The sequence below is a fragment of the Meles meles genome, chromosome 6 (assembly GCF_922984935.1).
Source record: "Meles meles chromosome 6, mMelMel3.1 paternal haplotype, whole genome shotgun sequence".
Taxonomy (NCBI): domain Eukaryota; kingdom Metazoa; phylum Chordata; class Mammalia; order Carnivora; family Mustelidae; genus Meles; species Meles meles.
The window spans coordinates 116,515,064-116,587,152 of NC_060071.1; the positions used below are offsets into that span (position 1 = coordinate 116,515,064).

The window sequence follows — 72,089 nt, forward strand, 5'->3', positions numbered from 1 at the left end:
AGTTTGGCTTCACACTGCGGTTTGGTGACAGGACGAGATGAGAACCAGGGACGCAGGATGGCAGCCTCGCGTCCATTTTCATGGCCTCTCTGCTCTGTTCCTTTTCCGCGCTGGCCCCTGAGAAGCTGCAAGGGCCCCGGGAAGGCTGCTGAAGGGTGTTTGCCGCAGGGGAGGTGTCCCTACCCATGATGCCGCAACCCAGGCTGGCTGCTTCAACGGGACATGGGACAACAAGCTGTACAGAGGCTTCAGACACTGGGCTGTGCCTCGCTAAATAAAACATGGTCTCTACATTCAGGGAGAGGCCAGAAAACACAAGGTACTCTGGGTGCACACCGTAGGGGAACCTAAGACCTTTGGAGGTTGGGGAAGGCTCTCTGGAGGAAGTGACCTTGAGGCTGGGACTAGGAGGAAGACCAGGGGCTAGGAGTCAGGTAGCAGCGTGATGGCTGGGGAAAGCATGCTACATGCAGAGGGAACAGCACATGCAGACTTCCCAGAGACGAGCCAGGGCCAGCTGTGAATGTGACAGCAAAGTCCCTTCAGTGTGCACAGAGTGGAAAATGCCAGGGTGTGGCGGGCACCCAGGGGCCGGGAAGTGCAGTGGGCCCGGAGGCTGGTGAGCCTGTAAGTGGGACTTAGAGAGTTTGGGTGCCACTGGGGCAAGGTTTGTTTGGGTCACTGCTGTGTCCCCTGCAGCTAGATGGGTGACTAGCACAGAGTAGATGCTCGTCCATATTTGTGGCTCAGTAAGTGGTGAGCACTGAGAGATTTAAGCAGGGGCAAGACCTGACGAGTCTGCATTTCAGAATCACCACCAGGCTGCGGCACAGAGAACGCATTTCAGGGCAGTGAGGCTGAGGGGGGGGGGGCGGGGAAATGACAGGGACCCCCACCACACGTGGCAGTGGCCGTGGAGACAATGGGATGATAAAATCCACAGGACTTGATGATAGGGCTGTGGGCGGTGGGGAACAAGGATGTCCAGAAGGGCATCAGGTGCAACATTCTGAGATGAGCCCCCCGGCAAGGTACGGACCACAGCCCCAATGTAGGGGCTGTGGCTCCCCGAGGCCATCCGTCAGAGCCTGGGCTGCCTTGTGTTGTTTGGTCCTCTCAGCTGCAAAATGGAGGCACTGCTCTTGGCCTTGCAGGGAGAGCAAGCGAGCTGAGATTATGCAAAATGCATAGCACAGAGCCTGACTCGCTGAGGAGGTGGAGCGTAAAGCCTCTAGCGCCCTTGAGCTGGCCTCTGAAGGACCACGGAAGATGGGGTCAGGGGAGGACATCCAGGTGGTGGGACGGGAGAGCACAAGATGTCCGTAGGGAAGCACGAGGAGCCCTGAGTCATCCAGCTTGACTGAAGCGTGGGCAAGTGTGCGAGAGCGGGAGCTCGCGATGGCAGGGGAGAATAAGGAGGGTTGTGGTGCCCTCTGCACCTCCCCTCCCACGGTGCTCCCATGCATGCTGCCGCCTCCCACACGTCGCCCAATCTCCACACCCCCGTGGGGGTTTGCACATGGCGTGGACCTCACTCAGCAGCTGTTGAAGGTTTGGGGCAGGGGAATGACCAGAGGGGTGCTGTGCGTTAGGTGTGCGGTCCATGCGGTATGGGGGGCAGGGTCACACTGGAGCCTAAGCAGCGTGTCCCCTTGTCTAGGCAGCACCCCCCCACCCCCAACCCCCCCCCCCCCGGGACTCTCCACCACCTACAAAGACAGCCCAAGCTCATGTTCAAATTCTGGTTTTGTGATGCTCACGTGTGCTGCTGCCCTCCCCTGTATGCTCTCAGTCGGCCTCACACCACCTCGGAGCCCCACAGTGTGTGGACACCCGGCTTCCTCTCCTTTCCTCCAGAGTAGCCCAAATGACAAGAGGCAAAGACCCTAAGACCCCAGGATCCCTGTCTGCAGCAGAAGACTAGACCAGGGTGCTTGGGTGGCTCAGTGGGTTAAGCCCCTGCCTTCGGCTCAGGTCATGATCTCAGGGTCCTGGGATCAAGTCCCACATCAGGCTCTCTGCTTGGTGGGGAGCCTGCTTCCCCTTCTCTTTCTCTGCCTGCTTGTGCTCTCTCTCTCTCTCAAATAAATAAATAAAATATTTAAAAAAGAAGAAGAAGAAGAAGAAGACCAGCCCAAACCATACTGTTTCCTTGAGGGCTAATGCTTCATTTAAAAAATTCACACCAATTTTGCCTTCTGTTACATAACATTCATGCTTATTTTAATTTTAAAAATGCCTTTAATCTCTACTTATATAGCTTATCTTACCCAAATACTTAAGCAAAATGAACACCATTGGGAGATGCACCCTATGTATTCTGTGGCTTGGAGCGCGCCTTGACCCGCAGCAGCGGACTCCCAAGCTATGGGGTTATCCCACTGGGGAGGCTGCCTTATACTTTAGCAGGGTCCTTGTGCCCAAGTGTTTTCTTGACTTGGGGCGCCTCCCCTTTTAGTCGCATAAACACAGCCTTCATTTGCATTTCCATATACTTTGTGATATCTCCATCATCGTGTGCATCTCATCCTGTTAGGAAGTAGTTTTGACCGTGGGTTTGCCTGCCCTGCCAGTGCTGTGGCAAAAGCAAAAGAAGGGGTTAATCCCGTTCACCCCTTTGAGGCTAGTGCACCGACTGGCCACAGGGGGGCGCTCTGTTCAACCAGGAGGGAGCGGCCTTGCGGGTCTGTGAAGGCAGGTGAAGTCTGACGCCCACCGCGCCGGGATTCCCTCGGACCGCGGCGGCCCTTCTGCAGGGTCATAGGATGGCTTGAGTGAGGCTCCCCCGTCCACTTTCACGCGCGGCCCACGGCGTGTGTTCACACGAGGCAGCTGGGTCTTCCCTGTAATCCTAGTTAAACGTGCCTTTGCTGCCAGATAGCACCCAAAGCCAACCTCTCAGAGAGAGGAGGCATCTTTAAAGGGCAGGACCTTACTAAGTACCTTAATGAGATGCTGTCCCCATTCCAGGGGCCACCTGAAGCTTTCTGGCAGTTTCACAGCCTCCAGATCACCCCCGCTTGGAAGAGGCAGAGCAGTCAGTCTGCACCCCTCCATAATCTGCCCAGGGACCCCTTCTTCCCCCCAGATCTGGCCTTCTTTGCCCTTTTCTCACAGGAGTTTCCCAAATCTGGGATCTCAAGGCCTTGGGAGAGCCCCCTCTTGGCTCCCCACACCGAAGAAGCCTGAGGCAGGCAGCTGCAGAGGAAGTGCTTTTGATTCTGCCACCTCCTCAAGGTCTCGGGTTTGACCTTGACGGGATTTATTGAGTCGGGTTATCCAAACATGGATTTCTAGACCGCAGGATTTTTCTGAGCGGGCCACCCCTGCTCCTGCCTCTGACTATTTATAAACACCAGCTCCGGTTTCTGACAGCTCCCACCCAGGGGTGGGCGGGGCAGTCGTTTCTGTCCCTTCTATTTACCTGTCTGGGCAGCTGCAGGAGACAAGGAGCAGACTCTCTGCCTACAAGCACGCCCGGGAGACTCAGGAGCACAGAAGATCTGTTGTAGCTAGAGCTGATAACCTCTAGGAATTCTTGCACAGGAAAGAAGAAATACATCAGTGTTTGCTCAAGGAATAAAGACCAAACTTCTCCGGAAGAACAAAACGTGATTTTCAAATTATCAAAGCTAGCTTCCGTAATCACAGAGGGAGCTCAGTGCCTTGAAGCTGTTAACTGGGTGCCTGCTGGTCTCCTTGTTGGCCTCAATCCCAGGTCACGTTCATTACTGATGCCCTCTTTCTTCTCCTCCCTGGCTGACCCCAGCCACTTGGCTCTCATCTCCAGCCTTTCCTGTTGCATCTGCCATTGTATTATCACTCATACATGGATAAGGTGGGGACAATCGCAGGAAACAATAAAGCCTCCTTCCAAGACATAGGCCATTTCTTGCTCTAGCCATTAAAATAGGCTTCTAACCCACCTCCCTGGCTCTAATTTTGTCCCTCTCCATCCTCCACACAGCTGCTGCTCCCGATATCTGTCTAAAATGTAGAACTGACACTACCCGATGCTGGCCACTCCAAGTGTCCTCATTGTCCCATGCAAGGTCTCCAGGAAATAGCTCTACCTCTTCCTCCTGTGATTAAATCTACCACCAAAAAGAGCGGCATGACCAGCTCTTCCTCCATAAACCCAGGTTCCGAACACCATACGGGCCTGTCTCAGTGCTTCCTTCCAAATGGGTCTTCCAAAAGAGCTAAGATCTAAGTCAGAAAGTAAATAAAGGGGGAGGGAAATGAGAAAATCTACTAAGAAAGGCTGTGCAGTGGAATGCCTGGATGGTTCAGTCAGTTAAGCGTCTTCCTTGGGCTCAGGATCAGAAGGATGCTCATAAGCTGATCACACTGATAGCAGGCAGCGCCCGGATGAAGAGACAGAACTTGACAGCCCCCAGGACCGCTCCTCATAGTCATCACGCTTGCCAGGTTCACCATATTGGCTTCTGCTGCCCGACAGTAGTTTTGCCCATTTTCGAAATTTAAATTAAAGTAAACCTACATTTTGTGTTCAGCTTCTTCTGCTAAACATCATGTTGCTAAGACTTAACCATGCCCTGATAGTTGTTCATTCTCAGTGCTGTGTGATAGTCAATTGTGTAAATATACTTCTTTTTTTAAAAGATTTATTTTATTTATTTATTTTAAAGATTTTATTTATTTATTTGACAGACAGAGATCACAAGAAGGCAGAGAGAGAGAGAGAGAGAGGAGGAAGCAGGCCCCCTGCTGAGCAGAGAGCCTGATGTGGGGCTGGATCCCAGGACCCTGAGATCATCACCTGAGCCGAAGGCAGAGGCTTTAACCCACTGAGACACCCAGGCGCCCCAAGATTTATTTATTTTAGAGAGATAGCATGAGCAGGGGAGAGGCAGAGAGAGAGAGAGAAATCCTCAAGCAGACTCCTCATTGAGTGCAAAGCTCAATATGGGGCTTGATCCCAGGACCCTGAGATCATGACCAGAGTCAAAACCAAGAGTCGGACACTTAACCGACTGAGCCACCCAGGCACCCCAAGCAGATATAATTCTTTATCTAGTCTACTGTTGATAGGCCTACGGGTCATTTCTAGTGCGGAGCTATTATAAAATGCTGTTCTAAGCATTCTAGTTCATGTCTTGTGGCGAACACAGGGATGCATTTAGCATGGGTATATACCCCTGAGAGAGGCTGCTGGGCCTTGGGAATTGGAGACACCCGGCTCTGCCTGGTACTAGCAACCGGTTTTCCAATGGGTATGAGGTATGATTGAACCAATTAATAGAGCGTGGGACTTCTGGGAGTTCCACATCCCCTAGTGTGGTCAGTCTCTCTCATTTCGGCCATTCTAATAGTCCTGGTGGCATCTCAGGTGATTTTAACTTGCATTTCCTTGAAATAGCTGATGTTGAGCACCGATGCACATGCTTTTTGGTCATTTAGATATTCTGCCTGTTTCTCCACGAGTTGTCTGTCTGTTTCTTACGGATTTATAGAAGCTGTGTGTTTTTAAGTAGTCACATACTCACCACGTTCTCCCTCTTAAATACATTTGGAGTAACTCAGTTTAGCGAGCCTTAATCGCATGCTATTGGCGTGACTGTGTTAGGTACATGGGATCAGGGAGGAGTGATGTCCAAAGCTCACTCTTGGTCCTCAAGTTTGAGGCCTTGGCTCACGCACAGGGAAGCTTGGCCTGGTGCGTGGGAGTTAGGCTAAATTTCTGAAGTTCAGTAATTGACTCTTCTGCAGGTTTCCATGAAAGAAACAGGAGGACAGGATCAAATAGTTTGAGGCAGGTGAAGCATTACAGACTCTGTTTGACTTTGCAGATCCACAAGGAGCCACACTGCAGAAGGGTCCGGCTGTGGTCCCCCATCTCAGGAATGGACAGTATAGTCAGGGGCAATACCTTATACTGATCTGCCTTACTTCACGCCTTCCAGCCATGGCCAGTACTTTGTGTGGTTTCCATATGTGAGCTTTCCACCTGCTTCAGAATTCCATCGCCATAGCTTAACTAACAGCTTCTATTTCTATAGACTCCTATAGAACACAGGCAGGTAACAGCCACAGGAATCTCTAACTGCCAGACAGAAATTCTTTAGTTCTTTATGGATCTGCTCAGCCCTTGTGTTGATCTCATTTCGTGGCCCTATCTCATTCTGGAGGATAATGTGCCGTAGCGGTAATACCAATGAACAGTGTTCAGCAGACCTGGGCCCTGACCAGCACGTGACCAAGTTGCTCTGTGACCTTAGGCAAGTTGCTTAATATCTCTGAGCCTTTTTCTCCCTCTGTTCATCTGCCAAATGGGTACCTATTCTCTGCCAGGCCTACCTTGCCAGGTTTCTGGAAAGTTAAAATAAGGTGATATATATGAGAAAGCATTTTGAAAAAATTTCAGTTCTGTATAAAGGTTAAGTACTACCTACCCCACACCAAATTGTGTTCCAGCAGAACAATCTGTGTCTCGGGTCTTTTCTCAATCACCAATTTCCATTTTGCTTGTATGAGTTGGTGTTCAGACCTGTGAGTCACCCTTGGCTTGGAGTTCTTCTTTGTAAAGGGTACCTCTTTGGTCTAGATAAACTCTTGTACCTTGGCATTTCACCACACGGATACTTCCTCTGTGACCTTTTCCTTCCTTTGTTTCTTTCCAGGGTCTAGCAGACCTTTTGTCACCTGGACAGGATCCACGCAGGCAGCCTCTAAGCCACATCAAGGGATTTTAATTTCCTCATGGCTTTGTTAGCATTTCATGTTGTTACAGGTCAAAACACAAGGTTATTTACTAAGAATGAGAAATGTCACTAATATGAATTATGGGAGCCCCATGAATTTCCTCCAGGATTCAGAACAACACACAGGGCCCATTACCCTGATGCGCTTAGCATGGGCCCTGACCTCCCCGGTCTCCTGAGCACAGTGGGCTTGACTGAGGTCCGATGGGAGGACGGCCATCCTGGGGCTGGGAAATGCCAACGCATGTTAAGTTTGTTCAAGGAGCCTCTTCCCATCGGCTGCCATTTTGTTCAAGGAAATTCTGGAAGGTTCATAATCTATTTCCTAGCCAAGAAGGGAGGGGAATGAAGATATTTATTCACTCGTTTGAAAGTCATCTATTTGTCTTCTCACTCCTTTGATGGTGAGCTCCTGCTGTGCAGATCCTAATAGGAGAGAATGTATGTAGTGGTTTATGTTTTATTTTCCCATCTGCTTCCTCTTTCTATCACCATAAACGTAGCAAAGAGCTGGGGTAGAGGAGGCCATGATAAGGGAGGGGAGCACAAGTTCTAAAGGGAAGAAGATGCTTTCGGTCATTGTCAGAAATAGAACTTTTTCAAACCTCCCTTGTCCAGCGTCTGTGGCAAGTTGTTTTTCTCCCTTTCTAGTCTCCTCTTCTTCTGAGCACTGGAGTGCCTCTGGGATCTGTCCCAGGCCCCTTTCTCTTTCACCAAGAAGGTCTCAGCTATTCTCATGGCTGTAAATGCCTCCTGCAGGCCACCCCTTCCACGGCCAATCCTGACCTCTTCTGAGCTGCTGGCGAGTGTACTCACCAGCTCACCTGATATGTCCACTTGGAAGAAGCAAAGCATGTCCAACTTTGCATGCCGACAGGGGAGACGTCGGCTTTCTTTCCACACCTGCGTCTCCTCCACATTTCCCCACCGTGGCAAAACTGAAAACCCAGGAGGCCATCTTGGCCCTCCCCACCCGCTTGTCCCCTCTCTCTCCACCCCCTGCACTCACCTCTCCAAGCTCTGCAGATCTCACTCTCTTTCCAGAACCCTGCAGTGACCTCCTCATGAAGCCTCCCCTCTCTTTCTCCTGCTCCACCTCTCTGCAGGAAGAAACAGCCAGTGGGAGCTTTTAAAGAAGAGAGTTAGTCTGTGGTGCCTCCCTGTCTGAAAGCCTGTGGGCCTCCCGGGCTAGGGGAGCTGCTCACCAGCTTCACGAAGCCAAGCCTGGCCCTCTGGCCCGCCTGGCGCTCCCCTCCTTCCATGCACCCTCACTCCACCTCAGCCCCGCTGTCCTCCCTCAAGTCCCCCGGCAGCAGCTTCTTCACTCAGGCACTGCCCTTGGCCTGGAATCTGCTCCCTTATCTCAGAACAAAGGTCACTTCTCCAACATGCCTTGTTGGCCTCCGTGTCTATTTATCTCCCTTGTTATTATCTTTGGAGCCCTTCCTATTTATAATTATTAATTTATTATGTGTGAATTGCTATAATGTCTACCCCCTCTATAAGCCCCATGAAGACAGGGATCATGCCCCCCACATTTTTTGGCCTGTAGCAGGAACTCCATAAATAAACATTTGTTTAATAAATGTCCAAACTACACAAAACCAGCTATTTGAAGTACAAAACATACACATTATATCTATTCTTTGAGAGCATGTAGATTGTCATTGAAGAAACCTGTACTCCCCTTAGACCTGGGATGGCATGACCTAGGGCCTGTGTTTTAGAGGCTACGCTCTGGCTGTCTCCAGCTGTGACTCTTCCTGGGGGGAAGAGTCCATAGGGCCAATGGGACAGTCCCGTGCAGAGCTCCTGCCTCGACCAACATGGCCAGACTCAGCAAACAAAAATACATGATGCACAGTTAAATTTGAATTTCAGATAAACAATCACTCATTTTTTTTTAGTGTAAGTATTCATGTACATTCAAGTATATTCAAGTACATTCAAGTATATCATGAAATATTTGAGACGTACTTACACTAAAACCAAATTTACTGCTTATCTGGAATTCAAGTTTGACTAGATGTCCTGTATTTTACTGGCAACCCTTGCCCCAGCTTCAAGACTAAGGGTCTGCAAACTATGGCCTGTGGACCAAATCTGACTTACTGTTAATTTTCATGAATTAAGTTTTGTTGGAGCCCAACTATCCCCATTCATTTGTGCATGGTCTGTGACTGCTTTTGAGAGACAGTTGCAAAACTGAATAGTTGACAGAGACCAGATTGCCCATAAAGGCTAAAATAGGTCCTCTTTCACCCTTGAAAGTCAACTGACCTCTGCTCTAGATCATGCTGCGGGTACCCAGCATCTTACAAGCGCCTACTCAACACCCCTGAGCCTGTTTCCAGAGAAAACAGAGGCCTGGTCTCTGCGGGTGCGGGGCACAGGGTGTGGATGGAGTGTGCAGGATGGAGCTGACCCTCCACGGAGGGAGGCTGGATGCCGACCTTTCCTGAACCTCACTGCTCCTACTCCAAACTCTGAGGATCTCAGCATTCTAAATTTGCACCTGGCCTTCCATTTCATTAGAAAGATATGCTTTTAAAGAAAGATGGCATATTTTATTTACTTTGTGCATGAGATTGATTTGACTTTTATTTTTTATTTTTTTTAAAGATTTTATTTATTTTTTTGATAGAGAGAGATCACAAGTAGGCAGAGAGGCAGGCAGAGAGAGAGAGAGGAAGGGAAGCAGGCTCCCCGCTGAGCAGAAAGCCCAATGTGGGGCTCGATCCCAGGACCCTGGGATCATGACCTGAGCCGAAGGCAGAGGCTTAACCCACTGAGCCACCCAGGTGCCCCTAATTTGACTTTTAAATAATGAAACACGTGGCCTGCGGAACTCCCTTCATACCCTTGATCTGGGCTCCTCAAATGGCAAGACGTGTTTTTAAACAGTCAAGGCACAGAAATGTCACCAATACTGCCATCTTGTGGTGAGGTCTACTATTACCGTTTCCAAGGTGCCCAAGTTCTCTAGGGGTCATCCACAGGTTCAGGGGCTTAGCAGCTCTGCCTGGAACAACAAGCAATGTTCAGAATCATACCACTGAACCACTGGGAGGTTCTAAAATGCTTTATGTGACACTAAAGAGATACTAAATTATATTCAGCATAGTTTTCTTCAAAATTAGCAATTTTGCGTGGTGCACTATAATTTCTCATATTTGTACAGTGTTTTACAGTTTATAAAGTATGTTCATGCACAGCTTCATAGCTGAACCTCACAGCTACGCTTTGGGTCCCATGGAAAATGGAAACTCTTTTTTTTTTTTTTGTAAGATTTTATTTATTTATTTGACAGAGAGAGACACAGCGAGAGAGGGAACACAAGCAGGGGGAGTGGGAGAAGGAGAAGCAGGCTTCCCGTTGACCGGGAGCCCAATTCAGGGCTCAATCCCAGGACCCCTGAGCTGAAGGTAGATGCCCAACGACTGAGCCACCCAGACTCTCCTGGGAATGGAAACTCTTAATGTTCATGACTTGCCCCAGCCTGTCCAGCAAGTCAAGGGCTGGTCTCATCGTATTAGAGACATCTCGCTCTTAACCAGAATGGGGGTTAGGCAGAAAATCAATTTCCTTAACATGAAAAGAACAGAATGGTTACATTTCAGCAAACTGGAACCTTGGGGATGACTTTTTCTTAATGTTCCCAGGCAGAGATAAGGGAGAAGTGTTTTCTGAAAAGGTATTCTAATCCTTCAATAGCAGAAATTTGTGACAATTTTTTTTTATTATTCACAACAAAGAGTATTTAGCAAGAGTTGACTCTCTGACATTTCCGTTATTTCTCAAACAGCGTTGCACACTTCCTTTCCTGCTCTGCAAGCAGCAGGCCATAGGACGTACCACAAAGATGTGGCCTTGAATCTGGGCCTGAGGGGTTAACCTTCACGGATGCCTGCAGTGCAGCAGAGCCCGGAGGGCATCCGAGATGCTAGGAGGACTTTTAATTCCAATCTGTCAGAGATTAACATCTTCTCCAGAGATGGCTGTGAAGACAGTTTTCTCCCAACAACCCAGTGGTGAGCTGGGGATTTTACCATGATTGGGACTGACACACACAGCTGAATTTCCATACAGCTGGAAAGACAGAGAGGAAATTCAGGGAACAAGATAAGGAGCTGGAAGCAGCACTTTTGTTCAATTATACTTTTCTCAGAGATCAATAGATGCTTCAAAGAGGTCTACTGAGGGGGGTGTTTGTGTGGCTTTGACGAGACAGTTGTGCTTCTCGCCTCTGGGAGAGCCAATCTGAGCCACTCCAGAGATGCCTTTCCAACTTTTTGATCATGCATGATGTGATTTGTGGGAAAATAGTTTACTTTGCCTTTCATCATGAACTTCTGGGTTATGCAATGAGCTGGGGGACCACACTTATCAGATCCAGTCTTGCCTCCAGAGCCCCAGATTCATTCATTTATTCATGCATGCATTCAATAAATGTTTATTGACTCACATGTATGCTGTGGACATTCCACTTGCTATTGAAATGGTAAGACTCGACCTTGGCCACGTGGTAGTCACAGGTTCATGCTGCTGGGGATTCAGCTTGCAGCAAGGCCAGGAAAGGCTTTCCAGGAGAGATGCTTGAGTCAGGTTTTGAAGGACCAGGGCCAGTTAGTCAGACAATTGCAAAAGAAGGAAGGGAACCCAGGCTGGCTGACATCAAACCCACCTTCTAAGCTGCAGGTCCCACAGCCTCCTGGGAACTATTCTGACAGAGGATGTCTCAAGAAGGGACTTCACCAAGAGAAGCTCTGTTCCTAGAGCCCCCACCCTTCGAACAGTACTAAGACTGTCGCTTACACAAATGGCAAAGGGAGGAGGATGGGGAGGCAAAACAGAAACGGGCTTGGGAAACCTGAGGGACCCCAGCAGAGTCTGGCATGTTCTCCTGATCCTTGCCAGCAGGGGGCAGAGCAGAGCTCTTTGAGGAGGTAGACTACACCCTTTGGGGGAGAAGGGCCCTAAAGATAAAGTGAGCCAAACCCCTCCCCAGGAAGGAAGGTTACACCCCTTGTTATTGTCTTCACAGTGCTTATTAATTTCTGAAATGTTACTGTTCATCTGTTTACACATTCACTTATTAGATTTCTCTCCCTTTCTAGGACATCTGCTTCATGAGCAAAGGCCTTGCCTGTCTTGTTGTCTGTTGTATTGCAAGTGCTATGGTAATGCCCAGTATGTGTTGATTTCTCAATAAATATTTTAAAAATAAGTTAATGAGTATGTGACTCTCCTCTGGGGCATTGAGAAATGGGCGCTGTGGGAAAGCAGAGACCTACATGTTGCCTTTTGCTCCGGAAAGATGTGTGGTCTGTTCCAGCTTGCATGGTGTGTATCTTGGTGTGTGGTCTGTTCCAGCTTGCATGGGGTGCAGCTAGGAGACTAGGGGACCACAGGAGAGCTTCCTTGTTGACAAAATACACACCCTTTGTGTACTCTGGGCTGAGTGTTGCTGGGACCAAGTAAGCTGTCAATGCCTGGCTTTGAGGTCCAGGTCAAAGACCAGTGTGGGGAAGAGTGGACCGGGGGTGAGCCTGCTCCTGCAGCAGCAGACAGATCGGAAGGCACAGCGGTAGCACGAGATGCCTAGCCCATGGAGGCCTTGCTGACCCCACAGGGGCAGTCCGAGGTCCAAAACGGAGTAAGTGATGAACAAGAAGGTGTGGAAGTCAGAGTGGGGCTGTGGGAAGGGCAGGGCCCATTTCTGGGGATGCGGTCTGGGCCTGAGAAACCTCTGAAGGTCAACCTCTCCCGTGCAGGCGTGTCCGCGTCTGACTCTGGAGGTAGCAGTCTGATTCTGACTCACTGTGATTCTGGGGCTTGCTTCAAGCTTTAACCTATGTTCTCTGTCACTCAGGGGTTACCTAGATTTTTAAATAAAAATCTAAGAAAAGGATAAAAAAGCTAGTTAGATATGCCATTAAGACAATACTGGTCTAGCCAGTCGGTGATCCATATTGGCCACTCTATAGTTGGAGTGTGCTGGAAACTTGACGTGTTGAGAACAAAATGTTGATTTTGTTCTCACAAAATCTCACACATAGCTTTTTAAGGGGGCTTCAGAGAAGTCGGAAGAGGACACAAACCACAGGTGCTGCCTTTCGAGAGTTGAGAAGTTTGGGTCACATCTGTGGCTTGCTGGGAGAAATGGTTTCAGTGACAATTTTTATTATTTATTATTTTTCAAAATTTTATTTAAATTTAATTAATTAACATATAATGCATTATTAGTTTCAGAAGTAGAGGTCAGTGATTCATCAGTTGCATATAACACCCAGTGCTCATTACATCACGTGCCCTCCCCAATGTCCATCACCCAGTTACCCCATCGCCCCAACCCCTCTCCCCTCCAGCAACCCTCAGTTTGTTTCCTGTGGTTAAGAGTCTCTTAGAGTTCGTCTCCCTCTCTGATTTCATCTTATTTTATTTTTCCCTCCCTTCCTCTGTTTTGCTATGCTCCTCTGTTTTGTTTCTTAAATTCCACATATGATAATTGTCTTTCTCTGATTGACTTATTTCACTTAGCTTAATACCCTCTAGTTCCACCCACGTCATTGCAAATGACAAGATTTCATGTTCTTGATGGCTGCGTAATATTCCATTGTGTATACATATTACATCTTCTTTATCCATTCATCTGTCGATAGACATCTGGGTTCTTTCCATAGTTTGGCTATTGTGGACATTGTTGTTATAAATTTTGGGGTGCAGGTAAAGACGCAATTTTAAAATTTTAAATGTACTCAGCCTCGAAGTGGTATTAGAGTACATGTCAGGGTCTCCCCCCACCCCCTGCACTACATAATTAAAGCCCACACATGTCTGTGGAGGGTGACTGACCATCCCAGTGGGCCCAGGAATGAGGGTGTTCCCAGAATGGGAGATTTTTAGTTTTAAAACTGGGGAAGGGGGCACCTGGGTGGCTCAGTGGGTTAAAGCCTCTGCCTTCGGCTCAAGTCATGATCCCAAGGTCCTGGGATCTAGCCCCACATCAGGCTCTCTGCTTGGCGGGGAGCCTCCTTTCCCCCCACCCCCCTCTCTGCCTGCCTCTCCATCTACTTGTGATCTCTATCAAATAAATTTAAAAAAAAAATCTTAAAGAAAAAAAAAAAACTGGGGAAGTTCCAGGTAAACCAGGCCAAGTTGTTCCCCTGTTACCTGCATGGCCAGGGACAGTTTATCTTTCTCTCTGTGCAATAGTACCGATCTTTATTTGTTCCCCAACCCTTCAGGCTCCTTTCTCCTTTCCTCATATTCAGACCTTGGTCTCTGCTTCCCCGAGATAGCCCGATCTCTCCAGGTGTCTCAGGCACCAAGGTTTGACACCATCTGCGATGGCCAATGATGAATGAAATGCGCCCACTGGGGGCTTCATTACAGCGGAGGACTTTGTCCCTACAGTATTTGGGAATGGTCAGGTCAGGTCAGATGAGTCAAGAAAAGGCTGCTGTTATATGAGGTGAGGCGGGAGCCGGGAATAGAGTCTCTAAGTGTGTGGCGGTTAAGTCCAAACCATTGTTCATGTGTCAGGGTTCTGGAAAAGCAGGTTGTTCACTGAGGCATGGGCAGGGCAGACGGAATCCCCACAGAGGATGCTTGGGTTCTGCCAGATGTAACTGATGGGCCAGGGCTAGCCATCTGCTGACTAAGCACACAAAAGAAACAGCAGCGGGCACATCCGTCTAGATAAATCTTCTCATTAAGATAAGCAAGCATTTAAGAAAGACATTTAAGGTGCCAGTTGCCAGAGAACATTACTACTCTGTGCCACAGACGCCATAACCTGGAGGGGATGAAATCTATTTTACCTTCCATCCTGGATGACAGAATCTCTTCCAAGAAAACCTTTGACCTTGCCTGTCAGGTAAAAGGGAATAACGGCTTTCCCCTTCTTCCACATCAGAAATAAGAGAGAGGGAGGTGTGTTGAGAAGATGTTGGGCAGATCCAGCTACCACTGTGCATTTGTTCTGGCCAGAAGTGGTACTTCGGTTCATGAGTCTGCTATCACCCCTTAATGAGACCGGTAAAGCCACAAAACAGAATTCAGCCGGGTTGGGGGTGGGATGGGTTTTGAAATCTACTTTATGGCTTCATTTAACAAAATACTCATGTTCAGAATACCCCCGTAGTTCTAAAAAGTACCTGAATGCCACAGGTCAGCTTTTCCTGCCATATGAGGGTCCCTTCCCCTAAATTTCTGACTTACTATGTGAATGAAAAGGAGTTGGAGGTTTTCATAAATTACAGTCTTAAAAATATATAGTCCATAAATCCTGGGTGAACATGCACACGCACGCATGTACACACACGCACACACACACGTGTGCATACGCACACCTACTTTTAAAGAACTTCTAATTTAATGCTCCTAAATCAAAGCCATTATGTTCAGTTGATCAAGTTTCTATAGGTGAAGCTAGTACTTTAAAGTTATATAGGTTCTTTTCTCTAATAACAGAAACATTGCTATGTTCATGGAAAATAACATAAAAAGAGAAATAATGAAGGGGACATCCGTTCTTTGCATCTGTCCTGTCTCCCTCATAACATTCTAGAAAGACATTGCAACACTCACACAGCCCGGCCTGCTCCGCCTCAGGCGGGATCTGAATCTCCCACGCCTCAGACAGTGATTGGCCCAGGGTGGACCACCTGATCCAAGCAGAGCCAAGCAGAGTCCAGTTTTGGGTACTGGGAGTAGGTGGAGATTTCTCCCTTTTCCTGGAATGCTTAAGGTTTCCTCTAGTTATATTGCTGCTACTTGAGAGCCTGCACAAAGATGAAGAAAACAAGCAAATACAGCTAAGGGATTGTAGCTGTTGAATAGTGATGCCCCAAAAATGCAAGTCTACCTGGAACAACCTTTTTTTTTTTTTTAAAGATTTTATTTATTTGACACAGAGAGAGAGAAAGTGAGAGAGAGAGAGAGTGAGCACAAGCAGGGGGAGCAGCAGGCAGGCAGAGGGAGAGGGAGAAGCAGGCTCCTCCTGAGCAAGGAGCCCGTTGTGCAGCTGGATCCCAAGACTCTGGGATCATGACCTGAGCTGAAGGCAGCTGCTTAACCAACTGAGCCACCCAGGTGCCCCCACCTGGAGCAAGCTTATTTGGAAATAGAGTCATTGCAGATGTAGTCCGTTAAGATGAGGTCACACTGGATTAGAGTGGGCCTCAGTGACTGGTATCCTTTCCAGAAGAGAAAAACAAAAAGCAAAAACCAAAAAACCGTGCAGAGACAAACCCAAACCCGCAAGGAATATGCCATGTGCCATTAAAAACAGGGATTGGAGTGATGCATCTCTGGGGCCAAGGACAGCTGGCAGGAACCAGTAGCTGGAAGAGACAAGGAAGCATCCTCCTCCAGAGCCTTCAGAGAGAGCATAGTTCTACTGGCACCTTGATTTTAGACTGCTGGCCTCTAGAACTGTGAGAGAAAACATTTCTGGGGTTTCGTGTGTTTTTTATTGTGGTAACATATACATAATACAAACCTTGCCATTCTGTTCTTAAGTGACAGTATGTATATTCACAACGTTGTGCAAAACGTCTGTTGTTTTAAGCCACTGAGTTTGTGGAACTTTATTAGAGCCGTCATAGGAAACAAATACAGATATATAGAGAGGAAAAGAGTCCTGATGATATTGTTTGAATCCCTGGATCCAGCCATGCCTGAATTCCCCTGGACTCACTGATCTGAGGCTGTAAATATCACTTATCTGCTTCAGTTATTTTTTGAATGGGATTCTGTCACTTCAATTAGAGAAATCCTGATAAATAAAAATGTTTTTATCATTCCATAAATGAAGGTCCTGACACTTCAAGAGGAACTGCCTCATTGAGTTATTCTAGCACTTTAACTCATCCACTTAGCTCATGATTCCAGTTCCCTTATTATGTTAGTACCCGTATCCAGTTGGGTATCAGCAAATAATAAAATATTTTGGAACATGAGCCAACTCCAAAGACAAAAATTAGGGAACAGCTTGCAAAATTACAGCCATATTAGAAGCCTCATTAAAATGCTAGATAGGGGTCGGTAGAAGTGAGATGAGAATCAGAGAGTAAGGGAAGAGAGTGTGGTGTGTCTCAGAGAACTACCCAGAAAACTCCTCCATACACACAGCTGTTCCAAGGCAGCTCTAGGTCTTCCTTCTAAGGGATGAAATTGATGATGCATGGCAAACAATTAATTTCTGCTAAATACCAGCTAGTTAATAAAAAATATTTTCAAGTCCAGGACAATCCCAAGAAGAATGTACTTATAAATGGCACTGATATTTAGCCAACCAACCATGTCCATTGTAACATTTGAATTTAATGGGACTGGTTGCTTTGTATTAATTAACTGTGGATTGATTGCTGCCTGTATTTGTTGAGATTTTATACAGGTGATTATTGAATAATGGGAGAGCTGTTAAAACACGTGCCATGATTTCTCTTAGAGCTAGGTGATATTACCCAGGAAATGAACAATTATGCTAAAGAAGAGTAAAATCGAGTAAAGAAAATGGGGTTTGACTATATAGGGAGGCCTGGTCAGATCACTGTCTGGAGCTAAGTCACAGCACTGGTGGATGGTGAATGGCCAAAATGGGTTATATCTTGTCTTCATGGACACTGAAGGCTCTCAGCTCTGGGTGGAACAGATGAGACCAGAAATAGGGTAATGACCAGTTATTGGGCCACCACCCAATAAGACTGTTATTCATCCTCTGAGCCAAGAATAGTGAATAGTTCCAGCCTCCTACCTAGGTCTGGTGGAACATGGTATGAATACAGCCAAGGTCATAGACTCAAGATGGAATTTGGAAGAAGGAGTAGGTCCAAGACCAGGCTCCCCAACTGAAAAGCCGAGTGATTTTGGGCACACCTCTCATCTTCATTAATCCCCAGCTATAAAGTGGGGATTAAAAATGGGTTCTCAAAAGGCCAAGATATTACAGTGTATGTGATATGCTTTGTGGAGCCCTAGAATGCTGTTCAGCTTGTTCCTGAGGGCCAGGTGGGGATGGCTCCAAGCCACAGACACAGACCACTGCCCGCCTAGGCCTGGCCTGCCTCCTGCACATTCAGTGCCTTCAAGCTGCCACGAGAGGGAAAGCCTTTAGCAGGGTCAACAGCAAATTGGGATTTGTCAAAACTCTCCATTCTGAAGTTTTCTGTGTGAGATGACCTCTTTTCATCACAACTTGGCTTCATCCACAAAGTTTGGTTCTGTCTTCCCCTGACTCCAAGCTGGGCCCTTCTGGTTTCTGATCCACTTTGTCCCTGACTTCAGGTTCCTGGCTCTTTCCTCAGCATGGCTGACACAGTCCTAATTCAGTTCTGTTCCTTGGATGAGGACCAAGTCCAATGCTCAGTCCCCCACTGATAACCCAGACAGGCCCCGGATTCTGTTTCTGCCAAGTCCCATCCAAAGTTTAGACAGACCAGAGTACATGGGAAGGCTCAGCCTGAACTCCTCCCTGCTGCTGGAGAGGGAGCTCCACGTTGGTCCCTTGTTGAGAGTGATCCAAAAGACTTCAGAAGAGCGGGTGGTGGTGGAGAAGGGGATTACAACATGGCAGGGGGTGGGGGCGTAAGTGGGAGGCTTCCAGGGTCCTGCAGAGTCACATGGGCGCCCACACCTCCAGATCTGAGTAACCTGCAGGATTGCAAATGTGGGAGGGTAACCCACATTTCCTGACCCAGATTCTGTAGCCAAGAGTATCTGTTCACATGGCCAATTAAAGGCTCAGAAAATGACATCCATCTTCACACAGTGGTGGGTGTTTGCCTGAGCCCCACACCACAGTCTCAGCTTTCTGAGTCAGGTCACGTTGCCTGTGTCCTCATCTCCTCCCCAATCCCTGGGACTCTGCTCCTCTACCCCTGGGGAAATGTGAATTTTCATCAGACAGGAAGGCTTGAGTCGTCAACTGTGAAATTGCTCCCTAAACACCTCCAGTTCCTAGTCATAGGCAGTATTTAATTTACTTTTAATATTATGGATTTTAAGTGCCACAAAGCTAAAACTCAGCTAAAGAAGGGTTTATGTCAACACTCATTTGGAATGTATTTTTGAAAAATTACCTTGAGAATCTGAGCTGTTCCTTTCCAGACAGCTGCGGGGTCCCTTGTTTGATGCTGAGCAGTTTGCTATAAATTAAAGCAACATCACACCCCACTTTTAGGTGATTCTCTAGTTATTTGATGTTTGTATTCACTTGTGGATTTTAAGATCCTTACAAAGAAGGGGAAGAGAACTCCTTTTAGGAACACCTGTGAGTTGGTTGCAGCTCTTGGTTAATCCTAATTACAACCCACAGAGGGAGTTTTATTGTCCCCATTTCCAGATAAGTGAGGTTCATAAAGCTGAATAAACTTCCCCTGGTCACAGAGGATAACCCAGACTCAACCCAGTGCTGTTTGACTCTTGCCTTTACTTCTTTGGCTTGAGCCTTCGTGCCTAAAACACATTGTTGCTTCCTAAATGTTGGCAAAATAATTAACAGCAAGATTATCCCATTCTTGGCCAGTTCTGGGCAGCACTCCATAAACATCCCTGTTCACAGAGACTTTAGCAGCAGGACTCTGCAGGTGAGGCTGATTTGCCACAGCCTCCCCAAAACAGGAAAATCTGGGCTCTTAATGGGGGCTCTGGGGTACAGCAGGATCCCAAACCCCTTGGTAAATCCTCAAGGAAAGAATGAATGATTTTCCACTCAACTGGCCATCTTTGAAATCTCTAGCGATTATGGATCCTGTGTAGTACTTGGGGAATTCTCTTCTCACTGAATTAAAAGAAAAAGCACCCTGTGATCAGGAGTTATGTTTGATAATTGAACTTGATCTTTGCCTGTTTCTTACTCGGAAGCTTTGCAGGAGCTGTTACTTGGGTAGAGGGGGGCCAGAGGCCTCATCTGAATCTAGATGAAATTAACGAGCCCCATGCTGGGGAGTGAGATTGAATCAGGGCCAAGGTGATGCTTAGGACCCATTCCGGGCTACACTCTGGGCCATGCTTTCCTGTCATGTATCTGTTAAGGCTAGATTTGCTAATACTGTGTAGTTTTAATTAATGTTTGTGTTTGTACAATGTGTCAGCTGTGAAAAAAATGTTCTCTTGACACTGATCCTCCCTCAAAAGTATATATTATAAGCAAAATACATGGATTAATCCATCCGTCTGAATTCATACATCTCCATTGGTTTTGACGTAGGGCACTGTGCTAGAGACTGAGCCGGAGATAGAAGCGTAGCGGATAGGCGTCTCCCGCAGACGGCCCAGAGTACCAGTGAGAGATAAGACATGGTCTCCACGAACAAACACCAGACTGGCAAATGTCCATATCTGCACACCAACACCCACACCCTCAACATCACTGCAGCTCACTGACCATGATTTTGGAGAAAATGGGAGCAGGAAGTGGAGGGAAAGACAGTTGGGACAAATGGAAAAGGCTTAGGGAAGCTGGGACTGTCTGGGTTCCAACCTTCACTCTTTCTCTCCTGGGGCTGCTGGCCCATCCTCAAACCATGTCCCCGATGGCACCTGCACTGGAATCATCTCAGCCTTTCTCTGCCCGAAGGCCCCCTCATCTACAGAATAAAGTTCAAGTCCCATAGCGTGCCTTGAAGTCTCTCTGTGATTGTCTCTTACCCATGGCAGCTTATCTCAGTGCCCCAGTCTCTTAGGCACCCGCCTTCCCATCACTCTGTCTCCAAAGGTAGCACAGCAAATCTGGGCTGGCACTCTTTCCCTTTGAATCTCACCCCCAGGTGAGTGCCAGATCTCTTTCCCCACGAAGCCTTCACGCACACCACCAGAGAGAGAACTCTCTCCTCTGTGGCCGCTACTTGTCATGCTGTGCTATCATCATCAAGCTGCCCTCTTGGAGGGTAAGCTTCTTGAAGACAGGGCCTGGCCATTGTTTTATTTCCAGTGCTTATTCCAGAGCCCAACCCACAGCAAGTGCTCAGTAAGTGGTTGCTGAGTTGAATATGATGGTTTAAAAATGGGATTTGTAGGCTAGCTTAGGCAACGGCAGCATTTGTAACTTTCCCCCCTATGAACAGAGAATATTCCATTGAACGTTTAGAACTCATTTAAAAGTTGTAAAAATGGAAAAAGTACATGAATAGGATGGATGACCACCCTGAAACTTCAGAGAAAAGATAAATTACTGTGACCGAAGTTTCTCAGAAAGGGCTTTGTAAGGCAATGGGAATTACTTACCATTTATTGAGTGCCTGTTGTGTACCGGGCTTTGTGCCAGGTGTTTTGTGTAAAATATGAATTTAAAAAAAATGGCTCCTGAAGAAGACTCCACAGCCGGTGGACCAAAGAGATAGCATGGAGACAGGTCATTAAAGTGCAATGTGATACGTATTCCAATAGTCTCTGTTTAAGTTTGGAGAGTTGACATAAAGCATGGAAAAGTCATTGGACTTGAGGAGTTGTACCTCCTGTTTAGGACAAATTCAACCTACTCTGGTTAAAATTTCTTTCCTTTGGTTCCTTGGGATTAGTGATCATTTCAATCCCTGGATGACATTCATTAACTGGGGCCACGATTATCGCTCGTCTGTTTCATTTTAATATTCATTTGTTCTGTGCATGCTGCCATGAAGGAGAATCCAACCAGTCTCCATGCAGGAATATCTAGAACATCACAGGTTCCTCCAGGCTCTCAGGGACAGGTGCACAAGCTCAGAAGATGCCAAGAGCTCACCCAGAGAAGACAGAACAAGAAAGGTAATTGAGTCCATCTGTTTCCATTTGGTATTGTTCCTTCCCCACTCACTCCTTGCAACACACTAATACGATGAATCTACTCTCCCATCCCAAACTACTTTATCTATTTTCTGAATCTGGGCTAAAGAATTCAAACTTAACCCTGTTAGTGTGGAAAGTCCCAGAAATTTTTTGAGCAAGGATCTGACATGATAAAAATGGTCTTCTGGGAAGAGAATCTGCTGTTGGTGCATAGTTGGGAAACTCTTAGAAGAGTCTAGTTGATCACAGTGGTGAGAAACTAGGCTAAAGTCATGGTAGCTAGGGTAGAGATGGTATTTATTCTTGGTCTGTATTAAATCCTTGACTCGTAACCCTCGGACTGCCTTTTGGGCATTATAAATTAGACTGGGCTCTCTTTAAGTTAGTTACCTCTCCTGTTGTAATTGCTCATTTATGTCTCTACCACTAGAACGTAAGTCCTCTAAGGCCAACCACTGGTCTTTCTTGTTTATTACTGGCTCCCCAGAACCTAACATTAATACCATAGATGTTCAGGACATACTTGTTGGTGGATCCCTGACTATATAGGATTGTGAAGAGAGTCCTGGAAAATGTCCCTTTTGGAAATCACAACTAAACTGAAAGAGAAACCTAAAGTTACAGATGCTCAAAGCCCATCATGCCCCCATTTTCATCAGCAAGCTTTAAGCTAGGCTCTCATTAAACTGAAAAGCAGACAAGTCAGGCAAATTTGGCTTTTGCTGTTTTAATTTTCTCTTCAGTGATTTTAGCCTCATGGCCGTTTGTAGATCACAAAGTTTGACAACTCGTCTCCCTGCCTGTTTTGGATGTTAATTATATCTTTGTTTCTAATGACTTCATGGTTCCCATGAGGGCATTTGCCCGAGCTCTGGCAAGGGGTCTAAGAGCAGGTTGGCGAGCACTGTGATCGCCACACTGCATTCCCTGCTTGGACCCTCAAACAGTTGACCGGTTTCCCAAACATCCAAAGTCTCCTCGTGAAAAAAAAACAAAAGAAAAGAAAAAGAAAAAAGAAAACACTTGACCCATATTGGTGTTATAGCTCAGTCCCTAAGAAAGCAGCCATTTTTAATTTTTTTTTAGTTTTTTTTAAAGATTATTTATTTATTTATTTATTTGACAGCGAGAGAGAGAGATCACAAGTAGGCAGAGAGGCAGGCAGAGAGAGAGAGGGGGAAGCAGTCTCCCTGCCGAGCAGAGAGCCCGATGTGGGACTCGATCCCAGGACCCTGAGATCATGACCTGAGCCGAAGGCAGCGGCTTAACCCACTGAGCCACCCAGGCGCCCAGCAGCCATTTTTTAAATACTAGAGTCATCAATTAATTTTTCTTAAGACTCCACTTCCAGACTTGCCACCACGAGGCTACAGAAGCGAACGTCAGAGGAATCACGTGTGGCACGAGAATACCAGTCAACTGCTGGATCCCTGTTCTGGGCCAGCTGATTGGCAGGTATTCTACCTCCTCAATCATGAAAACAACACCCGGAGTTTAGGTATTATTATTATTATTATTACCCTCCTTTCACATGTGAGAAAACAGAGGCTCAAAAAGATTAGATAATTTGTCTAGCGTGTCCCAGCTTGTAAGAGGTGACTCTGAGGTTTGAATTTGAGTAGTTGACTCCAAGAAACCCCTCCCTCTTGGCATATCTGGAAGGAGCCCCAGGGCCACGCATTTAATTGGTCAAGATGTGCAAACTTCCCTGGCAGAGGTTCATTTCTACCTAATTAACTGCTGGAAACACCTACCTTAAGAAACCATCTCACTTATTCAAACCTTCACTTATAGGCAGAGAGGACTCTTTCCTGCACCTCCAGGCTGGGCTGCTGGGCACCCTCTGAAAAGAGCCTGGTGGGGGGCAGAAGCACTGTCTCCTCTACAGTAGCAATTGGCCCAGAGGGGAAAATCCTGGGCATGGGCCTCCACCAAAAGGCTGCTTACCTGGCCCCTGGGTTTCAGAAGCTCAAATTTTAGCTGTTAAGGGCCCGCTTTAACCTGCTACATGCTCTCTGCCTTATCCCATGGATTTGACAGCTCACTACCCAGCAAAAAGCCTTTAGTGGCTCCCTACTGCCCATCAAAATGCCCATATCTTTTATTTTAAAGAATGCAATATAACACACACTAGAAATTTCATGAAACATGCATGTCCAGGTTATAAAATAATTACAAAGCAACCATCCGTGTCAACCCAAGCCGTCAAGCCATGGAGTGTTGGGTCTAGGAGACAATTATGAACGCCTGCGGACTTCACAGAAAGAGATCATTAGGCTTTATGACCCTCGTGGTGCAAGTGCCCAACCCCACTGAAAAAGGAGTCTTCCCATCAGCACTGAACCCAAATCTGAGCAAGATCTATACTGAATTGCCAGTTTATACAAAATATAGGAGGCAGAGGAACAAGAAATGTGCTAGAGAGGCAGTCAGCAAAACCCAGATTTTGGGAAACTCTGGAGGACAAGTGGTGTAGTTCCTTCAACACCAAGGTACAAGGCAAAAAGAGAAGAGGAAAGTACTTACGGGCACTGTCAACCTCGTTCGTGTCCTGGTTTGAGCAAGACAGCCATAAAAACATTATGAGACAATTGGGGACTGATTGCAGACTTGATGATGTGAAGGAAATTGTTTTAAGTATAATTGCATTGTGCTTATATTAAACTAAAGAGTCTGTATTTATTGAAGTGCATTTCTAGGGAATGTTATGCTTTCTGAGATTCGAGTAGAAATGATCCCATGAAGGTTATATGGGGGAAGGGGGTAGGGAGTTCTGTGAGGCTATGTGCGGAGGTTTGAGGCTGGGTGAAGTACCCATGAGAGAGTGTGTTATACTATTCTCTCCACTTTTGTATGTTTGAAAACATCAGTAAAAAAAAGAGGTTCTCTAAGGTGCAATTCAATGCCTCACAAACCAAAGGTAATCTTTCTCCCTGCAGTTCATTCCCAGTCTCTTTGTTCTGGAAACACAGCACAGCTTCTCCACATTTGTATTTCTTTGTGCCCTTTCATTTCCTCCTTCCCCACTCACTGCTTGTCAGTACCTTGGGGACAAAATCTTTGTCCTTGTGTTCCCTCCTGGTGCCCAGCAAAGTGCCTGGCTGGCAGGTGTTCAATAAGCATTTACTGAATTAAATGGAAAAAGACTCCAGAACGCAACAGAAAGATCTTTAACAAAACCACCAGCTGCCCACACCTCCAACCATCTGAGTCAGGGATGACCTCAGTGATGCACTTGCCCTCCACCCCACCTCAGGCAGCCGATGGCCCTGGAAGTCCTTCCAGGAGTGGGCTCCCTACTGGACAGTAGAGTCCTCAGTGAGGTTGCCTTCCGTCTTTGTCCTCTCAGGCTTTTCTCTCTGCCTGCCAGAAACCAGTGAGAAAGTCCTAAGTGTTTGAGGAAGATTGGGGCGTGTTAATGCCTACCAATAAGCATTAACGGTCCAGGAGATTGGAGATAATTGTGACCGAAAAAATTGTCCTAGAACAATGCTGAGTGCTAGCAATTGCCTGGGACCATCTTTAGCTTCCTGCCTAGAGCGCCCCAGCAGAGGGGCTGCTCTGCGGGCATCACTGCATTCCAGGAATCCCATCCCCTGTCACCATTGCTAGGTCATCATCATTTCTTTCTCTTTTCATTATGATTATCAATTACCATCACTGGCCACTCTTTCTCAGTGTCATTATATGCCATTATATTTAGAACACCTGAGTATTTTACAGTTAAAACAGGCGTTTCTAGGGGAGAAAACCATCTGAGAATCACAGTGAAACAGGCACTAAATTAAGTTAGAAGTTGATGTTTTTAATTTTTTTATTTATTTTTTTAAGATGTTACTTATTTATTTGACAGAGAGAGAGAGAGAGACAGTGAAAGAAGGAAGACAAGTAGGAAGCCCCATGTGGGGCTCGATCCCAGGACCCCGGGATCATGACCTGAGCCAAAGGCAGACACTTAACGACTGAACCACCCAGGCATCCATGTTTTTAATATTTTTTTTATTTTTTATATAATTTTTAATTTTTTTAAAATTTTAAAAAGATTTTATTTATTTATTTGACACAGAGAGAGAGAGAGAGATCACAGGTAGGCAGAGAGGGAGAAGCAGGCTCCCCACAAAGCAGATGCCTCATGCGGGCCTCGATCCCAGGACCCTGAGATCATGACCTGAGCCAAAGGCAGAGGTTTTAACCCACTGAGCCACTCAGGTGCCCCTGATTTTAATATTTTTAAAAGATTTATGTATTTTTTGGCAAGAGAACACAAATGAATGGGGGGGAGGGGCAGAGAGGGAGAGAGAGAATCCTGAGTAGACCCCCTACCCCCTTCAGAGTGACAACCCAAGCAGAAATCAGGAGTCAGAAGCACAACCAACTGAGCTACCCAGGTGCCCCAGAAGCTGGTGTTTTTAAAAAGTCAACCAGCAGTTTGGGAACAGCGTCATAGAAAGCATGCCTCTGTCTGTTGGAGGGGGGCAACCACATTTCATCCCTATATTTGAAAAGAGGGTGCAACAGTTGAAAATGGTACTGAAAAGAGACATGGAAAATAGGGACTGGTTCCTCACCCTAGGATTACAAGGGTAGTTTCTGCTGGAGAAAGATGAGACCCAATTAGGAAGGCTGATTTCTAACCATGGTCTGTGCTTCTCCATCGACTCAGAAGATTAAAGAAAAAGAAGAAATAGGCCTCATCAAGAGAGATTTCAATTAGAATAAAACTGTGCCCATGATCACAAGCCAGAACAGGCTTTCAAGAGAGGTAATTGAGTCCATTGGCTCATATCTTTAGCAACAGAACGATTCCGTTTCTCCTACATGATCGAAGAACAGGTGCACTCAGGGACATTCAGCTAAACCGGAAGCCTTCCAACTCTGACTCCCACCGTTCCCGAATGCTGTCTCTTGCCTAGAGTTCTGCATCAGGCACTGGGGCACTATCGGCACCCCCCCCACCCCCCGCAGGAAGGCACATGGACTTGTTCGCACAGGAGCAGGTGTGAATTAGCAGCACGAGCCGGGTTCACAGATATTGGCCCAAATCTGAGGCTGTGACTGCCAGCTCCAGCCGAGAGACAGAGCAATTGGCTCACAGGGTCTGGAGCTCATGGCTTTATTCTTCCAGCGTTGAAGGGGTCATGGGCGATTTCACTTTTCACATTCCGAGTGTCACTAAACTCAGGGTTACTCAAGGCAGGTCCACAGCCTCTCTCTCCACCCGGTTTACATAAAGAATCTGGGATTGAAATGGCCTTATAAATGACCCTTTTATTTTGCAGAGAAACAAAGGGGCTTGGAGAATCAACCAGCACGAGGTCATGCGCTAGCAGGCTCCTGTCACTGACCACGTGCCTCCATCTCCTCTGTCACAGTAGACACGGGATGGAAGATCTGCTCTTAGGAAGAGGGGCGCTCAGCTCAGTTCTAGCCACAGCCAAAAGTTGGCTGAGTTTGCAAGATGCAAGGTTATTCTTTTTTTCCTTCCCCTGAGCTTAACTTAAAAGAGTGAAAGACCGGCACTGTTGGAGTGAAGGACAGAGATCTGGATACCTGGGAAAGCCACATGGCAACTTTTTCCTTACCCATCAGTCCTTCCATTTAACATTCACCTACAAGGACCCAGTATGCGATGAGCACCGTCCTCATAAGTGCGATAGACAAAGATAGTAACTAGATCTCTGGTCTCAGGTAGCTCACGCACTGGAGGGTCATAAGGTCATGTGATGGAAACATGTAGACACCTAGGGAACTGGGCCATGGAACAGACCTCACTCTGTGCCTGGGACCACTAGCAAGTCAGAGCCTGAAACCAACCACCTGGGCACAGCTCCCAGCCAAGTGCAACCATTCTGGACCATGAATATCACGTCTGTTCCTACCTCTTTTGTTAGTTCTTTTTCTCCTTCTCAGAATTTTAAGACTGGAATGAACGTTGGAGACCATCAAGCCCAACAACTATCTTCATTATACATATGAGTAAACCAAGAGAAGGTAGCAGAAGTGCTAAATGAATGCCCCGTGTCAGGATGGGGCCTGGGCTCCCCACAAGGAGCAGTCCAGCCTCCCTAGGCATGGCCCATGGGCTGAGCTGCTTCTTTCCCAATCCTTCCTGGTTCAATGTCAGGAGCCAAGCCCCAATGCAAAGCTGACTTTCAGGCAGAAACCTGTTAAATGTGGACACACTGAATTATTCATATTTGGGCTCATAAATAATGTACTGGGTGTTAATATCAGATGTACAAATGCATCCATAACCCAAGGGGTGATTAGTCACTGTTAGATCTTGCCCGGTGGTAACAGATTACCTGGCCTGGTGTCCTTGACTAGCTCCTGTTCTTGGGGATGGCTCCCCGGCAGAGCACTGTGCCTTTCCCATCTCTATTAGTTTGATGCGAAATAGCAGATGTCTGGGCCAGGAATCAGGACTACAGAGCCGTGGAGGACTTTCAGTCCCTAGCTCTGGACACTGGCTGCTCTAGTTAGCATCCAGCAGAGCTGTGTGAGGCCTCCCATGCACCAAGGCAGGAAACAACAGCTTGACACTAAGACTGTCCTGCGATCTACCCCCGTGATCCACTCCCTCAGACCCCTTCCTCTGCCTCACTGTTGTAGAGAATCTACCCAGATGGTCTCCCTGTAGTTTGACAATTTACAGCAAATGTATTCTCTTCAGCCATCTTTTGGTACACAGTTTAACTACTGTGTAAAGACAATCAGGGAAAGTGTGGGCCCTTACCTGAAGGTTAGGCATCGAATTGCATTAGGGATGATTTGGGGAGATAGTCATCTCTACAAGACTGTTCCCAGGACTAACTTCCTTCAAGGGAAGAAACCAGAATGGAAGAGAGTGGTCCAAGAGATGGCAAAAGTAACCTAGGTTTCAACTTGGTCCAAGCCAGGAGAAGAGAAAGGGGGAGGAAGTAGTTACTGTCTCTGAAGTAAAGGAGAGAGAGACAGAAGGAGGAGGAGTCACACTCAGCCTTGAGGTCTTTCTGTGTCACACTAATGAACACCGGACTGGTCACCAAAGCTCTTGCAGGTCCCTGTAGCCCAGACCAAACACAGTACAAGGGTCTGGTTTCTCACTTTCCTCTCTAGGCGCAAAGTCAGATCTCAATCCTCAAAGCTTTACCCCTAGAGACAAGAAGCAATGATGCTCTTCTTCATTGGAAACTGAGTGAGGGAGCCCTTGATCTCCCCCTAGGGGCCAGAATGAGCATTAAGCCTGTGGAGGAGACAGTGGGGGTTCACTAGGGTTCTGCCCACCTTTGGGATTTTGTCCCTGGGGCTTGGTCATGGGGCCAGGAGCTCCCTCACTGATCAGGATCCCCTGATGGCCTCTGGTCCCAGAGAGAGCCACTGGCGGGCAAAAGGGCCTCTCCACCAGGCATCTCACGAACTGGCTAAGCGATGGCTCTGGGCGTCAGGGAGCTCAGCGGGCAAACGGGCGCGCGTCTGTGGCAGCCTCGGCGGCACCCACCCTTAACAGCGGTGTGAAAACAATGGCATTACGGCGTTATTACAAGGGGGCACTGACACGTTGATGCAAAAGCTCATTGCCGACAAGACCGAGAATGAAAATGGCTCAGAAGGGAATGGGGAAGTGTCCAGGGAGTCATAACTGTTTTACGCTATCAAAGAGTTTCGACAGCGGATAACTGCTGTGATTTCATCAGCCAAAACCTCACTAACCCCTGCGGAGCTGTCTGCTCCGAGCCTGGGCCGTAGGCAATGCTTGCAGCCGTCTTCCGCAGGCCCCTTCCAGCAGTGAGCAGGAGGGCTGCCACAGGCCCGAGGTGAGAAACGCTCAGGAAGGTGCACTTCACCAGGCCACGGAATCTGATAGGTGAGGCTCCTGTCGTCGTCTGCTACCCACCAGAGACCCCCCTCCCAAGGACCAGGGTTGGGGAGGAGTCAGCCAGACTCCCTGGTGTCGCCCAGTCTGGGTAAGAGGCAATGAAGCAAGAGGGCTTTGGATGGATGGAGCCCAGGACAGAGTCCCGGGAAACTGCCCCTTCCATGGCCCCTGCTGCTTAGGGGGCCTGCAGTCTACCAAGTGGCTCTATCCCTTCCTCTTAGGAGGAAAGCAGCAGGCCCAGAAGAGGCCACTAGCCGAAGTGCAGCCTCTAGCTAGCCTGCTCAGACTGAGGCCTGGCAGGGGAAAAGGCTCAGAGACCATCCGAGTCCCTCCTCGTATTACCTCAAACTAAAAAATGTCAGAGCCTGGGCTGTAGCCAGGTAGAGCCAAGGTCATGAGTTGGAAAAGACCATGATGGGCCAATGCAGGGCAGAGTGCAGAGGGAGCAGAAACCATGAGCTCACAGAGGGGGCAGCTAGACAGAGGAAAAAAACCCAAAACAACAGAGCGGAGAGACACTGGGAAGAGTTGGGCAGCCGTGGTGGGAAGAGGAGAGAGCCGCTGCTCCCTGCATCTCACCTGCCTTGGATCCCATCACGTCTCACCGATATGCATCCAGCTTCTCTCCAGGTGAAACTTGGCCATGACCATGCCCACCGCCCCTTTGCTCCAGGTGATATGCACAAACCTTTGTTCCCAACAACTCAAAAGGTTTCTGGGGAAGAAAGTGGCCTAGGGAGGAAAGACCCGCTCTTCAAGTAGAGCTATAAAAAGCCACACGCAAACAACAAGATGTAGCCCCTGGTAGTGATCCCAGAGGAGCTGAAGCGGTTGAGAGCTGGGTCCAGAAGAGGCAGGGAGGGCGCAGGACAGAACATTCCAAACAATGTGTGGTGATTGCCCACACTCCCCCCGCCCCCACCAATCCATTATAAACTGATTTTCCAATTCAAAAAATGCAGTAACAATGTGGTGGCAAAAGGCGGATTGCTGTAAAAACTAGTTCGTTCCCTCGGGAACCTTACACCGCTGGTCCCACGTGCACAGATTCAGCTAATCCTGGTTGGAGGGATTGTCACTGTAGAGCCAAGGGGGCTAGGGTTTATCGTTTCTGGCTGCCGCCTACGGCCAGTTGCCCAACAGAGTTGGTGCCCAGAGGTGGCTCTCACTGGGGGTGGTGTTGTCCCCTGCCCCTGCCAGAGATGCCCCAAAAAGGAACTGTCTCTCCCTAAGGCCAGAGGCACCCCTGTTGACAAACAGTGGTTTGTGCTTGGAGATCAGGGCCAATGCCATCCTCCAGGAGGCGCCGCAGCAACCCCCTGACTGCCTGTCCCCAGCATCTCTGCCCAAGAGCACTAGGGACCAGGGGCCCAGGACAGGGCTGAGGGGAGGGTGTTGGAGAGGGGAGCGGAGTCCTAGGCTCTGTGCCAAGTGGAGACAGAGGCACCTGGAGACAGATAACGTAACCTTTGACAAACTGCAGTGGCTTAAGAATTGTCAGCTCAGACAGAACTACCTACATCCATTTAATTAGATTTTAATTTCTCTTTACACATTCGGTTTTCAAAGATTCTAAGAAGTAATTATTTCCAGTATCAATTGGCGAGGAGGCACAATCCTCAACTTAAAATAAGCAGCTTATGGAGGCCTGTCTCATCCTTGTTCAAACACCAGGGCCCTGCTGAAAGATGTGGGGGCTGCCCCACAGAGGTCTCCCACTGGGGAGACACAGACACCTGGTGGGGAGAGAGTGGGAGGGGGCCGTGTGGGAGGAGGAGGAGAGCTCTCCCGCCTCTGTCGCTTCAGAGTCTAGGGATAGTGAAAGTGGGGCCAGGAAGTCCAGCAGCCCTGGGCATGATGGCGCTTGGGCCAGTGAGCAGGGAGATCGAAGCAGCAGGAGCTTGTCATTTGGTGTTGGTCTGTGCCTGCACGAAAAGCGAGGTCTTCCCTGCTCTGAATTACCTTTTGGAAGAGAGTCTGCCACCTTCTACTGGAATCCCTACAAAGTGTCTCCCATTAGAGGACATGTCCTTCAGGTACCTTACTTGGGACCCCAAACATGGGAGAGACCACCCCAACCAACATGAGAGTCAGCTCCGTTCTGACTCAGTGAAGAAACAGAAGACAAAAAAACATAATGGAGTTTAAGCTCCATTAAATTGCTGAGTGGGTAATCTCACAATTCAGCTCTATTATTATTTAGCTGTTATTATTTATTAGTCCTAGCTCCATTTATTATTGCTGAGTGCATAACCTCACAACTGCAAGTGTGGTCATCATTGTAAAGAAGGTTTTCCGAGACTCACTTTAAGGGACAATGCGGCAAGGGGTTGGTGGTTTGTAAATAGCCAAGGATATGCTCACAGGCAGGAACACCATGTGCAATGTCTAAAAACTGCTCAGAACATAGTGCAGATCAATCAGAATGAGGCCAGGGGAAAGTGTCACCTACCAGCAGACGGCCAGCCCTCCCACAACACACACAGACAGCCGATGGCCCTGATGTTATGCAAATGTATTTTTTGTGACATGGGATAAAATTTCCAGCAACCATGTGAAACCAGTAGTGAAAAACCAGTGTATTTCGATCCGTGAAGAGCCGTGCAGGTGATATGCGGTGGGGACCTATGCAGGGATGTGAAGACAAGAGTGTGCTAGATGCGTGCAAGAAGTCGAACTGATGTGGTCTTGTGGAAGATGAGAGGGGAAAGAGCAATGTTTCTATATTGATTTGCTACTCTGCATCATGCATGATTTTAAATGCATATGTGTGGGGGCGCCTGGGTGGCTCAGTGGGTTAAAGCCTCTGCCTTTGGCTCAGGTCATGATCCCAGGGTCCTGGGATCGAGCCCCACATCAGGCTCTCTGCTCTGCGGGGAGCCTGCTTCCTCCTCTCTCTCTCTGCCTGCCCCTCTGCCTACTTGTGATCTCTGTCTGTCAAATAAATAAATAAAATCTTTAAAAAAAATAAATGTATATGTGTGACCCAAGAATTAACTATAAAAAAAAAAAAAAAAGAATTAACTATAAGTAGATGTTTAGATTATATTATTTATATTTCTAAAATCTCATCTATCCACGTTGGTCAAAACTCAGTGGGATTCCTTTCACCTGTATATTTGGGTCTTTTCTTATATGTTGGCCATATGGTGTTGAACCACCTGATGGCCAAGACAAAAGGAATGCACTTTATGTGGACGCCCAAACCAGTCCAGATCGAAAGCATTAGAGCCCACCGGGGGAGCTTTTTCATTTCTAGACACTTTCAGGTTCCACTCTGGAACAAGGAAACCAGAAGTTCTGGGGGTGAGGCTTGCCTTCTGGCACTTTGGAAAGCTCCAGCACTGATTCTGGTGTGCTCTAAAGGGCTATCCACGTATCTGCAACCGCGTCCTCTTGGAGGGAGGCATGCAGTGAAGGCCAGTGGTTAAAGGAAGGGATATGGATGAATTCAAATCCTGGCTTTTTCACTACCTAGCTGGGTGATCTGGCAAAATTACCTCACTTTTCTGTGCCTCCAGTTTCTCATATGTAAAATGAATATTTAAAAAAGAGGACCATTGTTGAGCAGTTGTTATGAAGTTAAATGAGCTAATATAAAAATAGGGCAGAGAATAGTGCCTGGCACTGAATGGGAGCTCAACCCCTGCTGGCCTATATGACTCCCAGGGCCAAGGAGATCTTCCTACCGTCTACCTGCCCTCCCCACCATGGCATCTGGACATTCCACCCTACCGCGGTTCATCATTCAGCATGGCGCTTTCTAAGTAGAGGAGATAGTGAATGGGAAACTGGAGTGGATGTGGAGAACTGGAGAACTGGGGTTATGGGAGTCACCTAGCACTCCTCACAGCCCTGGCTAGTGAGTGGAATGAGGGGGGCTGGACAGCATCTGGGGGAAAGAGAGTAGCTAAGGCAGCCACCTTAATCTCAACACACAGTGAGGCTCGTGGCTTCAGAGTGTCTAAGCCCCGCACCCTTCGCTACTTCCTGAGTGGCTATTTCTGCTGTTATCCATTCTTTGGTCGGGGTGATGGCACCATTTCCATGTTTAGAGAGGTTTATGCAGCAGCCCCATGCTTGAGGAAGTGACCCTTCAAAGCTCTTGGTATGAATCATTGCTCCCAGGAGACTCCGGGGACACTGGTTTGCATGTGGGGGTGGCTTACTAGAATCACGCAGGTTAAACAATGGGTGTAATCTGGGGGCTCAGCTCACTATAGCACAGTGAGAGGCAGGCCAGATAACACTGTGGCTGGGATCAGGCGTTAGGAAGCCAGTCTGCTTGGGTCTAGTTCCATCACTAATTAGCTATGATCTTAGGTAAGATGCCTAAGCATTTTGTGCTCAGTTTCCTCATCAGAAATAGGGGTTTTGTGAGGACTAAATGAGTTAACAAATAAGGAACATTTAGAACCATGTCTGGCACATAGTAAATGATATATGAATATTGATTGCTATTTTTATAATTTTATGCTTTGAAGATGTCAGCCTCTTATTGGATACACATTTGGTTTTTAATTCCATTTTCCTTTTCTTTCAGATCCCACTAAATCTCTAAGAACAAGTCACTGTGGCATCTCTAATCCCTGTCAAGTCATTTTTCTGTGTTTTAATGAAGAGCTTTTGGAAATATCACTGTGTGCCAGGGTGTTGTCACTCCTAGTGCGTTACGAAGTCAATAAAGTTGGAATGAAACCCACGCCATCCATTTCTGGTGCATTCTTCATATTTCCGAGGACTTAATCCACCATGATGGGGAGGACATAGTCCAGCCGTGGGGACAAGACAAAGATGCAAATGGGACAAATACAATCAAGAGAGGTATAATCCATGGGTGATGGGGATTAAAGAGCGAAAGGATCTCACCTGGTGGAAGGGCTGTGTTAAGGGAGTGATGGTTAAGATAACCCTTGGAGAATGATGGGTAGGATTTTATCAGGTGGGGCTAGAGGAGTGGAAAAGAAAGCAATCCAGACTTATTAGGTAGAGGGAATAACATATGCAGAAATCTGAAGATGGAGAAGTACCAGAAGTCAACTAATTTGATTGATGTGTAAGGTGCAGTGGGGAAGAGTTGGAAGATAAGGTAGATCAGGGCTTTGTCATAAAAGACCTTTGATGTAAGGGTGAGTAATTTATATTTAATTTGTCAGTCAGTGGGGAGACATTGAGGGTTTGGTTAAAAAATGTTTAATCACAGCTGTGCTTGAGAAAAAGGAATTATTCTCATAAGATGACTCAGAAGGGAGAGAGGCGAGAGGTGGAGAGATTGGAGAGGAGGTTGCCAGACTCTTTCAGATGAGAATTAATGTGGGTTTAAACAAGGGTGGTTATGGAGGAACAAGATAATGGCAGAATCCAAGGGACAAGATAGCGGATTGATTGTTACGGGAAAAGGAACAATCAAAGAGAAGCCAAGGTCACCCGCCTGGGAAATAGAAGACTGATGGAGCAATTAACCAAAATAGTAAACCAAGTGGGGGAACGGTCTGGAGAGGCTGGTGAATTAGGGTTGAGGTGCTAGACAGAGAGGTAGATAAATGGAGCTGGAGGACAGGAAATTAAGACTTAATAGTTCCCTCGTCCCATAGCTGTGCTGCTTTCTCCCGTATCTGTAGCGTCTTACTCTATACTTAACACTGAGTAGGTGCTTAATAAGTGAATGATCCCAATTAGAGAGTGATCTCCACAAGAGCGCTAGCTGAAACCTTGAGAGTCTTAGCACAGAGAGAGCAAAATTCAAAGGGAAAACTGCCAAGAAGATGCATACACATCTAGGGCGAAGCATCTAGGGACACCAGGGAGAGAGGAGGAGAGAGCAGAGTCACGAAGGAGTAAGGTAATGCTGGGTTAAGGCAATCAGGGTCAGGAGGAGTTTTCAGACAGAGAAGAGGTAAGTGGAATAGGCTGAAAATTCAAGAGGAGGACTGTACTTGGTTTCAAGCAGCCATGATAAAGGAGCACAAGGTGTGGGGCTTAAAACACAGATTTATTCAGGGCGCCTGGGTGGCTCAGTGGATTAAGCCGCTGCCTTCGGCTCGGGTCATGATCTCAGGGTCCTGGGATCGAGCCCCACATCGGGCTCTCTGCTCCACAGGGAGCCTGCTTCCTCCTCTCTCTCTGCCTGCCTCTCTGCCTACTTGTGATCTCTCTCTCTGTGTCAAATAAATAAATAAAATCTTTAAAAAAAACAACAACACAGATTTATTCTGTCCCAGGTCTGGAAGCTAAAAGTCCAAAATCAAGGTATTGGCAAGGCCATGCGTCCTCTGAAGCTCTAGGAAAGGATTCTCCCCTGCATCTCCCTAGCGTCTGCTGGCCCCAGGCATTCCCAGGCTGGTACAGCATAACTTAAATCTCTTCACATGTCTTCTCCCTGTGTGTTTCTGTGTCTTCACATGTTCCCTTAAAAGGAAGCAGTCAAATTGGGTGAAAGGCTCACCCTACCCCAGTATGACCTCATCTTAACTATTGATGTCTGCATGTTTTTGGTCTCATTTTGAGGTACTGGAACTGATAACTTCATTATGTCTTTTACAAGGACAAAATTCAACCCAGAGCAAGGACGGAGAGAGATCATTGGATTTGGCAGTAGGAGGTGGCTGGCAGGGTTTGTGAGGATGCTATTTGGCCCAAAAAGTGGGGAAAGAGACCAGATGGCACTAAGTAAAGGCGGGGTAGGGGGGCGGGTGGAGGGAAGGAGAACAGCATGGCAATAAATGGAAAGTGAGATGGAGGCAAGAGGGGGCATCTGTCCAGGTCTCTTCTATGTGTGATCTTTCCTTTTCTCCAGGTAGAGCGAATGGCTGTGTGCCCCACAAAAGGTTTTGCTTTCACACCACTAGCATTCACTCCATGATTCAATGAACAGCGAGCATGTTGGTCTTGACATCAGAGCTTCTTTACTCTTAATTTTAGTGGCCAGAATTGGTTCCATTTTGGTTCAAGCAACTTCTTTTCTTGTCTAATCAGATCACCAGGTTGTTTACATGGGTTTGTGTCATCCGGGTTTCTTTCTCACTGGAGCCCAGTCCCTGAAATGGGGACAAGAGTATCTGTCTGACTTGGTCCCACTTTCAGGTGACATGAGAACTGGGAGGTAAGGCCTTGTGAGAACATAACAAACAGAATGTACCAGGGCATGAGTTAAACACAAATGATTAGCAAGTATGAGTCTGAAGATCTCCTAATGAACTCAAGGTTAGCAATTGAAAATGATGACTCACTCCAGACAGCAATGAGGCCAGACTGATCATGTACTCCTCTCCAGAGCTCCAGGAACTTTTTACATCCACCCAGTTCTCTGCAAATCCAGACACTATCTCAGCTTCACCCACTGTCCCGAGTGTAGGTGGTGGCAGCCAGTTTTCTTGGACTGGGAAACTGGATTAGGAAACTCTACTGGACTAGGAAACTCCATAAACTGCTCATTCTAGTCCACAAATACCCAAATTTGGCTTCTTGACGATCTTTAATTGCATTCTTGGTATGTTATTAAGAACTAGCTCATATCCATACATAATAATGTACTTGGTATAGTGACTGACACATAGCTTGGTCAGCAAATGATTCTTACTCATATCATCAAACTTACAGGAGTTCAGGAGGGCTGGTTGCGAAATAAAATTGTGTGGTCAGATCTTAGATGAACTCAGAGTCTCCTCTGACCACTATGATTTTCTCATAGGACTAGTTTTTTTTTTTGTGACTTCTGTATTCCTCTATTCTTCCTAATAGACTTCTGATAAGCCCACCCCATAAGTTAGACAGGGCTTAACTTCGGGCTTTGGACCCAGCTGGGCCTCCAATAGATTAAGGATCTTCCACATGATGGAGACAAGGATAGGGCAGGGGGAAATGGGGAAAGGAGAGCACTGGAGTCTCCTGCTTCCGCAAACACTACTCAATGGCCCAGCATATGAGAATTTCCCCCCTGCTTTATAAAAGTGACTTCCTCAAGAGAGGCTACACCTGGAATCTTCTAGATGAGTTGGGTGTTGCCTACTGAGACATTTATTTTTCTAAATAGCTAGTAAGGCAAAGTGGAGGTTATCCTCTGAAAATGTTCCCCAGTGGCTCTTTGGAAAACATAGAAATGGATGAACTCTCGGACAAAGAGAAACTGAATTGCTACCTGGAAACCATTCCATTTTTCTTTCTTTCCTCTCCACATCTCCTGGGCCCTTTAATGCTTTGTAAAGCCAAATTTGTTCGAATTATGAAGGCAGTAACCTGCAAGATTTATTCCAAGGCTTAGAAGGGGGACTCCTGCACAATCTATGACCAAGCTGTGGTAGTCCTAGGCTGCAGGTGAGTCTGCTCCAACTCTCTCTTCTTTCTCCTGCAAACGAGACTCATTTTGCAAGGAGGAACCCTAAGAAATTCACCAGGTGTCATATCACACTCAGAATCTGTGGAACAAACCAAGATTCTTCAGCTTAGTTGGGAGCATGGAGGAATAGAAGAATACAGCTTAACTGTTGAGTTTGGGTGAGTTGACCAGGCAGAAGACCAGCAGTAGGCACATGACAGTTGGGTGCAAATGACCTCTCTGCCTTCAGATTTGTTTAGTCTGCAACTAGCATCTGTTTTACTGCATCAGAAAGAGGAAATTAAGCAACTTATTTTTCTGCATTCTTTTGGCCCAGTGTACTAGGCAAAGTAGAATATGAGAATCATGAAATGAGGTTCCACTTTTAATCCTTATGTGTTCTGGTAGCTACACATAGGATCCTCTTTCCACCCCCTTTTAGGTCTCATACAAACTATCTGAGCGATTCCTGTTGCACTGTCAGAGTTGATTTTGTCCTGTTGATGATAAGCTTTGGGGGGCCATTCACATGCTAGTGTATTTGTGAGTTCTGAGCCCATTTTTGGAAGATGGCAACTCCTTCTTAGAGGTATTGTCTGTAGCCTTTGGAAAATCTCTATGTCACAGTAGCTGGGCCATACTTGATGTGAGTCTTAAACCCACTATGGCAGAGATATGCTATCCCACATTGCCATGCCCTTTTGAGTTAGACGGAGCTGACTAGTCACTTGGCTGTGAGTGAAGTATTATATGTCACATATTTATAAGCAAGCTAGGGCCTGACCCTCAGTTTTCTCTTATGCTTGCTGCAAAGGCCTTAGAGGTTGTGTCTTCTAGATGGTACAACTACTAAATCATAGAGCTTCTAACAGCCTGAATCTTTGGGAAATAACTTCCCTTGGGAGTCCTAAGAACAACAGTATATTTTGCATAAATGAGAAATAAACTTTAAGTTTTAACCACTAAGCTTCTCAGTTTATTTGTTACTGCAACATAGCCTATACTATCCTGACTAACATATCCATTAAGGGTTTAGAGTTTAGAGAACCTTAGATATTGGTCTAAATTCACCAATCTGTAGACAAGAAAACAAAAGCCCAGAAAAATTAGGTGACTTATATAAAATCACAGAGATAGAGTGACAAAGTTAAAACTGGAACTTCCAGTTTGGTTCTCTCCACTATCACAGAGTATCTTTTGTACTGATTTGTATACAGCTCGAATCTAATATCTTCAACCTCACTTTTCAGTCAACCACAAAGTCTTGGTTAACTGAAAAATAGACACTAGTGGGCCAAATACTTAATTCTTGTGTGTTTTTTTTTTAACCAAAATCACTATTTCACCAATGATCTTAGCTGTCTTTCCCTAATTTCAGAGAAAATAAGATCGTTCCATTAGAGTCTATATGCATGTAATTTCCTTGTAATGTACAGCCTGATGTAAACCATGGGGTGGGGTGGTTAAGATATCTGGGAAGCTCGGTCTCTGAATATATCTCACTAGCTCTTTGTTTTCATTAGTCAACATTCCATTCCTGGTGTGTGTGGTGTATGAACATGTGTGTGTGTGTGTTGTATGTATAGAGGCATTGCTTAACTAGAGTCCTAATGTATGGTAGCAAAAATCAAATCTGAGGGGGAAATACCAGTTCAAGTCAGACTATATACAAAGCAAATAATCAAATCATGAACATTAAAATAAAAATTGGAGGCAGTGAGAAAACCAGATGGAGACTGAAAACTCAGGGAGAAAGGGTCAGAACAAGTGAGATACATGGAGGTTTGGAGTTTTTCTAGAACTATGGTCAATGTTCCCAGCTCACATTTTATGTGCTTGTAGCCCATAAAGGCAGTTCAAATTCATGGAAGTGGCCCAGCTGATAGACTCTGGCCAACAAGCTGAGATTAGAAATAACTGACGTGACTTCTCACTGTCTCCATCTCTATCCCACCAACAGCTGTATCAACCTCTAGCCTTGACCTTCTCTTGGTCAACTTGGCCCAGCTTTTCTTTCTTTTTTTTTTAAATTTTTTATTTATTTCTTATTTTTTTATAAACATATAATGTATTTTTATCCCCAGGGGTACAGGTCTGTGAATCTCTAGGTTTACACACTTCACAGCACTCTCCATAGGACATACCCTCCCCAATGTCCATAAACCCCCTCTTCCTCTCCCAACCCCTTCTCCCCCCAGCAACCCTCAGTTTGTTTTGTGAGATTAAGAGTCACTTATGGTTTGTCTCCCTCCCAATCCCATCTTGTTTCATTTATTCTTCTCCTATCCCCCTAAACCCCCATGTTGCATCTCCACGTCCTCATATCAGGGAGATCATATGATAGTTGTCTTTCTCCGATTGATTTATTTCACTAAGCATGATACCCTCTAGTTCCATCCACGTCATCGCAAATGGCAAGATTTCATTTCTTTTGATGGCTGCATAGTATTCCATTGTGTATATATACCACCTCTTCTTTATCCATTCATCTGTCTTGATGATGACAGCTTTGTAATAGAGCTTGAAGTCCGGAATTGTGATGCCACCAACTTTGGCTTTCTTTTCCAATATTCCTTTGGCTATTCGAGGTCTTTTCTGGTTCCATATAAATTTTAGGATTATTTGTTCCATTTCTTTGAAAAAAATGGATGGTATTTTGATAGGGATTGCATTAAATGTGTAGATTGCTTTAGGTAGCATAGACATTTTCACAATATTTATTCTTCCAATCCAGGAGCATGGAACATTTTTCCATTTCTTTGTGTCTTCCTCAATTTCTTTCATGAGTACTTTATAGTTTTCTGCATATAGATTCTTAGCCTCTTTGGTTAGGTTTATTCCTAGGTATCCTATAGTTTTGGGTGCAATTGTAAATGGGATTGACTCCTTAATTTCTCTTTCTTCTGTCTTGTTGTTGGTGTACGGAAATGCAACTGATTTCTGTGCATTGATTTTATATCCTGACACTTTACTGAATTCCTGTACAAGTTCTAGAAGTTTTGGAGTGGAGTCTTTTGGGTTTTCCACATATAGTATCATATTATCTGCGAAGAGTGATAGTTTGACTCTTCTTTGCCGATTTGGATGCCTTTAATTTCTTTTTGTTGTCTGATTGCTGAGGCTAGGACTTCTAGTACTATGTTGAATAGCAGTGGTGATAATAGACATCCCTGCCATGTTCCCGACCTTAACGGAAAAGCTTTCAGTTATTCTCCATTGAGAATGATATTTGCGGTGGGTTTTTCATAGATGGCTTTGATAATATTGAGGTATGTGCCCTCTATCCCTACACTTTGAAGAGTTTTGATCAGGAAGGGATGCTGTACTTTGTCAAATGCTTTTTCAGCATCTATTGAGAGTATCCAGATGGTTCTTGTTCTTTCTTTTATTAATGTGTCGTATCACATTGATTGATTTGCGGATGTTGAACCAACCCTGCAGCCCTGGAATAAATCCCACTTGATCGTGGTGAATAATCCTTTTAATGTACTGTTGAATCCTACTGGCTAGTATTTTGGTGAGAATTTTTGCATCTGTGTTCATCAAGGATATTGGTCTGTCGTTCTCTTTTTTGGTGGTTTTGGGATCAAAGTGATGCTGGCCTCATAAAATGAGTTTGGAAGTTTTCCTTCCATTTCTATTTTTTGGAACAGTTTCAGGAGAATAGGAATTAGTTCTTCTTTAAATGTTTGGTAGAATTCCCCTGGGAAGCCATCTGGCCCTGGGCTTTTGTTTGTTTGGAGATTTTTGATGACTGTTTCAATCTCCTTACTGATTATGGGCCTGTTCAGGTTTTCTATTTCTTCCTGGTTCAGTTGTGGTAGTTTATATGTCTCTAGGAATGCATCCATTTCTTCCAGACTGTCAAATTTGTTGGCGTAGAGTTGCTCATAGTATGTTCTTATAATTGTCTGTATTCCTTTGGTGTTAGTTGTAGTCTCTCCTCTTTCATTCATGATTTTATTTATTTGGGTCCTTTCTCTTTTCTTTTTGATAAGTCTGGCCAGGGGTTTATCAATCTTATTAATTCTTTCAAAGAACCAGCTCCTAGTTTCGTTGATTTGTTCTATTGTTTCTTTGGTTTCTATTTCATTGATTTCTGGTCTGATCTTTATGATTTCTCTTCTCCTGCTGGGTTTAGGGTTTCTTTCTTGTTCTTTCTCCAGCTCCTTTACGTGTAGGGTTAGGTTGTGTACTTGAGACCTTTCTTGTTTCTTGAGAAAGGCTTGTACCGCTATATATTTTCCTCTCAGGACTGCCTTTGTTGCGTCCCACAGATTTTGAACCATTGTGTTTTCATTATCATTTTTTCCATGAATTTTTTCAATTCTTCTTTAATTTCCTGTTGACCCATTCATTCTTTAGAAGGATGCTGTTTAGTCTCCATGTACTTGGGTTCTTTCCAGCTTTCCTCTTGTGATTGAGTTCTAGCTTCAGAGCATTGTGGTCTGAAAATATGCAGGGAATGATCCTAATCTTTTGATACCGGATGAGACCTGATTTGTGACCCAGGGTGTGATCTATTCTGGAAATGTTCCATGTGCACTTGAGAAGAATGTGTATTCTGTTGCTTTGGGATGAAATATTCTGAATATGTCTGTGATGTCCATCTGGTCCAGTGTGTCATTTAAGGCCTTTATTTCCTTGATCTTTTGCTTGGATGATCTGTCCATTTCAGTGAGGGGAGTGTTAAAGTCCCCTCTATTATTAATAGAGTATTTATAAAATACTATTATTGTATTATTATTGATGTGTTTCTTTGATTTTGTTATTAATTGGTTTATATAGTTGGCTGCTCCCACATTAGGGGCATAGATATTTAAAACTGTTAGATCTTCTTGTTGGACAGACCCTTTGAGTAGGATATAGTGTCCTTCCTCATCTCTTATTATAGTCTTTGGCTTGAAATCTAATTGATCTGATATAAGGATTGCCACCCCAGCTTTCTTCTGATGCCCATTAGCATGGTAAATTGTTTTCCACCCCCTCACTTTAAATCTGGATGTGTCTTCACATCTAAGATGAGTTTCTTGTAGGCGACATATAGATGGGTTTTGTTTTTTTTTTTACCCATTCTGATACCCTGTGTCTTTTGATTGGGGCATTTAGCCCATTAACATTCAGGGTAACCATTGAGAGATATGAATTTAGTGCCATTATATTGCCTGTAAGGTGACTGTTACTGTATATTGTCTCTATACCTTTCTGATCTACTACTTTTAGGGTCTCTCTTTGCTTAGAGGACCCTTTTCAATATTTCCTGTAGAGCTGGTTTGGTGTTTGAAAATTCTTTCAGTTTTTGTTTGTCCTGGAAGCTTTTTATCTCTCCTTCTATTTTCAGTGATAGCCTAGATGGATATAGTATTTTTGGCTGCATGTTTTTCTCATTTAGTGCTCTGAATATATCATGCCAGCTCTTTCTGGCCTGCCAGGTCTCTGTGGATAAGTCTGCTGCCAATCTAATATTTTTACCATTGTATGTTACACACTTCTTTTCCCGGGCTGCTTTTAGGATTTTCTCTTTGTCACTAAGACTTGAAAATTTTACTATTAGGTGACGGGGTGTGGACCTATTCTTGTTGACGTTGAGGGGGGTTCTCTGCACCTCCTGGATTTTGATGCTTGTTCCCTTTGCCATATTAGGGAAATTCTCTCCAATAGACCTTCTGCTCCCCTCTGTTTCTTCTTCTTCTGGAATCCCAATTATTCTAATGCTGTTACATCTGATGGTGTCACTTATCTCTCAAATTCTCCCCTTGTGGTCCAATAGCTGTTTGTCCCTCTTTTGCTCAGCTTCTTTATTCTCTGTCATTTGGTCTTCTATACCACTAATTCTTTCTTCTGCCTCATTCATCCTAGCAGTGAGAGCCTCCATTTTTGATTGCACCTCATTAATAGCTTTTTTTATTTCAACTTGGTTAGATTTTAGTTCTTTAATTTCTCCAGAAAGGGCTTTTCTATCTCCAGAGAGGGTTTCTCTAATATCTTCCATGCCTTTTTCGAGCCCGGCTAGAATGTTCAGAATCATCATTCTGAACTCTTGATCTGACATATTACCAATGTCTGTGTTGATTAGGTCCCTAGCCTTTGGTACTGCCTCTTGTTCTTTTGTTTGTAGTGATTTTTTCCGCCTTGTCATTTTGTCCAGATAAGAGGATATGAAGGATCAAATAAAATACTAAAAGGGTGGCAAAGACCCCAGAAAAATGCGCTGTAACCAAATCAGAAGAGACCCCAAATTGTGGGGGGGAGAAAGGGGATAAAAAGAGGTTCAGAAAAAAAAAAGAAAAAAAATTTTAAAAGGAAAACAAATAAAAAATATAGAAAAGAAAGAAAAAATATATAGAAGATAAGCTAGTTTAAAAAACATTAAAAAAATAAAAGGGTAAAAGTTTTAAAGAATTTAGCAGAAGAAGAAAAAAGAAAGAAAAAAATTGAAAAAGAAAAAAAATTAAATTAACTTCAAGACTAAAGAATCATGGGGAGAAAGCCATGAGTTCCGTGCTTTGCTTTCTCCTCCTCTGGAATTCCGCTGCTGGCCTAGGTATTGAACATGCTTTCCTTGGTAGATGAACTTCGTCCTGGCTGGATTTTTTTGTTGATCTTCTGGGGGAGGGGCCTGTTGTAGTGACTCTCAAGTGTCTTTGCCTGAGGCGTTATTGCACCGCCCTTACCGGGGGCCTAAGTAATCCGCTCGGGTTTGCTTTCGGGAGATTTTGTTCTCTGAACGCTTTCCGTAGAGTTCTGGAGGACGGGAATGAAAATGGCGGCCTCCCAGTCTTGGGCCCAGAGGAGCCGAGAGCCTGGGGCCCAATCCTCAGTGCGCCCCCAGAGAACAGCACCCAATCACTCCCGTATCCCCGGCCTCCGGCCATGCTCTGAGCTCACCCAGCCTGCGACCTGTTCAAGGTAACCCCGAGCTGAGAGCTCAATCCTCGGCTCTGTCTCTGTAGCCGGCCTCCCCATTCTAATACCTGCGAGCTCTGCGACACTCCGACACCCTCGATCCTTCTGTGACCCTGCGGGACCTGGGGCCACGCTCACCCCACGTGGGCTTCACCCTGGTTTAGCCTCTGGAGCGATGTCACTCAGTGGAACAGACTTTTAAAAGTCCTGATTTTGTGCTCCGTTGCTCCACCGCTTGCCTGAAGCCGGCCCCTCCCCCTGCGGTCTATTTTCCCGTCGTTTTAGATTCACTTCTCTGCCAGTCCTACCTTTCAGAAAGTGGTTGATTTTCTGTTTCTAGAATTGCTGTTCTTCTTCTCTTCGATCTCCTGTTGGATTTGTAGGTGTTTGCAATGTTTGGATAAGCTATCGAGCTGATCTCCTGCTACCTGATGTAGTCTCAGCCTGCTACTTCTCCGCCATCTTGACTCCTCCCTCCTTGGCCCAGCTTTTCTGAAGTTGTTTTGTTGTTGTCATTTTGGCCTGAATACATCATTACCAGACATCACCACAGATGATGAGATTACACTCCTAGATCTATTCTTTGTTACCCACAGACTTAGGTGGATGCCTACTGAAACCTTGGTTCAGATGTGGAGACTGACAATGGTCCCTGCACACACCAAGAGGGTATGAAAAGGTTTGGATTACGTTTGAGGAGGGCAGGGCAGGCCACTCAGGCAGGGGTGGAGTTGGGGGAGGGAGATACCTGAGAAAGAAGACAAAGCATCCAGCACCGAAATTTTTTTTTGTGGTTGGGAGCTGGGGCAGAGTGAGAGTTCCTGTATGGGCACTGGCTTGCTCAGTGTGAATCCCTCACCCTCACCAAGAGAGGGAGCACCCAGGCTTTCTTATCTGCTATGGGCACAAGAAGAAGAGCAGGGGTGAGGCTTAAAAGCTGTCAGCAGTCAGAATTCAACAACTGGGGTCAGACTCCTCATTCCTTTGCCTTAACAACTGTTTCTCCATTGGTATGAGATAGCAGCCCAGCTTCTGCCTGGTACAAAGTTTGACTCATATTTCTTATCTTCCCTTCCCAGTGCCCCCATGCTCCCCAGCAAGTCTTGCCCCCATCGGGTCTTCTGCCCAAGTTCAACTCTGGCCTTATCCTTCTCCCCCCCACCACCCCAGTCTGGATCTTGCCCTACCTTCACTCCTAAGGCTTTGCCAGTCTGGCTTCCTATGTGCTCATCTTACTCCAGGGACAGTAGTTAACTGGAGGAAAGCCCTTCCTGGTCATTTCAGATAGTAGTGATTAAGGAAGCAAGATTTTATTTTTTGAGGATTAAAAAAAGAAACCCAGAAAATAGAAAAGTAGAAAAAGAATGAGGGATGCCAAGGAGAAAGTAAGTGGTTCTATGAACAAAGATAGAATTAAACTGCTTCTTCTTGATCTAATGGCTCTGGGTGATTATCTGCTGTACCAGGAGAATTCTGTTTCCCTTAGGCCATTCTATCTGGTGTCCCCATGTACAAGGCCTGCAGGAAGATGGCAGAGCACAAGCCAGTGGATGTCAATTTCTGACGAACTCTTCAGGTCTCTTATCCCTATGACTCAGATTTGGTTGCTTGTGGAAGCTGGTCGATGGCTAGGAGTTTTTGCTCCTAGCAGAAATAAGCTTACAAAGCTCTCCCCTGTGTGGCTTTAATTGGTCTTCTCTTTTGTGTACATGTGTGAAGACATTATTCTGCCTTCTTTGTAAATACTTCTCTTTTCTCTAGAGCAGAGAAATGGCCTCAGACTTATAATGGATTTTACATGCAGAGAAGAGAAAGAAAATGATTTTGCAAGACTCTCTCTTCTGTTGGCTTGCAACACAAAGAAATATCCACCTCAGCCCAAGCATCTTAAGAGCTAGTTTTGGCTGCTTCATCAAATGGAGGAGAGATGAGGGGAAAGAAATGAGGGGAGATGCTCAAGTCATTTGGTCCCTAGCTGACTTTCTCATTTTAAGACTTTCTCTTTTCTTCATACTTGTCCTTTTCCTGTGGCTACTTCTACTTCTGTGGGATTTACTTTTTTTTTTTTTTCATGTACTCTTTAGTCACTCAGCTGAGTTCACCTGTTTTCAGATCTTATGTTCTTATTTGGATTCTGATAAACTGGTAAGGAAAGTTTAGGAAATAACCACCCCCCCAAAAAAAACCATTATGATAATTACAAAATGTCATGGTGCTCTTAGAAGACAAACACACACACATAGTTATTTAAAAACTTGACTCTGGCTGAAAATATCTCTCTGGGCATCAGGTGATAGCTACAAGGATAGCAGGCATGAGTAAGATAGGTAGTCTTAGAAGTCAGAGGGGGTTTGGCATTAAAATGGTATTAAAGATGGAGTTTTGGCCAGAGGACACAGGAATACTTGAAGCCTGTCCGCATTAATTATTTCTCCCTGCAGGTGAGGTGTGCAAGGGAAATACAAACATAGGACAATGGCTGGCCAAGCAGACACTTCATGACAGCTAGGGCTATTACTCTAGGACCTGGGGCCAAACTTGAGGGAACTGGATTAAGTCCTGGGGTACCTCATTTGTCCTAGGCTAGAGAATTAAGTGACCTTGTTATTTAACCACAAACCACATTCATCAGCACCAGCGAAAATGGAACCAGAGAAAGAGCAAGGAAAAGTCAAATCAATGCCAAGGAGTCCAGTCAATCAGATCCATGGTTCCTTTTCAGGGAGTGAAGAAGATTTGTTGAAAGTAGCCCCTGCTGCCTTCATCAGGAAGACCAGGAAAGAATCATCTTGAAGGCTTGAGATCTCTAATAGGAAAAAAATTCGTCACTTTTTTTTTTTAAAGAGAGGGAGAGAGGTGGGGGAGGACAGAGAGAGAGAGGAAGAGAGAGAGAATCGCAAGCCGTCTCTATGCCTAGTGTGGAGCCAGACATGGGGCTCGATCTCACAACCCTGAGATCATGACCAGATCCAAAATCAAGAGTTGGATGCTTAACCAACTAAGCCACCCAGGTGCCCCTGTCACTCTTTGTAACAAAGCCCTCGCCTCTTTTTGTCCCTCTCTGCTCCCTCCCTTAATCTAAATCTAAAGTTGGGCTTCGAATCTAATATCTAACCCAAGCCCTCTCACCTTTTAGCACTACCTTAATTTCTTCCAGATTCTCCCTTCATTTCAGAGAGTGTTTTCTTTAAGAAACCTCCCCAGATCTACCAGGAAAGTATCTGTTTTCTCCTTCTCCCCACATTTACACATTCCTTTAGGATCTGCATACGGGAAGCCACATTCACTACTGGTCCCTCTCACTTTCTGTTTCATACAGTAACTCCCTCACTGTGTACGTGGGGAGGAACAGTAATTTTACTGTTTTCTGCAATCCTCTCTGTATTGCTCATGTATTAGTCCTTTGTCACAATGCTTATTTTTCACCCCTGGACATATCCCTGCTTATGTTGTCTTCACTTTAGGATCCAGAATGAAGGAGCACCCCCTAGTAGAGTCTTGTGGAAAAGGCAAAGGAACCATGCAGTGGTTCTTGAAACTTCTGTTTGGATGTAGCACATAGCATGTTTCAAGTGCTCACGTTCCATGGACAAAAAAGTCCTATGGCCAATCCCTGTGTGAATGGGCTGGGAAACTATAATCCTTTTATTGGGACAGAGGAATAAATAACTGGGAACAGTGATACTGCCTATCTTAGTTCTTGACTCGGGTTGAGTGTCAGGTGCCTTTGAATGACAACCTTCCGGGAAACCCAGTAACTGGCACCAACACAACACTGGTTATTTTTCATTGGAAAGTTTGTTTAAAGCTCACCTTTTATAACTAAAGATATGTATTTTATCATGAGAGTCTTTCAAATATATGATACGTTCCCCAGTCCTCTTAAACAAATACTCCTACACATAATGCAACTTTTTCTCAAAGATCTGGGGTTGTAATTATGCCTGTCAGCTTGGACTATGTTACAATGTAATGGTACTCCTTGAAACGGCTAACAAGTAGAGGGCTATGCACCTCTGTTTCAAGAGTGCCAGGCCACTCTGCTTTTGGAGCTCAAGTTTCCATCTTAGTCTCTTCCCATGACACTAGGCTCTCGGCTGTCATATCTTGATAAAGAGAGAAATCTCCCTCTAGCCCTTGTTTCTCAGTAACATCAGCATCATCAGGGAACTTACTAGTAATTCAGAATCAGGGCCCTCTCAATCAGACTCTGCATCTTAGTAACCTCCCCAGGTGCTTGGTATGCACACTGACATTGGGGAAGCAGCCCAGGGGTTCTCAGTCTCGGCTGCATATCGGTATCTCCTGGGGAACATTATAGATACTGGTGTCAGGGCCCCGGTCACAGTGCTTGGATGTAAGATGTAATAGGTCTGGGGTGTGGTGAGGGCCCTGGAGGGTTAGGAACTCCCCAGATTCTAAGGTGCAGCCAGGGCTGAGAACCACTGTTGTCTGGAAGACTTTCTCCTAGTTGCCTGAACCTACTGGTTCAGTGATCAGAGAATCAAATGTGTTCACCTTCATGCAACTGCATTATTGACCACTATTAGCACCAACGAGGGCTGGAGGAGACTGACCTTACAGAAATAATAATAGCCCAATTACTAAGGAGCCTGTAGGGGCCAGAAACATTATCTCTAATCCTTACAACATACTGTCACCCTGATTTAAATTTAAGAAACTGAGCCTCAAAAAATGTGAGCAAATTTCCCAAATCACACAAATGGTAGACGCTGGATTTGAATTAATCTGTTTTCAAAGCCAGAAACTTTTTAATCCCAAATCCAGGGAACCTTTGCTCCCAACCTGTATGTGCTATTATGGGGTAGACCTTGGAACATCTGCTTTGGCTGCTCAGAGGACCTTGTCACTGCCTTCCAAAGTCTGGGTGGGGGTCTGGTTGGACAAGTTTACCAGGTGAGAGATCACACCCTCAGATAAGTGGGAAAAGGAAACTTTAAGGAAACTTAAAGTGTGCCATTTCACAGAGGGGTAAACTGATCACCATGAGGACAGCGACCTGCTTCTAACAAAGAACTCAGTAGAAACTGATCAGTGCAGAGGAAGCCCAGGAGGGGGAGGAATCATGCCTGGATCGAAGCATGTTTCTCCACTGTCAACTTCTTAATAGTAGTGGGGAGCCAAGTATGCTGGGACGTTATCTCATGGGATTTTTCACCACAATCTTATTGAGTGTGATATTAATTTTGCCCATTTTATGCATGTGGAAACGGAGGCAGAAGGCAAATTTGCCCACTATGAGACAGCTAATAGAGAGCAGAGCTGGCATGGAAATCCAGATTCAGAGCCTGTGCTAGTTCATCTACATTTCAGGACTTCTTAATTCCTTAAGTGTAGCATTCTGCCGGCTGTGTCCCCTCTGGGTCCCAGCCTGCTGCACGCCAGGTTTGGGACAAATTGCTCAACAACACTTGGCATGGATAAGGGATAGTTTTTTGTAGGAAAGGGAAGAGCTTCAGGTACACAGCAGAAGGGAACGAACAGGCTTCTGTCAGTCATCAGTCCACCAGAGATGCCTTGGTGCCAGGGCCCCTCGCTCCTCTGCTGTTCCTGCCTTTTGACAGATCAAGGGTGAGAAGTGACCTTGTTAATTGGGAAGCAGAAAGACAGTGCCGTGCCAGGCAGCTTGGGGTTGGATCACGGCTGTTTCAGATGTTCTGTTTGAATCCAGCTGCTCAGGACTGGAAAACGCAGGGTTCCTGGGATATCACAGACCCCCTTCTGAGGCAGAGAAGCCCCTAGCGCTGTGGGAAGCTGAGCTTAGGGTCAGGCCCACACCTGGGGAGAAGCAACACCCACCCCAGCATAGTTAGCTCATTGTCTGGGTTACCCAGAAGGAGCTTCCAGCGTCAGTTTTGGAGAGGACACCTGTGAAAATCCCTACAACCCTGCTCGTGAATAGTGGTGTGGGCAGGCAGCACTGGATCCTGCAATCAGGGGAGCTAACTGGTTGTGAGGAAAGCTAACTGGTTGTGAGGAAAGCCGGGGAGGCAGAGGACACGGCTCTGAAGCATAGAGAGTGCTCTGCCCCCTTCTCGTTTGGAGCCTCCCACTTCAGCCATCTATCTGGACGGCTGGTGGTGGTGGCAAGGGGCAAGTCAGGCAAAAAGCAAGCTGATCTCATACTAGAGAGCTTGAGGGGGTATGTCACATTTGCTGGGGGTAGAAGGGCAGGGTTAAAACTGGTAAAATCTTTAAACATTACTATCTCGTATTTTTGCTCCCTCTAAATTTCAGTGCCAGTGACAAACCATGAGAGACTCTTGACTCCAGGAAACAAACTGAGGGTTACAGAAGGGAGGTGGGTGGGGGGATGGGGTAACTGGGTGATGGACATTATGGAGGGCACATGGTGTGTTGAGCACTGGGTGTTATACATAACTAATGAATCATTGAACACTACATCAAAAACTAATGTGCTATATGTTGGCTAATTGAATTTAAATTTTAAAAATTCTGTTAAAAAAAAAAAATAAAAAGAATAGGTATGCTCCTCTGTGGGGCGCAAGTGTATCTCAAATAATTCTGACTCCAACTCTAGTCCTCTAAGCCACACTGCCACAGACTTATCTTTCTAAAACACATCTATTTGCATCACTCCTTTGCTTACAATCTATGACTCCATCCCTATTCCCTGCAAGATAAAGTCTAAATCCCTTAATATGATGCATGATGCTTTTTCATATGCTGAGTCCTAGACCGGGTTCTCATGTCAGTCTCCGGGACGTGTACCCTTTCACTGCGCCAGGCTGGCCCTGAGCTCCCAGAGCAGTCATTCAACCTCTGTTCTTTTCTGCATCATAATTTTTTATTTAAACGTGTTACCTCTATTGGTCATAAGCTTTTGAGCGTATGAACTGTGCTAGATACATAGGTGGTATTTGATTAAGCTTCAGTGATTGGCGGAGTCTATATCACATCCCAAGTTCCAAAGACACGAGGAATTTTTTCCTTTTTTTGTTTTCTGAGATCATCAGTGCATGCTGAGGCAGTCCCTAATGCTTCACTTGCTACTTTCCCTTTTCTTATCTCCCTACCCTTTTCTTCAGCTACTAAACACTCCTCTCACCTCTCACCATGCCTCTCTTTCTTTCCGAACACCAGACAACATTTTTCTTCCTAGAGAGAATGTCAGGAAGACAAAGCGGGGCCCATCCCCAGGGAAGAGGTGGTTCCACCTCATCCATCTGCTCATTTTCAGCCAAACCTAAATATAAAGCATGCTGTTGAGGAGGAGGCTGGAAATCACTCATGTGGTCGTAGCCAGAGATAACGCCATAGAGCGAGGAGTAAGAGACACATGGGTCAAGCTCAGAGGTCCCAAGGCCAGGCCTGAGTATGAAGGTTACTCCTGATGTTGAGCACCTAGGAGGAGAAGAGAAGGCCTCTATGAGGTCACTAAGGGACACACCTGACAATGGGTGGGGGAGCTGGTTGCCGTGTGGGAACATACTGTAAACCTGTTCCAGCCCAGGCACAGAATATGTAGTCCAGGGACAAGAAGGAGGTATTTCTGGGTTGGGTTGGGTTGATGAACCGTGGGGAGCTGGCTGCAACTGTTCATGATGTAAGGACTCCATTTTTAGCATGTGTGACTCTTTGGGTTGCTTGAGACAAAACAAAACAAGACTCAAGCCCCATTATCTTGTAGAATCCTAGGAAGGATGTGAAGGGCTTGGTACTGGCCATACAAGGGAGCTAGGATATGGAAGTTTCCCATCTGGCTTCAGAAAAGACCCTCTGTGAATGAGGCTTGAATGAGGCTCACAGAAAAGTAAATTTCTCTGAGTTCAGCCATCTTCAGATCCAGCCTCCATGTTGTGTGACAGGGAATGGGGAATCTTATCAGGAAAGATGGGTATGTGTCAGCCTGCTACTGAGACCCTCCTTCTGTTCTCAGGGATGTTCAGTAGGCAGGTCCCCTACTGAGATCATGGCCGTCTTCAAAGGAGCATAGTAGAACCTGGGCATGGGGTGCCTGGGTGGCCGAATTTGTTAAGCATCCAACTCTTGATCTCAGCTTGGGTCTTGATCTCAGGGTCGTGAGTTCAAGGCCCATGTATAAGTTTAAGCTCTATACTGGCCATGGAGCCTACTTAAACAACAACAACGACAAAAGAAGAAGAATCTGGGCTTTACCAGATACCCTGGCTTGTGGGTTCTTCCCGAATATCCAGTGCTGTTGGGTTAGCCCATTAATACCTAGAATTCATAGACTTGGAATATCAACTAGGGAAAGACCAATGTTCTACCACAAGCGGTATGCAACTTGTCACTAGTAATTAAGAGATAAGGGAATTCAAGGCATCAAAGGACAATAAACTTGCTTAATATTCAGACCTCAAAAGCTTAAGTGGGGAGTCCAGAATCCCCCACTCTCCACTCAGTTCTGAATGAGGCTATCTTAAGTATAATCAGTATACATTTTCTAAGTGGATAGCTCTAAAAAATCCACTCCATTCTGGACCCTAGAATCCCAACTGAACCTCCCTCAGTGTCCCCAAAGCCTCCAGGGCACAGTCAGGTTTCAGTCCAATTCACCCCAGGCAGTGTTAGCTCAAAAAGCAGCCAGACAGAGACCTTCATGGGCTTTTCCCAAGTCCTTTCCACTTGCCGGAAGTTGTTCTTACTGAGACCCAGCTCTGTTCAGGAGCTTGGTACTGCCCTATTTCCATGGCTGCCCTAGGCTTCCTTACAGAGTTTTCTCCAGAGGTTCTGTTTTGGTTATCTGTTGTTGTATAACAAATCATCCCCAAACATAGTGGCTCAAAACAACTATTTCTTATTTGTCATAGTTCTGCAGATCAGTAACTCAGGTTGGGTTGGGTGGGCAGTTCTTTTGGGGAATTGTCTGGGCTCACACATGTCACTGTGGTCATTTGGCAACTCTATGAGGACTCATGAGGGTAAATTCCCCTTATTCACACATCTGAGATTCAGTGTTGGTTATTGGCCTGGCCTTGTCTCTGTATGGTCACTTGCCACTTAGTACTCTAGCCTGGGATTTCTTAAATGGCAGCAAAGGCTTTCCAACAAGGGGAAGCTGGAAGCTACAAGACCTCTTGGGGCCTGAGCCTTTGGAATTAACACATCATTTCTGACACATTCTGAGGTCAAAGCAAGTTACAAGACCAGCCCAGATTTCAGAGATGGGAAAATACACTCCAGCTCTTACAGAGAAGAGCTGCAAAATATCGTGCCCTTGTTTCCCAAATTCCCATAGCTCTCCACTGTACTTAGCATGAAGTTCAAATTTCTTCTTGTTTACGGCCCTGCATAAACTAGGCCCTGCCTCTCTTTCTAAATTGATCTACAACCCAGCTCTCCTTGACTCGCTACAAAAAGTTCTCCCTTTAGGGCTTTCATATGTGCTGTTTCCTCTGCCTGGGATGCTCTTGTCTCAGATCTTTGTGAGACTGAATTCTCTTTTAAGTCTAAATGTCAGCTCCTCAAGGAGGCCTTCCCTGAGTACGTCTCCCAGTTCGTTCCTACCACATTACCCTGTCTTATCCTCATGTGGCCCTTAGACTATCAGAAACCAGTCATTCATTCCTGATCTTCTCACTAAAATTTAAACACCATGAGAGCATAGCCATTGATTCTCCGGTTCACTTTTGTATCCCCAGTGCCTAGAACAGTGCCCGTTGGCATGTAGGTGCTTAATGTTTGTTGAAGAAATTAACCATGTGGTGAAAATCTGTATCAGCTTAGAAGATAGGACAAAAGAGGGGAAAGGAAGAATCTCCATTCTCAAAGTTGAGATAAAAAAAAAAAAGTGGGTTCTTTTCCTGTAATTAGCATACATTGCCACCAAGTGGCAGTAAATGTCTTAAGCTTCTGGGGCAATTTACTGGGCAGTGTTTTTCTTTAGATTCAAATGATGTTTGCCCAGGTCCAAACTAACAGATTAATAGTAACTTATTTTCTACTTTTTATTTATTATCTAGTAGACTTTTAAATTTCATTTTAAAGATTGACTTAATTATTATTTGAGAGAGAGAGAGAGCACGAGAGAGCATGGGGGAGGGGCAGGGGAGAGGAAGAGAGAGAATCCCAAGCAAACTCCCTACCCAGCACAGAGCCTGACACGGGGCTCAAGTCCATAACCCTGAAATCACCACCTGAGCTAAAATCAATCAGATGCTTAACCAACTGGGTCACACAGGAACCCCTTAATACACTTTTTTAAATTGCTGACTTAAAACAATAGACAATAAAGCTGTTTATCCTTAGAGAACATTTTTCTTAGAGAAGCACCCTTTTTTCTCTATTTTATTAGCTATCAATTATCATTAAATAGAACTCTTCTCCCATAGCCACGTTCTGATTATTATGTTCCTTTTAGTTTATTACAAATTCTACCTTACAGTCACTGTGCCTCAGGGCCGACATGTGGAGCTGGACCTTCAGGCTAGATTTATATTGCAAAGTTTTATGGCTTCTCTCAGCGACTAGCTCTATCCTCATTTAAAGCCTGCTGATGGCTTCCTTCCCCATGTGTTTCAACTCCCTTTTTCTCAACCCTAGCTCTTTTATTTCTCTTCCCTGTATCAGAATTAGGAAGCGAGAGAAATACACCTGTTCCTTTATCTTGAACACATGATTCTGCCCCAGGTTCTTCCTAATACAAAGAAAGTAATTTCTACTTGTCCTTAAATAAGAGTCAAATATCTCCCTCTATTCAGTTTTCTCATTGGGAGTTCTTTAAACTAGTGATTATGTACAATAGGACTTATCTTAGCGAAGCCGTTGCAATGGTTCCACAAGAGGCAGTTTATACGAAGTGTTTTTGTGATAAGAGTTCCTCTGAAACTCTTTTTCTATAGAAAGAGATAGCGCTCTTAAACAGAAAAACGAAGCAACATTTAGACAAAGCTCCTGATTGGGCATTTAAGCTCCTCAGAAGAGCGGCGGTCCCAAAGGGCAGACGGACCTCGTGAGTCAGCAGCCGGGCTCTGCTGTGAGCCACCTTAACATCTCTGGGACCACGTCCTCTCCTCGGCTCACACTCCTTCACCAGGCATGCTAGGGGTACAGTAAATGCCTCCTGAGCTCTGTACAGGAATGACCCAGACCCGGGCATTCCGCAGCACAGCTGCCTAATCCAACCTTAAGGGTGACTTTTTTCTTCTTTCTGCGGTCATGGCCCACTCAGACTTTTGCATGTTGCTAACAAAATCTGATCACCCTGAGGCTAAATGTGTTTTAGAATATATATGCAATTAATAGTCATTAAGACAATATTTGTGTGCAACAAATGTTTATTGAATGAATGGAGGAAAATGACCAGGGTTCATAGTGTTAATTTATATTAGCATCTTCTGATATTTTCGTATTGCATGCCCCATTAGTTAAAAAGTAAACAACCCTCAAAATGTATTTATGTATTTATAAGTTATTCAAATGTACTACTGTACCAATGTTTTCTGTACATAAAAATATATACAAAAATATAAACTTTAAATAGGGTAAGATAAAAAAGTAATGCTTTTAAGTAATGATCTTATTACTGGTAAATTTTCTTCTCACTAAAGTCTTTTACATGTCATTAATATTTTTTATGAGAACAACACAGTTGAATATGCTGCTTTATGTTTTAAAATCTTGGTTTAAGACTTTGTGATAAAATCATTCAATGGTCTAGTTCTGAGTTTGGTTGGTTTTCTCACTTGGTTTTAATTGCTGTCAGAGTGACAAAGGATACTTTGTAGCTTCAAATCGAAGGCTTGCACCATCAGCCTCCTTTATCAAATCATGGTACTCATTACTCAAGAGAGCTCGCCAATTATGCAAATGTTTTGGTGGAAATTTTGTGGAAAGGAAATTCACCTTTCTATGTTCTCTGATCTCAACCTGATTTTCTTACAAAGAATCGGAAAGGGCACTGATGGAATACAGCTATGTTTTCATATTTTTACAAAATATGTTGATGATTGACGGTGTGATTGATTTTTTTAAAGCTAGAAAATCTGGTTTCTTAGTGTGAAGAGATGAAAGATTTCATAGGAGGTGCCTATGTTGTGTTCAACAACATCACATAATGATGAAAACTATGCTTTCTCCATAGAACCAGCTGCTTCTGAAGGGCAGTTTCTATTTTTTTTTTTTTTTAGGATTTTTAAAAATTTATTTGAGACAAAGAGCCAGCACAAGTGGGGTGATGGGGGGTTGTTGGCAGAGGGAGAGGGAGAAGCAGACTCCCCTCTGAGCAGGGAGTGGACTCTGGGCTTGATCCCAGGACCCTGAGATCATGACTCGAGCCGAAGGCAGACATTTAGCCAACTGAGCCACCAGTCTCCCCTAAAAAGCAGTTACTTTCTCAGTCATTGTTAAATTGCCACTTTTACCCTGAAGAGCAGATCAGGTGTATGTGTATATTATGTATGTATTTATTCTACCTGCCAGGCTGAAATCTGGTAGTTATTTGTCATTTATTTAAAAAGGGAAATATTTGGATGAAATTGTCAATCCCCAGCACATCCTCCTGAATGACCACTCTTAAGGACTTTGCCAGAAAATAACCAGCAAACTTCTCCATGGTGCACATGGATTGCACAATCACTCCACCTGTCATTACAAAACAAAATTTTACTATATTGTAGAGGATCTTATTTTTGTAAAATTAATCCCAACCCTAACATTCTCTATTTCTTTATGGTCTCACCAGTCAAAGCGTGGTTCGTTAACCAACAGTAGCAGCAGCAGCTGAGAGCATGTTAGAAATGGGGAATCTTGGGCGCCTAGGTGGCTCCGTCAGTGAAACGTCTGCCTTCAGCTCAGGTCATGATCCCAGGGTCCTGGGATTGAGCCCCACATCCAGCTCCCTGCTCAGTGGAGAGTCTGCTTCTCCCTTTCCCTCTGCCTGCTTCTCCCTTGCTGTGCTCTCTTTCTGTCTAGATCAAATAAAGAAATAAAATCTAAAAGAAAGAAAGAAAGAAAAAGAGAGAAAGGAATGAAGGAAGGAAGGGAGAAAGAAAGAAAGAAAGAAAGAAAGGGAATCCCAAGACGAGCCAGAATGACTGAATCAAAATCCGCATTTTAACAAGACATCAGGTGACCCACACACATACTCAGGTTTGAGAGTCCTGCCCTATGAAATTGTGGCTTCCACTTCTTGGTTACAATAACTTGTTTAGGAAAAATCAATTAAAAAATTTCACACATGGGGCAAATCCATCGCCCGACTGGTGAATCTTTTCTTCCTCCAAATCAAAATTCTTTTTTCTACCACTCCTTTGGTGGTAACACTAAGTTTTCAAGAAGTCATTTTCTGTGGACAATTACATCTTCCTCAGCATCTCTTTCCATTAGTGACTCTCTCTCTCTCTCATGCACAACACACGATAGTTCTTACACGGTTATTATTGAAAAAGAACCTAATAATACACTTAACTCAGACATCTGTACTTTCACCCCAAAGTATAACAAACCTCCTACTCAGTATAATTTGTTCCGTACACATTTCTTCAAACCTTCAACCATGTTTCTTAAGCGTCTGTTAACATTTGCTGGGGAAGGAATCCATTCTAGTTTGTGGCCGTATTCTCTCCCACATCTGTTTCAGTCATTTTTACCACAGACGGAAGAAGACAGAAAGAAGATGTGTGATTTTTTGCTTCTAAGAAATCCTTAAAACTGCTCCTTTACTGTTGCACACGGACATTTTAAAAAAATACTGGATTGGGTGTTACCCAACCTAAAATATTTGCCAAGGCTATTGTAGAAGTCTGTGTCTACATGCTGAATGCTTAACTCTCAGGCATTCTACTACTACTCCCAGTGCCTTCCTACTCATGTGGGGCATACATCCAGGTACAACGCATACCTGGGGCAAATTAACAATAATTAATGATAGTGGATGTACATATGTATTTTAAAGACTCATTGATTCCATGTTTCTCATTTGACTGCTTTCTCATCAGAAGTGATCAGAGGAAAAAAAAAAAAAAAAAGAAGTGATCAGATCACCACTGTTGCGCCTTGCATGGTGGCCGACACAGAGCCCCTTCACGTGCAGGGCTAATGGTCACCTGGGCCACTTCCACACTGTGCAAACTTTTTACCTGTTATTTCTCTGCAGGAAACTTTTAAAGCTGAGTGAAAGGAGAGGGCATGCCACGTGTAGACCCCTGATTTTTATCAGTGCAAGATCCACGGGGGACAACCGTGTACGCCTTGACTAATTGTTTGTAAAACCCACAGCAGCGCACTTCAGTCCTGCTTTGAAAGCTGAGGGAGGTATTTGTAGAATGGATCTGCCTGGACATCGAAAGGAGGAAGAAGGGCAGGTGATGGTCTGTTGGGTTGGCTGAAGCAGATGGGGACAGCTGCCTCATCCCACACTTGCCTTCCTGCCCCCTGAGCTACCCCTTCGGTTTGCCCCCAGGGGATCTGACTTTGTGGATCCAGGAGATCATTTCTTGGCCATGCAAGTATAATATGGATGTAACCCACAGCTGTCTTGTTCTTCCTTTGGCAAACACTCCTGTCTCCCCATGTACACTCTTACCCTCTCTCATAGTTCAATAGTCATTTCTTGTAAACAAGATTTGGAGAGAATATTTTTTCTTTTACCCAAAAGCCGATTCTACCTTCTCCTACTCCGTTGAGGCGGCAGAGGGCTGTTCCCCCATCTACAATAGCAATAAAGCCGACTTTGCTGTCCTTAAGTTTTATATGGTAGTGCTGACCCTCTCACGAAGGATTCTCCTCCAGACGGCTTTACTCATTAACCAAAGCTGAGTGTTAACCTTTGCAGACATAAATAATACAGCAGCACATTGGCCTGAATGGAAGAGGGAATGGCTAAGCCTTTAATTTGTCTTTTTTCCCTTGTATACTTGCGAGCTTCTTTTTCTTGTGTTTGACAAAATGTCAAAACAGTATTTCTCTTTGTGTTAAGAAATTCTTCATCCGGCCCTGAACCTGTGCTCTCTGCCATTTAACTCTGCAGTGTGTGTGGCGGGGTGGGGGTGGGGGTGTCTGTGGGGCTTGAGACGGGGCCCAGCCTCGTGATGTGCTCTCGCCCGAGGGATGAGAGCAGACGTGACAGACAGGCTGCGCATGCGCACGGGCATGGCGCTTGCTCCTTTTGCACCCTTGTGCTCACCGGAGGAAAGACAAGCTGTGCCAGCCCAGGGCCCCAGGATGGAGCTGAGGGTCAGGTGGAGCAGAGCCCAGGCACGCCAGTCGCTCCAGTTACCATAGACTCATTCCAATGGGCTGACAATGCCCAGAATCAGACAGTGAGTCTGGCCAAGATCAGTGAGCGGAGCCGCTTAGCTCACCCCAGCTGGATTCCAGAAGTGGAAACACAAGACACCTACTGGAGAAGACCCCTGGGTTTCCTCGCCTGTTGGTTCACTGGCTCTGGGCCTGCTCCCCATGCCTTGCCACTACACTCAGGACTCATGCAAGCCCCCTCATCAGGGGCCCCTCTCTAATCATCATCCCTGACTCCTACTTCACAAGCCTCTTCCTTATTGACTCTCTCTCATGCTGATGGGAATCATCTCAGGTCTCTCCTGTCACTTGCCCCTTGTGTCTTATCACCCTCTTCCACTCACCAGCTCATCTCCTCCACAGGCACAGTCTTGGAGGAGAAGCTTAGCCCTGCTTCCAGGTTCCACTTCCCACTTCCCATTCACTCTGCGGTTGCTCTCCTGTCATATCACAGAAACGGCTCCTACCTAGGCCTCTAGTGATCCTCTAGTTGTTGAATCATGGACTCCTGCCCTCCTCCTTCCCTTTGCCCTTCTCTCCCTCCCCCTTCTCCTCTTCCCCCTGCTGTCTATCCTTCCTTCTTTTTCCCACCCCTTCTTATTCATCTTCCTTCGGCTTCCTCCTCCCCTTCTTTTTTCTTCTCCTCCCCTCCCCTCCCCCATATATTCCCTCTGGCATCATGCTTTCCTAGGTGGTCTTCTCTGCTGCCCCTCCAGCTGCCTCATGGGCTTCTCATCCTTATTCCATCCTTATTCCAGCCTGCTTAGTTCCCTCAGGCTCTCTCCTCAGACCTCTCCTCTTTACCCTCTACTTAGAATAATCTCATCCCATTCTCATTGTCTCTGATACCAGCATTAGGCTGGCGACTCCCAAATTTTTAAATCCTGCCAATTCCCTGTACTGAGCTCCAGATACATATGTCTAAGGGTCTGTTGGATATGCCAGAGATAAATGTGAGATCTCTAAAATGTAATGCACTCTTGTCCCCCTTAGGCTCCCTCTCTTCCCCGTGCCCACCATGTCAGCAACCACTACTGTCCCACCCACCCAGTAACAGAGACGTTGGCCACAGCTTCTCTCCTGCTTCCTTTTCCCACATTCACCTCATTCTCAAGTCCTGTTAATTCTACCTTCCTAACGCATCTTCAGTCTGTTCGCTGCTCTCTATCTCGTGTCGGCTTCCTTAGTTCAGGCCATTTTTAATCCTTTGACTTGATTACTTTTCTAGGCTCCTAACTTGCCTCTTGACTTCACCATTCCTGGTCCTAAGCCATTCCCATACTGCTATTGACACCATCCTTCCAAAATGAAAATTTGATCCCCTTATTCCCCTACTTAGAAGCTTTTAATGATTTCCCATTGCCAGGAACCACGGAAGGCTTTTTGTGATCAGGATCCTGGTTAACCTCTTGGCGTTCCCTTCCTCAAACCAGTGGAAACCACCGACAATTACTCACAGCTGCTCAAGGACAACCTGCTTTCTCCCTCTTGCGGCTTTTGTACCTCTAGCTCTGCCTGCTTGGAACAGCCCAGGTCAGGTAGAAGCACCCCTGTATCCCCTGCATGGGCACATCAACCTCTACCTTTTCTAGCACTTACCCCCTCTGCTTGCCCTAGTGGCCTCCTTCCTGGTCTATCATCTGTATGCAAGTCCTTGAAGCAGGGACTGTGTCTCTTTCATCCCCGTATTCCCAGAACCCACCTCATCTGGGGACATAGTAGGTGCTCGATCCATGTTGATTGGCTGATTTGAGTGAGGAAATAAATGATTAAATTAACACACGTATGAGCCACAGGCCTTTCACCTGAAAGCATCTCTACCTTGCATACCGGAGTGGGAAGACCTTTTAATTCATCTCGCCTATCATCTACAAATGGGTTTCATCCTTATTCTATTGGTGATATCTTCAGATCCTATAAAAATGTCTTCAATTCTTTTACTAGCTATCTCGGAGTGCTATGCCCCTCAAGCTTTCCCTGTCTCTAATGGTTGCCATATGGGGACATGAGACACTAATGCTTGCTTCAATAAGCCAAAGTTATTGTTAAAACAAACTGAACTACCTTTAGCTCACCTCCCATTCTAAAGGGCCCACTAAAATTGATTCCGTGAAATAGGCTTTTAAAAATATCCTCCTTAAGGAGAAAATATAAACAGGGAAGGGCTCTCGGCTCAGTAAACACAGGCCTCTTTGGAGACCCAGCTTGTTTCCCTTGAGTGCACAGGAGGCGGTAACACCAGGGGCCCAGCACCCTCTGTGCCTGTTCTCATCCACACTGATGGACCCAGGCTTCTCAAGGATCCTGAGGACAAGAGGATACCAGGTTCAGCTCTGACTGACTAAGCGGATGACCCAGCTATGACCTGCCCATAACTCATGTGTCTGTGGGATGATGGAGACAGTGTGTAGAAGCCTGAAACCACAAAATTTCTTTTTCATTGTGCCATGGGTTCTCCATACTGATAAACCAGACTATCACAATTCTGCATCTAAAAACGTTTCTTAGGGGCACCGGGGTGGCGCAGTAGGTTAAAGCCTCTGCCTTCAGCTCAGGTCATAATCGCAGGGTCCTGGGATAGAGCCCTACATCGGGCTCTCTGCTCAGCGGGGAGCCTGCTTCCCTTTCTCTCTCTCTGCCTGCCTTTCTCCCTACTTGTGATCTCCGTCTGTCAAATAAATAAAATCTTTAAAGAAAAAAAGAAAACAGTATTTTTAAAAAATAAAGAATAAAAACGTTCCTTAGGATTTCATGAAATCTGTGCATTAGACCAATTTATACACACACAAACACACACACACATTTTATAATAATTGTTGTCTAAGCCTTCTGTTTACTATCTTCTAAGACTATAAGCTGTAAATAACTCCAGACTGAGCATTTTCTGGCAATATGATCCATTTGGGGTCATATTGTGACTCAAGGGTCCTGGAATCACCATCAGGAAGTACTTCAAGACTAGAACTCAGTGGGGTGCCAGGGTGGCTCAGTCAGTTAAGTGTCTGCCTTTGGCTCAGGTCACGATCCCGGGGTCCTGGGATAGAGACCTGCATTGGGCTCCCTGCTCAGTGGGAAGCCTGCTTCTCTCTCTCCCACTTTCTCTGCTTGTGTTCCCTCTCTCACTCTGTATCCCTCTGTCAAATCAATAAATAAAATCTTAAAAAAAAAAAAAAGAAAAGAAAAAAAAGACTGGAGTTTCAAAATGGGGAAGAAAGTTTTGACTCTCTAACTCCTGTTGGTGGACACCCTTGGCAGTGTTCATTTAGCTAGGTGGTTTACTGGGACTCTGATGGCTTGTGTCCCCTGCCAGGGTGAACTGTGTCTTCAGAACCTTGAAAGACACCCCAGACAGAGAGTAAAGAAGGACAGGCCAAGGAAATGCATCAAGGAGAGCTGGAGGAGCAGTGGACGCTCAGAGCAAAGAGCTCCAGGTAAGGTACAAGGAAAAGAACCCGTGAGAGCTCTGAGTGGGACCAGGAGCTGTCAATTGCCTTTGGGGGTGCTGAGATATATGTATATGTCATGTCAATTCTAAAAGGTGTGGAAGAACATATGTAGTAGAAAGAAATGTTAAGATGAGAAACTACAGGATATAGCAGAGGAGCAGAAATGAGTTTCAGAGAATCGGGCTATCCAAGGGTCAACTGCAGTGTCCCAGCCTTGGGCCTAGCAGGCACATTCCCTCTCCAAACTGACACAAGGTGTGTTGTCGTAACCCATGCCAGACCTTCTGGTTTTGACCAAAAGAAGTAGAGTTCGGTGTGTGCAAGGTTCTGAATGAATGTTTTCTCTCCAGCCATGAAAATCACAAGAACATAGAGAAGGGTCCCAAGGGCTTCATAAGATAGTGGAGTGTCTCAGCTCTCATGACTATCCAACCCCATCAGGTCAAAAGATGTATATTTGCTTATTAATAGATTGTAAGCATGCATTACTATACTAATATAATGTGCACATGATAAAATATATATAAAAAATAGAAACTAAGCAATGTATGAGATAAACATACAGACCTTTTAACACCATACTTTCTTCCCACGTGATAGCAGATTGCCGTTTGTGCCTCCTGTTGTGGTGAGGGTGGGTCCCCGCCAACGGTGAAGAGCCTATAAAAGGAAAATCAAGAGAGTGAAAGCGGCAAATTCTTCACAGAGGGGATGTATGTGGTGACGAGGACTTCCATTTCTGGAAATATAATGGACTAGAAATTCTGACAACCTTTCCATTCCAAAATAATAAGCAAGCAAACAACAACAATTCAAAATATTGAATAACATTTTTAAAAAACTCAGAACCCTTGGGGCAGTCGATAAAGACCCAGGATATAAAAACAAAGTGGCCAAGGAGGTAGCAACTACCCTCAAGGGTTCCTTGGTCCCTGTCATCCATTCCAGTGTCTTGGGTTTTGTCATCATGCTGGGGATGCAGGGAGTTGGAATGGCAGGGATTCCCCCACACACCACACCCTCAGCAGAAGGATAAAAGGGGAGGTGTGGAGTGGGGTGGGGTATTGCTGTTCCCAAGGACACAAACAAGGAAACTCATCTGAAGTTGCCTTAGCCCAAGGAAGAAGAACAATCTCTCCCAAATAAATATCCCATTTTCCCCATTTCCATACAGGTTTGGAGCTGGAATTCACACTATCTTTATAGACCAAAAACTACTGAGATTAGTTATTGGGAAGTTCAGAGCAGCCCAATGTTGAAAGCATCCCTGGCAGATGGCAGAAGCAAATGTAAATTCTTTCTGGGGGAGCATACCAGCCCCAGTCTCCTGTGATTCCCACAGATAAAGGTCTGAGAGATGGAAGCATGGAGGAGAGAGAAGGTCAACCACAGATCCAAGCAGAATGCCTATAAAATGGGAAGAGCCAATATTGGAAGAGTGAAGGCTGAGGACTTTCCAGAGATGGAAACACAGTAAAACCCAAGCAGGCTAATAAAGAAAAAAAAAATCCACACTCTGACACACTGTAGTAAAACAGCTTTCATACCAAAGTCAAAGAACAGATCTTAAAAGCAGGCAGAAAGGAAACTTAGATCATAAGAACAGCAACTGACAGCCATGAGCCTCCTCCATAGCAACACGGAAGCCAGAAGTAGAGGGATTCCAGCCCCAAAAGGCTGAGAATCAAAAATGGTATACACTGTGAAAGTGTCTTTTGAGAATACAGGAAAACATTTTCCAGACCAATGTCAAGAGAGTTCACCATCAACAGAACCTCCCTCGGTAATCTCTAACTTTTGAGCGATCCCTCCTCATTCTCTGAGAGCAGTTCTCCCCGTTCTGGACCTGAGACAGGCAGGAGCAGTCTCTACAGGAGAAGACGGTCCCCTCCCTTCCACTCCCCTCACACTTCCTCTCTACGCCCAGGCCCCATGTGTCCAGAGCTACTGGGAAGGGTTGGGTGCATCGTTCTCTCCCCACTCTTACCACCTTGTTGAGAGGACCTGCAGGAGCCCCTGACAAGTTGTTCTTTCCCTTTTCCCGATTGGGCTGTGTGCAGAGGTTAGAAATCAGCTCCTGCCCAAATGTCAGCCAGTCTGACTTGAGGCCCTTCCTGGGCCCCACAAGCCAAGGCCAGAAGGGCCCACTCAGTTGACCCAAGGAAGAGAAGGCTCATGACCTTTGGTTTCCAGTCGGCCTGCACTTGTCCCCGCCTACAGGAGTGCAGTGTGCTTGTCACGGGCAGTATCCGGGTGACGCTAGCTGCACTGTCAGGACAAGTGAGAGGAAAGCAGCGGAGAAAACACCAGGAGGCATAATTAAAGCGGAGCACTAATAACTCTGCCCATCAAAAAGCCCCTTTCCTCCTGGCTCTGAGCGCAGTTCATTAAGCAGAGCTGCCAGCTGGAAGGGGGCAGGCAGAGCACGTGCCAGGGTGGGCCTTCCTCGTCCTTGAGGCCCGGCACACAGACCTGCTCCCTGAACCCCTCCCGGCCCAGCCGGTGAGACAGCTCGTGGACTCCGCGTGCCACTTTGAGCCCCTCATGATGCGGGGCCTCTGGGCCGGCTTGCTGCACCCCTTCCTGGGGGGAGGAGCGACGTTTTTGCAATGAGTTCACTCCGTGATGGAGTCCCTCAGAGTCCCAGCAGACAGCGGAGCTAGGACTGGCTGTTCTCGTAGAACTTGACCATCCTCCACAGCAGCTCTAAACGCAGGATAGAGGAAGGGTCTTGGAGGAGGTTCATGCGTGAGCCGGGGAGGTAGGCAAAGTCCAAGTGTCTGAATAATTGTATGACTTCCAAATAATACCAACATTCCACTGTTCTTCACAGAGAAGGAAAGCTCAGGCATAATTCCTGCCTCATCTGCTGCTTAGAATGAACTTGGTGAGACAGAGGTTACTGGAATTCTGACTTCACAGAGGGAAGATGCTGAGGGGAAAGTGAAGAGGCCAGCACCCTGTGGCTGGGAAGCTCTGAGCCCTAGTCCTCTCTACCCAAAGCTCATGCTCTCTCCAACTAAGCTGGTGCTCCAAGCCTGGGAGGTTATGTGAGGACAGAAGACATTGTATTAATACTTACTGAGCTCCGTCCTCTGGGCTAGGAACCCTCACAGGGTTTTATGTGTGTTAACTCATTTTTTCCTGACAGGGAATAGGGGGGAGTCACTATTTTTACTATTCTACAAAATTGGAAAACTAAGGCCCAGAGAGGTTAAGTTTCTCAAGCAAGGTCCTAGAGCTGGTAATGTGGCTGGGATCAAACCCTCCAGAGCCTTTTTTTTTAAATCCCTCTTGCGAGTGTCACATTCTTGCATCCTTCTTTTCTCCTTCTTCCGGCTCTTGTCTTCCCCTTCTGCCCCTAAATAAGGCTCTGGTAGGTACTGAAATGATAGATCAATTATAAAGAAAATGTTCTTTTTTCTTTTTTTTCCATCACCAGTGCTGCTGCCTAGTAGCTTCTCAACCTGGAGTGCGTCTTTGGCTGGTTTTCCTGAGGAGGGAAGGGTCAGCATTATTAAGGCATCTGCCTCTTAAACCCAGTCCCTCTTGAAGCCAATGGCAAAAGGGATTCTAGGCACTTTATGGCCTGACTGGCCAGGACTGAGCCCTGGGCTTGGCAGCGTTAGCCACTGCTCCATTTCTGTGACCTAACCCAGGGCCCCATGTCCCTGGGCCGGCGTCCACACACACACACCCAGGTGCTGAGCCCCTGCTGACTTCCCCGCAGCCTGGATCAGGTACTGTTCCGGAAAGGTTAGCACAGCAGGCCTGCTCTCCTCACTACGCCTCCCCAGAAAGCAGGTGTGCAAGAGGGCAGCCAGCCGATGAGGGGGGCTGCCACCCTGGTGTTACACATAAGGCTTATTAAACTGCAGAGCCTCAGAGCTTCATCTGTGACTGGCCAGTCCTCAGCAGCCTGCCTTTGTCATTCGTGTCACCGACCGTGTTTCACTGCCGCAGCTTTATTAGAATGTGGTGACACCTGCAAATGCTCCTTTGTTTGGGCCATTGACTGGACCATATGTCGGAGTCTCTGCCGATAGAGCTATCGTGTATTAATTAGTGCTGCTTTGGCTTCTGCACACACTGCCAGCCCAGTCATGGGGAGAAAAGGTTATCTTCAGGGACAAATATAGAGAGGAATGGACAGGCCCAGGTTTTCTGGCCCTGAAATTTGTACAACTGTGAGGGCCCTCTTTAAGGAAAATAATACAACATTATGGATGTGAAATTTCTGGGCCCTTACAAGGGTCTATGTGAGTGGGACGGGGATGCCGATAATTAACCTTCATCAGCTTCACGGTAAGAGAATCTCCTGTATCGGGGAGGGCTGGAAGCAAGTCTGCCACATCTGTTGTTGCCATTTGGGTAGAACTCCCCCATGGCTAGTCTGGGGGTCTATTCATGAAAATTGGTCTTCCTCTTTAACCGTCAGCAAAGGAGAAGAATGCAGGAGGAAGAAAAAGACACAACTCCCAACATGATTTCAATGGCTCCACCTAACAGAACACAAGGCAAAGGGACAGAGAGAGTTGAGGGGAAAGAAATTTTCAGAGTGACACAATCACTCACTGGACTCCCAAAACTCATCAAGACATGCTTTGGCCCTAGTTTGGAAAGGGGTAGGGGGAGAGGGGCTGAAGTCATGAACTAAAGTGTCTTTCACTCATCCCACTAACAAGTCTTGCTGTTGTTGGTAGGTAGAATCATCACTATCTTGGCTATCTTCTATTGTTCCCCACCTGTTGCCCCCTTCCACTGCTTCCATCCACTGTCTGCCTGTCTCTACTTTGCTGTTTGCCCAAAAGCTACCTCTGTATGTGGCATCACCCAGGCTCCCTTGCCCTCTAGCCCACAGTTGGTCTTCGTCATTGGGAAGCACCAGCAGTAGACCAGAAGGTCAGAGGAGAAACAAAGACTGAGGTCTTTCTTCCCTGTTCCTTCCTACTTCAGTGCCACTGTTCTGGCAGGGGCTGAGCCACCATGGCTCCATGATTACAGTTCTAATGGGCTCTGGTCACAGGCCTAGAGGTGGCCACGACTTCCCACTGTTACTATCTAGGTGCCTAGCACACAAAGGACTGTCAGCCTGTCCTATAAGACCTCTTATGAAAGAAAGTCATGAATAGAGGGAGGAAAAAGAGAGGGACACACAGAAACAGGGAAACAGGTAGAGAGTAAGACAGAGAAAGAGAGAAATATACTTGAAATGATTAAGTGAGAGCTCTTTTCCTTTGCTAAACTCAGCACGGCCATTCTCAGTCAGGATCTCTGAAAGATCTTTGAAACAGAGCCTGATGTAAAAGGTTGAAGATTTGTAAAAACAGCAGGGACTCTTATGTGGAAATGAAGGGGAAGAAGATCACACATGGTCTTGAAAATAGATCTGTTGTTTTGAAGCTGGAGGTTGTGCTAAGAGTGGCCCTTCAGCAGAAACATTTCTCTCAAGTCTTTAGAAACTGATGAAGTGTAAATAACAAAGCAAAGCCTCCATTTTCCTTTGGCTGCTGGTGGGTCAGAACCATCTGGGCTAGAAGAGCCTGCTGGAGAGCTGAGATCTTGACCAGTGTAACCCCAATTAGTCATGGAGCTCGAACATATTCCTAAACTCCAGTGAGTCCATTTCCTTTTCTGTAGGATGGGACTGATGATGCCTACTTCCCCAGGCACGCTTCATGAATGGAAGCTTGAACAAACATCACACTGGACAGATGTGCAAAGCACCACACCAGGGCTAGCTCCTTTTATAAACAGATGACACTTGGCCCAAGAACAGAGATTTTTTTTTTTTAAGATTTTATTTATTTATTTGACAGAGACATAGTGAGAGAGGAATCACAAGCAGGGGAAACAGCAGAGGAAGCAGGCTTCCTGCTAAGCAGGGAGCCCGATGCGGGGCTCAATCCCAGGACCCTAGGATCATGACCTGAGCTGAAGGCAGATGCTTAATGACTGAGTCAGCCAGGCACTCCCAGAGATAGTTTTAAGTAAGTGTTACAACCATATAGGTTTTCAAACATGTTGGAAAGAATCCCAGCAAGAAACAGAATTCAGTGAGGACTGAACAAAAAGCCTTCTTCCTAGGGTGTGGGCAGGGTTAAGAGAAACAGCAAGGCATGTTGAAGCACCCAGAAACTATCAAGAGTGGGAAGCCATTACTACCCATAGGCTTGTGACCAGAACCCAGCGAGAGCTAAAGCCATGGAGGAAGTGTCACTCAGAGTCACTTTGAACAAGGGACTCATCCCACTTTATTTTTATTTTTTTTTATAAACATATAATGTATTATTAGCCCCAGGGCTGTGAATTGACAGGTTTGCACATTTCGCAGCACTCACCATAGCACATACACTCCCCAGTGTCCATAACCCCACCACCCTCTCTCTACCCCCTCCCCCCAGCCACCTTCAGTTTGTTTTGTGACATTAAGAGTCTCTTACGGTTTGTCTTCTTCCCGAGCCCATCTTGTTTCATCTATTCTTTTCCTACCCCCAACTCTCCCACATTGCATCTTCACTTCCTCATATCAGGGAGATCATATGATAGTTGTCTTTCTCCGATTGACTTATTTCACCAAGCATAATACCCTCTAGTTCCATCCATGTCATCATAAATGGCAAGATTTCATTTCTTTTGATGGCTGCATTATTCCATTGTATATATATACAACATCTTCTTTATCCATTCATCTGTTGATGAACATCTAGGTTCTTTCCATAGTTTTCAGCCCCACTTTAAAAACAGAGGGTAGGAGCTGAAAGTGCCACCATAAATCTCTTTGTTGTTTTCCCTGAAGGCTATTTTGGAAGTAGGTGAGGGTTTCTATTTATAAATCAATGAACCTAATGGGTAAATATTTTTACTGATGTAACAGAATTTATTAACTTTTATTCCAGGATAAATTGTCTAGGCCTCTTTAAAGAACAAACATGTTGGCTTATTAAAGAACAAACACTCACTTAAAGGGGTTTCTGACTTGCCTTTGTTTTGGAAACTTAAACATGTCCCTGACTAGATAAATATACGTGGCAAGAAGCCTTGGCCCACAGCTTTTCCACCGACCACTGGCTCTTCTCTTTGGTGGCAGGGCCATCGGCCCACTGCCCACTCGCCCATTATCTGATCTCTACGTCAGCTCTAGAGGAAGGAGGCCCAGTGGTCCAACTGGCATTTCAGGGTTGCTGATTCAGCTAAGAGGTTGGCTATTGCTATTCTCCTGTATAGAAGCTTTCTCTTAGCCATTTCTCAGTCCCTCTCTCACTACATATGCCCCAGCTGCTGCCCAGGGAAAGGCTCAACCTCTGTACCTCATCCAGGAAAATTAATGCAGGACAGAGCCCTTCACATTGGCCACAGAGTCCCTGGGGCCTGTCTGTGCACCGAACTTCTTCCACAATAAGAAATTGATTCCCAAGAACTGCAACTAAAAAATAACTTCCTATTGATTACTTTCCGGCATCAGGGAAAAGTCAAAAGACATCAAAATCTTATGACCAAGAGAAGCCAAATGAGCAGACAGCCTTTGCTCTGGGTCATTAGTTTCTTTAACCCTGCTAGGGATTCTGTAAATGACCCAAAACGCACAAAGGAAAAACAAAGTGAGGGCAAGGCAGTGAAACTGACCACAGAAGGACCACTCAACCCAGCATACTCCTGACAGCATTTTTAGAGCTCCATGCCTTGAGCGGGATGTCTGACCAAAATCTTCCCCCAGGCTAAAAGTCTCTACCTGCTGGGAAGTCAGATGATAAAAACAAATGGGAAAATAATTGAGCCGGGGCTCTATTTGAGTTGCCAAATTTCAGGGACGAGTTCCCTCAGCCCAACTCAATATGAAGAATACAACTTTATTACACAGCATCATTTACTCTAGACCTAAAAATGCTTTTCAGAGCAAATTCACTTGTGATTTGGACAATTTAAGACTTTCAGGCCGAGGAGATTCTAATGTCTTTAGGTGAGATTTGAAATGAACTAGAAATCCAATGAGGCACAGATAGAGTCCTCCTGAGGAGGGTCTAAATGAATCCGGCTGCCTCAGCTCAGGACCTCCTGCACTGGAACCAACCTTAACTATCCATTTGGTTTTCCATTCTCTGCTGTGGCTTGGCCTCTCTTCCCTCTGGCTCCACCTGTCTTCACTCAAGCTTAGGCTACAACTGCCTGAACTGCCCTCTGGCCTCCAGGTTCAGGTCACTCAGACTCCAAGAAACTTCAGGTTAGTTTAGGAACTGCCCTACTGAGTCCTTCTCAGGGAACAGAAAGTCAAGCCATTTGTTGCAAAAATGAGGTGATGGAAACTAGGAATAGGGACAGGGTAGAGCGACTGAGGAGAGTGGTAAAGGATTACATTGGTCAATTTGGTTGACCAAAAGGATTACATGGGTCATTACGGAACCAGATCAAAAAGTTCCAGATGCCAAGAGGTTGGCATCCATAATGCAGTAAGGATGGCCCCACGATAGGCTTTCACAGGCACCACTAAGTAGCAGAACTTGAGGAAGTGGGTGGCTGGATTTCCAGAGTTGGGATCATCAGAGTGCTGATTGCCAATGGAAGGATGACACTCAGTAGGCACAGGAGGGTACTGGGAAGAGTGTCAGTGAAGTGACTTCAATGAAAAACAACAGTAGGAAAGGAGGGATCCCCAGAAAGCCCCGAGGAACTGGGAGGCCCAGCAGAATCAGAGAACCATGTTTGGTTGAGACTGGTGACATGTGTGAGAGAAATAGAGAAATGGCCAAGAGTGAAAATTCCAAATTTCAGACAACATGAAGGGAGAGGGAAAAGGAGTGGGGTGGCCTGGTTCAAGGTGTGGCCTT

At 45.8% G+C, this 72,089-nt stretch overlaps 1 long non-coding RNA gene across 1 annotated transcript; it reads left to right on the top strand.

The window, feature by feature from the left end:
- Window positions 1-12,245: 12,245 nt before the first annotated feature.
- Window positions 12,246-34,019, top strand: LOC123943378. Its single transcript, XR_006818625.1, has 3 exons — window positions 12,246-12,381; window positions 21,353-21,476; window positions 33,899-34,019. It is a non-coding gene; the product is annotated as an uncharacterized LOC123943378 (long non-coding RNA).
- Window positions 34,020-72,089: the final 38,070 nt, after the last annotated feature.